We start from the raw sequence: 60,923 nt of genomic DNA, 5'->3' as shown, positions 1-60,923 counted from the left end.
ACAATAAATAGATCTTAATTGTGCACCCCTTTTCAAAAAAGCTGTATCCGCCCATGTATGTCATCGTAGGTCAGTCACTGGATTTTCTGGTCCAGACTCGTTTATTTACAGACCTTCGTCATATAGCAGGAATATGAGAGCGGCGTAAACAATAAAAAAAACTAAAAACATTCCCTCAAAGTAATCGTTTTGCGATCTTTGAGTGGCACTAATACTTGGATATGTATAACCACAAGTTTACACAATGGTATGGATGAGTGGCTCCTTAATTATAAATATGGTGACAATGGGGATTATTCTAACACTTGCTTGAAAACTGTTAAAATCTCCATAGAAACGTTTTTTTTCTTTAAAAAGATTAAAACAAACCGAAAAAGTAAAATTCAAATATTCTTCCTAGCAATTGCTGTCAAATTGTCTAGTTATCTATATTCCCATTAGAAATGCACAGTAATATGAAGGAAGAAGATAATTTGAGGCGTAACTTTTTTCAATATCACGAAACACTTATAGTCAATTAAAACATGTCTTTAAAATATATATTTTTTTAAATCGAAAGAACATTTCCTCTTCTGCTGTTTTCATACGGAATCAAGCAAACTAGACTTAGTTAGTTTGATCTAGACCTGCCGAGGCTTTTAGTAAAAACAAATACCTAAAAAATATAAATTCCACAGTCATGGTGAAAGTCTAGGGTCCCGTAAGCCCGTTCCACAAAACGATCGTAGCACCTTAGGCCGTAAATCCCATACTTTTGACTTCAGACAATCGTAGGAATTCCTAATTTAAGATCACTTTGTTGGACGGGCCACTGGACTGGATTCATAAATGGTTGGCTGTGTACACAGTGTAAGGAAGATTGACAAATAATGGGATTTTCTATGGAAACTAGATATTTTTTTAACAACTGCAAAACCAGATATTAAAACTATGGGCCTAAATAATTTATAGTATAAAACACACCTTGCAACAATGTAACCTTTTTCAGACACTCTCTTTTTTTCTTTTAAACTGCATGAAGTAAAATTATGTTTTTCAAGAATTTATGGGGGCAATTTAGTTTATCGATCCCCGCCCATCTCCCCCATCACACCCCGTAGTCATTACGGGTATCTAACTGCAAAGGAAGATTCACAAATAAGTCACAATATCTTATCTCTTAATGATACAGAGGGGGACAAGCTTTCACATATTTTCACAATGAAGAGACTACATTTAAAAAAAAAAATAAAAAAAATATGAATCACATCGTTATCTCGAAGGGGACAAGCTTTCACTTAATTTCACAATGAAGAAACTACATTAAAAAAATATATATATATGAATCACATCGATATGTCGTTAATCACATAGACATCGTGTCTGAATTGGTAATAAAAAAATGGATTCGGATTGGAATCGTCCGATTAAACCTAGGCCCTGATAAGTACATGTGTACCCTTACGGATTTATTGATCCTCATATTGGCACGTGTCATTAATATCAACATTATTACTAGGGTTAAAACAGCACCAGTGGTTGTGCTGCAGTATCCTGATTAAAATATAACCTCATCTGACGATAGTAGTGGACAATTGTCAGAGAGTTGTTCTTACAGATCACATTCTTTCTCCCGATCAATTTCAATGCAGCGCTTGTTTCATCAATCACTGAACTATTTCAATGTTCTTAACATTTTTACGATACTGAAAGATGTCTATATTAATACGGGCATCCTTGGAGCAGTCACGTGACGATAAGGAAATCTCACCGTACTCAAAAGTGTAAAACTGGATTGTCCGACATTGTCTCGATATTCTGCTTGTTTGTTGTTTAACGCCTCACTCAGGAATATTCCAGCTTTGTGACGGCGGTCTGTAAATAATCGAGTCTGGACCAGAAAATACAGTGATTTACACGCAAATGGCATACGATGACATGCATCAACCAAGTCACCGAGCCTGATCACCCGATCCCGTTAGTCGCCTCTCACGACAAGCATAGTCGCCTTTTACGGCAAGCATGGGTTGCTGAACATCTATTTTACCCCGGATCTTGTAAGAAGAACAAGACAATTCAGGGAATGTTGCCAGATGTATATTTGTACAGGATGAACTCGTGGGTTTATAACGAATCCTTCAGTTTAAGGTAACAGGTTTGTGTATGACGACATGCTATTTTGTTCCAATACCCAGATGTTGCCATTCTTCGGGGATAAGACATTTCAAGCAAACTAAAATGGAATGATTTTTAAACTTAGCATCTCTGACAGGGTCTCAGTTAATGTTGTAGGAGAGGAGCATCATAACATTCACTTGAACTTATTCGGAAGTGTTGATAAACAAAGTGACAATGGACAGAACCCTTTTATAATCACAACATGTGCTTGCGTTTATCCGTTTTAGCTGGCGTGGACTAAAAAATTGTGCTTCTGTAAGTGCAAGAACACGGTTTCCAAAGGGCGTTCCCTGTGACCTATAATTATTATATACACATTTATATTTACGCCTTGTCTTTTTCAGCCATGTTGGTGAAAGCTGATTCCAGTTTATTTGTTGTAAATTTAACTCTGAAACACCTCCTTCGTTAAACAATGAATTAAGAAATTCAATCTAATCAAAATCAGATCTCTCAAGGAGAGGGAAACCTATCCAGTTAAAAGTTCCGATTTTAATTAAATTACTAGGTTAATGTTTTCCGTCAAACCCATACATGAGGAATCCTTTGAATAGTCGCGTAGACTTTACCTATACACTTACTCATCAGTCAAAGGGCATGTCAACGCTTTGCCCTATAAATATGCTTATATAGGACACATGTCTGAGAATAAGCCACTTCAATATGATTGGATTCTTTATGATTAACTATGATTTATAGAAGCATGGACAGGTTAAGCTTACCTCGTTGAAAACGTCAATTCAACCGGAAGATATTTCGTATTGAAACTGCTTCCTGTGAGTGGTATTTAGATGTAGATAAAGTTTTACACGGAAGCTGCAGGTTGGGAAAGGTCATTGACAAACTGAACAGGCCATGAATTTAACCTAAGTAAGATGGCTTCTGAAATGAAGCGTCTGAATTTAGAAAAGGGAGATAATCAATGTGAGATAGAATAGGTGTTTCATCAACTTCACTTATTTGATCTGTGAATGAAACTGACAAGTGACTGACAAATATGGTATGTATAACGTTCTAAACAATATTCCAGCTGTACCAAGTTGGTTTCATATATTGTAACAACCCCCCCCCCCCCCCCCCCCCCCCTTCATATTGCTGGACTATTGCTAAAAGCGGCGTAAATTTATATTCACTCACTCTTGTACACGGGGAGAAGTGGCCCAGTTGTCTAAGGCGCCACGATTCGCTGGTTTGTCAGCACCATGCCCGTCCGTGTTCGAGGGTTTCACTCGAAACCTGCACCACATAGGGCTTTTATATTCCGTGATATAACTGTGATACTGTTCCAAGCGGCGTTAAACCCAACTCACTCACTCACTCCTTTATACATGCTCGCTGTAAATGGCGACTATGCCTTTCGTAAGAGACGACTAACGGGATCGGGTGGTCAGGCTTGGTGACTTGGTTGATGCAGGTTATCATATCCAGCTGCGTGGACCGAAGCTCATGATGTAAATCACTGGATTGTCTAGACTCGATTATTTACCGATCGCCGTCACATTGCTGGAATATTGCTTAGTGCAGCGTTAAACAACAAACGAACACTCTTGTACAGCATCGAACCGCGTCTTAGAAGTCTCGTTGCCACGAATAGCTACACAATTGCAACACTGACTCACTCACTCATAGAGGGCGTCACGAGCGAACACGTTAACTAGGGTAAACATCGCCCCTGTTTGAAAAGAAAAATAGGGTTGAATATATAACGTTTAACTACATTGCACTGGAACAAACAGTCTATCGATATCGCTGTTAGAAGAACACGATTCAGATATATGTTTCATATTGTCGATCAATATAAACGTACTATAGGACAGGGGGATCGATGTAGCATATATACATGGTTATACTTGTGTTGGTCGAGTGACGATCCGAGTCGTTTGAAAATCCGTGTTGGGAGTTTCAGGGAGCAAACTAAAAAACTACATAATGTTCACAAGGATATAATAGGAGATGAAAGAACTCTGACAGAGTTGCCTCCCTTAGACCATAGGCATCTTTTAAGTTCACTGAGTGGTTGGTCGTTGACCTTATGAATGCTTCTGTCGGTCGGTCTGTTTATACGTTTGTTTGTTGTTTAGTGCCGGTCAGTAATACTCCAGCTGTTTGTCGGCAGCCTGTGAAAAATCGAGTCAGGCTTGACATACCAGTGATTGATACTATGAACAAGGACCAAGTTAAAAGCCTCACTACCCGATCGCCTCGTAGGATAAACCTAATCGAACCCGGAAAATACCTTTTTATTCCCGTGTGTGAAAATAAATATATTGGCATGATATTGGAAGAATATGATTCTTTAATTACAACTTCAAATATATAAAGATCCCGTGAAGATCCGGGTTAGACATGGCTTTCACCAGCCCGGGATCGGGTGGTCCGACTCGCCGACTTGGTTGATGCAAGTCATCATATCCCAATTGCGTGGATCGATGCTCATTGTGTCAATCACTGGATTGTATGGTCCATACTTGATTAGTTACAGGCCGACGTCATACAGCTGGAATATTGCTGAGTGCGGCGTTAAACAACAAACCAACCAACCAGCTTGTTTACCAATACGTATTTCAAACCCAATAACATAGTATCAGTTTTGAGTCTCGACACGATGGAAAGAGTTGCCTCCCTTAGACCACAGGTAAAGTTTCTAAGATTAAAAGTTGTGCGCAACGATGAGAGCCCACTGAAATGTATTTATGTGTGTAAAACTATGTGCATGGACATTAAATCGTTTGAAAATAGCCTCTTTAAAATATACATCTTGAATAGCACCGTACATTTCTAATTATAAACATATATGTTGCGTCCCAACCTAGGTAGAAAGAGTTCTCTCCCTTCGACTGTGATGGCCCTATCAACGCGCTTGATGTCAGATCAGATGTGATGCTGGAACTTGAACATCTAATTGATGATTAAATACGATCATTCCGTAGGGCTTCAACAAAGTCGTTACCGCCGTGAGTGAAAAGTGAGCACATAAAAGATGAACCTAATTAAGATATCCCAAAGGTCTGTCTAACCAGAGTTTTGGTGTTGTACGTAACACACATAAACTGGACACCTTATCAAACAGGTCAAAGTTTACATCCGATGAATATGAAGACATTACACGGAAATGACAAAGGCCAAGGTAATAAGAATCTCGCTAGTGTCCACGCATATCGCCAAGTACTGCCAAGTACCTCCTGCCAGTGAACGAAATGAGAGTATTTAAGATCCTACTTTGGTGGATGATAGCCCTTATGTGCAAACCTTTGCATTGTTTGTGGTTCAGTCGTACCTTTGGTGTTCTATCGGCTTCAAATCTGGAGGTTCTGATAGTCGGATCCTGAAAGGTGGGATGGGGGGTGGGTCCGGATACCTCCACTCCCCCCCCTCCCAATTTTGAAAGCCAAATGTAGTATGTTGTAGGCATTAAAATTGATAATTTGGACCCCTCCCTTTTGATAATACCGCATCCGCCCTTGAGAGGGCCACGAAGAAACTGGGGTTCCGTAGGAGTGGTGATGATACTGACCCGTGAAGATCCGAGGTAGAATAGGTCTTCAGCAACCCATGCTGGCCATAAAAGGCGACTATGCTTGTCGTAAAAGGCGACTTACAGGATCAGGCTACCTGACTTGGTTGATGCATGTCATCGTATCCCAATTGCGTCGATCGATGCTCATGATGTCAATCACTGGCTTGCATTATCAAATATCGTTTGTACCTTTCATATATGTATAGCCATATCACAATGCATTTATGATTTTAGGAGTACATAATGAATGTATCTTCAGCAGCTGAAAGGTTATAATTTTGGAAAAAGGGCAATCCTAAACTAAGAGCTTGGAGTTTGAACTAACGGAAAATGAAAGTGGTTTCTGAGGGACTTATATCAAACTTGTAAGGAGTGCCAATTTCACTGAACCTCATACCCCTGTAAATGTCACTCGGCGAGTTTCATCTCCCACAGGCAAGATGTTCAGGGCCCCGTTCGTCAAAGCGATCTTAGCACTAAGGCGATCGTAAGTCCTAACTTTAACATAGGCTTACGATAATCGTAGTGCTAAGATCGCTTTGAAGAACGGGGCCCTGGGCATCACTGGTCAGTCCACCTCGGTCACCCTAGCCATTTTAGACCTTTGACATTTAGACCTGCGACAGGTAGGCCAGACAAGCCCTGTGTGAATATAAATTATCTGGGTGATCTATCCTTGTCAGGGCTGAGACAGACAGGTACTATGTCTCACAGGCAGACTCCTGTAATGACTGAATTTCCCCTGCAGGTGTGAGCTTCTGTGTAAACCATGAATATTAGGAAACTTTTTAAACAACGATGGTGTAGGGTGGGGTGTTTTCTTTTTGGGAAAATGAAACATTCCGAGGTGGAACCTTGATTATCCGGACGAGATTGCTCCCTGTAGAATCACTCCATTTTGAAATTCCGGTTTAACGAATGTTGGGTATGTAGGAATGTCCCATATATGATATATACACATGTCCCAAACAGTTACCTTAAGGTAGGGTTTCAAAGTAGTCAGATTAGATGAAATGGGGTTTAACGTCGTGTTAACGATGACTGGACTCACATAGCGACATGCGTGCAGGCACGCGGGTGGGTAAGAGTGTGTGTGTGTGTGCGCGTGTGTGTGTGTGTGCGCGTGCGTGCGTGCGTGCGTTTGTGTGTTCCTTGTCCGGACTAATGCCGGTTTTATAGTGCTAACCCACTGAGACAAGATGCCGCAGTTTTAACATGGATACCCTACTAAGACACAGTAAACTGTTTCCGAGTAGCCGAACAGTCCTTGTTTTAGCCGCTTAATGCCGAGAATCAGGAGCGATACAACACGTACTATATTTTAACGTCATTTGTTATGACACGGTCGGGGGTCGAACCACAGACCTTCCGCTGTCCGGGCAGACGGACACGTGAAGATCCGGATGGAATAGGTCTTCAGCTCCCAAAGGCGACTACGCTTGTCGTAAGAGGCGACAAACAGGATTGGATGGTCAGGCTCGCTGCCTTGGTTGATGCATCCCACCAATAACAACTGCGTGGATCGATGCTCATGATATCAATCACAGGGTTGTCTGGTCCATGCTCGATTATTTGACAGACCGCCGTCATATAGCTGGAATATGTCTGAGTGCGGCGTTCAACAACAAACCAACCAACCAACCGGGAAGGCGCTGTATCCACTACGTCATGTGTCGAAGATCAGACGTCGGTAAAGCCCTCCTGAAACCTATAGCTTTACCATTGAGTCAAAGTTTGAAGGTTTAATGGCAATAGTCACCTTACATAACTTTAACAAACAAAATGCTTGTATAATTTGTGACACTTGTTTTAGGAATCCCAAAACAATACGTGAAGATCCGGTTTAGACTACGAGGGCTGTTCAAACAGTTCTAAGCCTGAATGACATTTAACTGAGGGCCATTTCAAAGTGAACTAGTCACTGTAGTACATTGTTTGAGTAGTTCGTTGTTAATCGTTGGGCAGCTATGTTTTTTTTTTATATGCTGGGAGAACAAGGCTTGGTGATGACCCTAGGTCTGGAAGTCCCTCAACTTCCATCAATGAAGATTCAATAAACTAAATAGAAAAATTGTCAGGCGGTCTACCATAGCTGAACTTGAGAAAGACCCACTGAAACTATAATTCATGAACATTTACAGATGAATTGGGTGCTTATTGGGTGCCAAAGTTTCTAAGATCTGATCTTAAGGTGGGACAAAATTGACATTGCCAGCGAAAAGTTAGAGCGAATTGAGGAGGATTTCGTCAAAATCAAAAAGAGATTAGTAACGGATGATGAAACATGAGTCTATCACTATGATCCCAAATCAAAACGCCAATCCATGGGATGGTACCATTCCACTTTTCCGGCACCAAGATCAGTGAAGACAGTTATTGATACTGTATGCTGGGATGCACTGGGTGTGATCCATGTTGAATACTTAAAAGACGATTATGCAGATTTGCTTCATCGCCTGAGAGAGTCTATCAAAGAAACGCGGCGAGGACTGCTGACTGCTGGAGTTCTCATACTTCATGGCAATGCCATGATTCTCAGATCTCTCGACCTGTAAAGGCAGCTGTGCGTCAATGTGGGTTCGAAGAGGTTCTTCCTGGCTGGAATTGAAAAGCTTCACTATCAATATGAGAAGATTATGGGGATTTAGGGGAGATTATGTTGAAAAATACATTAAAAAGAATTTCACAATTGTTGATTTGTTTGTTAGGCTTAGAACGTTTTGACCAGCCCTCGTAGGTTTTCAGCAACCCGTGCTTGCCGTGAGAGACGACTATGTTTCTCGTAAGAGGCGACTAACGGGATCGAGTTGTGAGGCTCGTGGACTTGATTGATGCATGTCATCCAATCCCAATTGTGTTTATCGATGCTCAAGATATCAATCACTGGATTGTCTGGTCAAGACTCGATTATTTACAGACAGGAATATTACTGAGTGCGTCGTTAAACAACAAACAAACAAACAAACAAACAAAATAACAAGCATAAACATAAAACCGTAACTTTTCAGCGTATAAGTACGCTCGCTTCGCCTCAACCGCAAATTTGTGCATTGAAACTTTTACAAACTGTGCAGTAAAACTGCCTATACCTTTGCGAAAAACGCCGTTTAGAACCCTTCCATTTCATGTAAAGTACAACAAAATAAATATTTGTATAACTATGAGAATCACCGGAAGTGTCACTCAGGACCATCACGGAAGTATCACTCAGGACCATCACATGAAAGACCACAAAGGTTGTGCTCTGTTGTCAGCAATCTGCCAGTGTTTGTGTGGCCTTACAAGAACCGATGCCTGAAAGTACGATCTGTGAGATGCCAAAGCCAAGCGACTATAGTCAGGGTACACGTACGCCGAAAAATGGAAAATGCTGTCTATTTGGGTGTCGAACCAAGACAGTCTCAGCTATGTAACCTCCATTTCAAGTGTCAGGGCGTCAAGTACTAATGTGCTGATCTGGCAATTATGCGAGAAAAAACATTTGAGACTCTACCTCATATAATTTAGGCTGATTCGAATACTAACCAGAATAGATAGACGTTTCAAATAGATCCACAAAATCCTGTCCATGCCCATATGAAATCCCTTTAAGAGTCCATTGTACGATTCCGACTACATCATAAGCATGTGTTTATTAATCACTACCAAATAGTAATGATACTAGGCGATGGGTTCATAGTGATGATGAAAATATGAGCGTCACTAACACATGCAAAGGCAAGTCAATAATATATACACGGGAACATATAGTATATGTTAAAATGTAAATGCATTGTAAAACTGCTACAAAAGCACCAAGGTACTGCTACTCATCAAGAACACTCCAAATAAACTGAACCCTTTGGTGAGATCACTACCCACCAAAACCAGAAACTTGGTATTGAATATTTTCAATATCAGTGTGAAATGTTGTCTGTTAGATGTCAGAGGACATTACTGAATCAGGTTGTCGCTATCACTCCCACGTAAGGCATTGAAACATTTTGTACATTTCATGTCTTTCACTTTTCCCATCTTCACGTCGACAACCCGGGTTCCATTCGCCACATGGGATATAATGTGTGAAACCCATTTCTGGTGTCCCCCACCGTGAAGTTGCTGGTTTATTGCTAAAAGCGGCGTAAAACCACATTCACTCACTCACTCACTTTTTTCTGCCATGAACAAATCTCAGTCCCATCATACCAGGTACCACAGTGTCTGTTTCCAAGGCCACTAAACTTGTTGGAAAAAGAAAGTATACACCCATGTTTGATGGTCAATAAAATGAAAACAAACAAGTGTTTTTCAATGATGGTGTATTCGCTAATAGGGTCACACGCAATAGTCCATGCACAAATTCAGTGCGAAACTCAAAACAGGTGACGTATACATGACGTTTACATGAACATGAGGGTAGGCAGATCACAGTTCAGAGGAATGAGTCAACCAGGTACTTTCTTGGTAAGTTTGTGGTCTTTAACGGATACCTGGTTCGCTCAGTAACGAGTATGACCACCGTGAGCACCAATGTACTCCCAGACTCGTCGCCTCATTGATGTTGTAAGCCGCCTGGTGACATAATCGGTAATCCGATTCCATTCAATTCTTAAAGCGTCGGCAAGGTGTTGCTGGTTTGCTAGCTAGTGGGTGTGGACGTCTCCGGATCTGACGCTTCAGATGATCGCACAAGTCAGGTGAGAGTACTGGCCACGGAAGAACGTTTACGTTGTTCGTATTTAAGAAGTCCTGGACGAGCCTTGCAGTCTGTGGTCTAGCATTGTCATGCCGAAGGAGTCTTCCCTGTTGCTGTTGGAAAAGGAATGGAACACCACGGGTTAAAGGACATCACCTCTGTATCGCTGGCCGTTGAGGTTGCCACGGATGATGACAAGTCTCGTCCGTTGTTTGCCACAAACATCCATAGGGATGAACTTCTTGAATGCAAAAGGGCACCAAACGTCCCGCCCCCACCCTGCGTCGGTATACTCGAGCTCGACCATCATTGTGAAACAGCTGGACCCTGCTTTCGTCAGAGAAAGGTACTCTCTGCCAATCACGGACATGCCAACGTTCTACTCTCCTGGCCAATTTCAGTCTTCGACGTCGATGTTCCCGGGTCAATGCCATTCCACGGAAGGGACGGCGAGCTCTAACACCTGCGTCACGCAGTCGTCGTAGCACCGTGAATCGACTGAAGCGGTGTCCTAACGCCGTTGCCGCCGTTTCCGTCGCCGTGACGAACCTGTTGCGCAGAATGTACGTGCGCAAGTGCCTATCTTCCTTTTGCATTGTCACTCGTGGTCTGCCCGATCTTGGCCTGTCTTGTGTCCTACCAGTCTGTCTGAAGCGTTGAAACAGTCTGACGACCGTTGCCTGTGTACAGTTTAGGTTTCTTGCAATCTGGGTGTGGTGCGCTCCCATCTGTTCCATACCTATGGCTCTCTCTCTCTTTGTTCCGCAGTTAACCGTAGCATATCTTTAGTGTTTTTTATTACATGTGATGTTTTAGCAATGGTTCATCGTCTTTTCATACAAATTCAGCACGTGCAATTGTACCTGGCAAAACTATTGGGTGACCTTTGACCGCTGCATATGCGTCTTTACGGCCAACGCGTTGCGTTTTGGAGACTGATTTTGCAGTTCTTGGGCAACTGTTTTAAGCCTGATACCATTTTGCTCACTTTAATAGTTTTTGGGGAAAAAATCAATTTTAAAATGTAAACTATCTTTTGCCCATGATTTTCCCATGTGGTTTCTATCTATTCTTAAATATGATTCAGGTTCATCTTTCAGTCGGTTCGGAAAAAAACCCGACTACGAACGTTTGCATGTTGCAATGTGGTATAAACGTTGAATCTAAACCTGGTAGTATATCTGATGACATTCAAGTCATGTCTGGCAGTTAACACCCTGAGCTGAGAAAACGTATCTCCATTTTTCTCCTCATATCTCAATTTTCCTAAATGACCTCGGGGGCACGGGTGACCCAGTCGTCTAAGGCGCTGCGATTTGCTGTGCAAAGTTGCGTCCCTTGGGCACGTCAGAAAACTATGATTGTGGGTTCGAATCCCGGTTCGCCCTGATTATGTTTCTAGGTTTGTCAGCACCATACCTGTGCTCGTGGGTTTCACCGAAGTGGTAAACGTCTGGGACCTGCATCCCTTTGGGCTTTCCATACACATTAAGCTGACACGCCGCGATATAACTGGAATACTGTTAAAAGCGGCGTTAAACACAATTCACTCACTCACCTGATGACCTCGACCCCGTTCCACGTAGAGATCTTAGCGCTATGACTCTTGTAGGGCAATGCTACACACAGTATGGGAGTTGCGGTCGTGTTTAGCCTCAAGGTCACTTTGTTCAACGGGTCCATGAAGTTTTTTCTTAACACTAAAAGATAACAACTGATAACTCCAAGTTACCTTCAGTCAGGAGCATCTTATTCCATGATGTATTACATCCAGATGACACGGTCTTATTTCAGACTCTACCTCTTTACAGAATTATTCATGTTTTCCACTCATTTTTAGAACAACGGATTAGATGTATTTGGAAGGGATGTATAACGTTATTATTTTCCCCTTGGGTTAGCATTTTGCTTGGGTTTTACGTCGCTTTTAGCTATATTCCAGCAATATCATGGCGGGGGGCACCAGAAATGGGCTTTACACATTGGGGAATCGAACCCGGGTTTCCGTCGTGACGAGCGAACACTTTAACCACTAAGTTACCCTAACGCCCCTTCCTGAAATAAGAACATGTTCCTATTAAAACGATGAGAGTTCAACCACAAGAACCACATCCATGTTCTGTCTTGAGCAGATGGAAGGTAGTGATAAGCAGCCTTCACGTCGTCTTTCAATTTTATTTTATTTTAGGAGGAGGGGGGTGTAAACGGTATCACCGATTTGTATGACGTCTGTAAGACGTCAGGGGTTAAACACGTTGAAAGTATTTGTCTGAAAGCATCAACGCTGAATTTTATGAAATCCCCGCGAATTTATAACGACAAAACTCTTTCCATAATCACAAGGTACCTTTTCGATCAGTAGTCCATTGTACTTTTCTGACTGCATCATATGCATGTGTTTATGAATCACTATCAAGGCACACCAGCTATACTGTTTCGTGACAGGCGCCATTAAAACGCGAGTTTCACCGTTGATGAGAGGTCCCGCCCGGGCTCGATCGTAGCGCCACCAGTGGCGATTACGAGTTATGTCCCTGCTATGCCCCCTCCTATTGACCAATCAGATTCCACTTATCATACTACTTGCATTTTCTTCAAACAAAATGGCGGCGCCCAATCAAGACGATCTGATCGATGATCAAGTTCAATATTGTAATAAAATGGGTCGTATCTCGCGAAGTGCATCAAATCACGTGAGCACTGTCACGTGAAAAGATTTTGAAAATATCTGTCGATGCCCATTTTACAGTACACATCCTTTGCAAATCCTGCAGTGGACCAAACTCTGCACTTGGAAATCTATGTTGTTTACGAACCGGATGTCGATTTCGTAACGCGATTTTGATTGGACTATGCCGAGACTCGTTAGTTCAGCCAAAAATATAACTCCATAATCCAAGACAAGTTCGGCAAGGGTGGAAAGTGGGCTTTTGAAGTCACTTAACTCCCTTGCCTCGGAAAGATAGCAGTAACTTGCTTGCTTCTGAGGATCTTTAGCAGAGTCTCTGCTAAAGTGCCCTCTGTGTTGAAATGATAGTTTTAGGTTTTAAGTGCAAGTTAACAAGTTAAAAACCATCATGCATGTTACTGAATATTTAATTGTCCGTGCGCTCGTGTATGTTGACTGACATTGGCGTTAACCGCTAATTGGCAATGAATGCGCCATAACGAGGAATCGTTCCCCGTTGAACGAACCGATCGGGATAATTTGGTATCAATTGTCATGTATAAATTGTTTGACGCTTAGCGAAAGACTAGGTAGCGGTTGGCTTGACCCCTAAAGTGTTCCACTGAAGTGATTTATTTTGTTTTCATATTGGATGAGTGAGTGCGTGTCTTTGAAGAGTATTCCAGCTCAGCTTCATTTCAGTAAAGCCAGTGAGTTAGGTCTGAGACGTTTGTCACTTTGCTAACACCTAGGAGCCCGGACATGGTGCTGACAAAGCAAGGATGAGAATCACACCAAGGGTCATTGGATCCTGGCATGCCTATGGGACGCAACTATCCAAACAACCTTAATGGTACTCAGTCGGTCATTGGGTTTGTTTGTTTGTTGTTTAACGACGCACTCAAGATTCCAGCTATATGACGGCGGTCTGTAAATAATCAAGTCTCGACCAGACAATCCAGTGATTGATATCATGAGCATCGATCCACACAATTTGGATACGATGACATGCATCAACCAAGTCAGCGAGCCTGACCACCCGATCCCGTCAGTCGCCTCTTACGACAAGCATAGTCGCCTTTTACGGCAATTATGGGTTGCTGAAGACCTATTCTTATCCGGATCTTCACGGGTCAGTATCAGGATCTTCACGGGTCAGTACCAATGTTCAGGTCTGAACCTCTGAAACCGATAGAACACTTGGCTTGCAGAAGACCAATTCTAACCCGTATCCTCACGGGTTCGGCAATTTGGAATCGGTGCCACAATTATAAACCGATCAATTGAATAGTGGTGGTTACAGTGTCTTTACTGGCTGATGGTGTTGGTTGGTTGATCATCCGTTGTGTAGTGGATGAAGTGGGTGAAGCGTCGGCCTGGAGGTCGGAAGGTCGGTGGTTCGATCCCCTGGCCGCGTCATACCTAAAGACGTAAAAAGTTGGGTTTTCTTGTTACACTGCCAGGCGACATTAAATGGATAAAACAAGGACTGGTCGGCTCGAAGTTGGTATAGTGTGAGTGTTGTGTCTATGTTAAATGTGGCATGATATTTTAGTTGGCTTGCGCTATAAAACCGATATAATTCCGGATTAGTACAAGTAGTCACATACGCGTAAATGTCACGTAGGCCATAATCCTGAACGTGTTGTTGAATCCCCTTACATCGCCTCTAATTCGGATACGCCATGAACAGGACACTTTAACTGTAGCAGTGTCTGTTCAACGATAGTCTTGGCCTTTATACATTTTATGAGTGTAAATATTTTTGTAAATATTCATGTGTCGTTTGTTTGTTGTTCAACGCCAAACTCAGCAATATAGTAACTGTATGACAGCGTCCTTTTCCCACTCCATCGCAGGAATGTTCGCGCGTCATGACGACGGCCCGAGTTCGACACAGGGCCACTGCGGTTACCATATACCCTTACCTGTTCCTCGTTTAATCCACCAATTTCGAAGCTTGTGTGTAGGCTATAGGTTCTGCTGCAAATACCGAGATGTAATCATGAGGCCTAAACGCATCGGGGATAGTGTAATAAGGCATCTAAGAAGCCAGGGAAATATGCGTGGATGTGTCGGTATAAATGTATGTAAAGTCTGATCACGTTCTTGACGAAATCACTAGAAATTGCTCTCACTACATTTGGACTCACATTCGTCTTCATAATTGTCCTGGCTTAAGGAGACGCAAATAAGCAGTATGAGAAGGTGTGGATGGATCCACTGGATTCAAATAAAGTCCCGTGAATTTAAACTCTTATACATTATTTCGTTTATTGTAACCATGAGATAACTCATCCCTTGAAGAAAGAAATTTTACGAGTGATCATCAGTAGAATGGATGTTGAATAATTTGAAACACCATTCTAAACATCAGACTTTAGTTATGTCTAAACATTTTAACTGATTCTGGAACAAACTGAAATTTACCAATTCTAACATGAGCCTTCATATGCATAGATTAAAAGGAGTGTTGTTTGAAGAAATCACTGATCATGGTATTAAACAAGATTTGGCTATTTACACTTCGCACAAGCCGTTAGGTTCTGTTCTGTTCTAATACGCACCTGAAGGACCCTTTCTGCCGGAAACATTTTGTAAAGCAACCCCTAAACTATACAATATCAAGAAATACACACAAGTTCCCCTGGTTGCAAACTGCTCCTGTATGTCGTCTTACATGTTGAGCAGAAAATGAGCGACCTTTCGAAACCCTGATGTCATGAATTCTGGATAATATTTCAAACCGTTGGTAACTATTCTTTCTTCTATAATTTTACATGAATTCGAGGTAAGGGAAACTGCCCAGTTGGATGCTGGTAGTGAGGGGTCTTTTGCTGGTTTTGGCACAGGTATAATTGTGACGTGTCTCCAAGCTTTAGGATTCGAACCTTAAAGCCAGCATATATTCAAAAACTCTCGAACTCTTCAACAGCAGATTCAGTCATATTCTGAAACAGGTCATAACACAAGTTATCTGCTCAGGGTGGGGTTGCGAGAATGGTGTTTTAAAATTTGAATAAATATCCACTGTGTTTCGTATGATTCCTTAACATCTCGAAATTCTTCAACGACGATTTCAAACCTGCTTAAATCTTTATCTGTTCTGTCAAGCTTTCTCGCTGATGTACATGAGAGAGAGAGAGAGAGCTTTTCGCATTATGATAATCGTTTTCAGCGTCTTCTTTATGCTTCAGGAGCGGTTGGGTAGCCTAGTAGTTAAAGTGTTCGCTCGTAACGCCGACCCGAGTTCGATTCCCATTTCTGGTGTCACCCGCCGGGATATTACTGGAATATTGCTAAAAGTGGCGTAAAACAATACTCATTTATTATTTATACATCAGGAAATCTGTTTACAGCGGCGTTAAACAATACTCTCTATCTCAGTATATATATCAAAGATGAAGTTGGGTTCGTATGTCTTACTTTGCTTAAGCATTTTAGAAATGTAGCATTAAAATGACGTACAGATAAAGTATATTCAAGATAGGCAAAATGATAAGTTATGCAGCAGTGGTTGTTTTTTTTATGATTAGATGAAATAAACGACGAGTGGGAGTTTTTATCGTAGAATGACTCCCTGAATAGAATCCGGCCTCGGAAATGTCGGACGAGCCCATTTTACAAACAGGTGGGTTAAGTTTGGTATTTCCCGCTTATTCTCACAATCCTCACCTCGATTACCTGTACCTTTTCTCCCAATACCGATTGTCACATCTCTCTCGCTTTTGGATGCCATCGTTCGGCCATGAATGCCCAGCTTCTTCTATGGGGAGCAACTCACGCCCCTCTAAAAAAAATTACGTCGTCCAGTTTACGACGTCATCAAGTTGCGAGCGCATGTTCGAATCTCCAGAAATGACGTCATGATAGAACAATGTTTTATCGTGAAATAAACCACGCTTCGATCCTCGTTGTTTTTTTGTGATTTATCGCGTAGCTTTCTTATATTATCTGATATACAGCTTACGCCGATTATGTATCAACATTTATGAAGCCTCAAAGTGAGATTGACCAATCAGAAACCAGAACGACTAACCCCACATGTGCCCGGAAACCGTCAAGAACAATCCAAGATGGACGTTACTATAGCTAAAATGGGTACAATTTGTAGCTAATCCTCAAAAGAACAAAACAGCAAGCAGCAGCATATGTTTAGAGGCTGTATAACAGTACTAACAACGGAGGTCACTGACTTACAAATAGCAACGTCACAGAACATTATAGGATGACGTCACAAAAAGAAACGTGACGCCAATGACGTCACATAACAAATTAATTGATACCAGCCCGTCGTTAGAGAAAAGTGGCCCGCAGATTTCTGGTAACATGCAGGCAATTGTGTGATAATGATATCTATTTTCTCTTTAATACATGTTTAAACGTTCACATTTATTGCATTTTATAATCCATTGTTAATGTTTGTGTTTACATTAAAGCGTTGTATAGGAAACATATGTACTGGTCTTGTCATTTATGCCGGTTGTAAGTGTCAAGTTTTCATTTTGACATGACATGTGCGATAAAGTTACAAGATATGGTAAACTTTTCGGCATAATACATTCGTTCTGTTCGACGCCTCGCCTCATAACTCTCTGCTAACCTAAAATGACGCCGTATACGGCAGCTAAAGACACATTAACTTATAATAGGGCTTGTTGAGTTGGTTCAGTGCATCACGGACCTATATAAGTCCGTGGGTGCATGTAGTTCAGCTGTATGTGAAAAGTTACCTGTACATACACAGTTCCTTGAGGATATCCGTGTGTGTAATTTTAAACAGGATGTTGTTTTCCTCTTTCGAGCAATCGTAAATTAACAATAACAACTTTTGAAATATACGACATCTATCTACCGATGTCTCGCTTAACAGGATTTGGCCCTGTACAAAACGGATGTTGTAGTATATAGTATCTCATGGTCACCCACTAAACTCTTTGAAAAGGGACTGAATAGTGACATTTGAGGTGTTCTTCGCCGTACGTGCGGAAGAGCATGAGTTGGTCAATCCCATTATTGGACATGGATGACCAATGCGTCATTACGTAATACGTGTCGTCAATGATTTTGTGGCTTTATTTCAAAACTACAGTAATTGGATTATGTTGCAAAATCAGTTATGACAAATACGTCACAGCATATGTGTTGTTAGTACATCAGATGAAGTATATATGGCACTAACTTATCTACATCTAGAGTGCGGCGTTAAACAACGCTCAAAACAATATATGGCTATACAGCCTTTGTGTTGTTAGTGGATCCATGAATAATGAAATCATGAATAATGAAAGTGAACTTTTCGTGAAAGTGAAAGCACATCTTGAAATTTAAATGTAAGAATGATATATGTAATTATCACCATTGGTAGCTCTGCTTTCAGCACTGATATTCTGTGGTCCATTCGCATAATTTGCACCCCTAAATTGCCTTTTACGCCAATGGATAATCGAGACTGGTTATTCTCTGACGTTGACGTTTTATCTTGTCTTTATCACCTCGTCTAAGGCGCCGCAATTCGCTGTGCAGATTTGCGTCCCTTGGACACGCCAGAAACCTCTGTGGGATCGAATCCCTGCTCGCACCGACAATGTTTCAAGGTTTCAAGTGGCGTTAATCCAATATCTACTCACTCACCCTATATCGGTATACAACGCATAAGCCGAATACAATGTGAACGTAATGTGACATGATTCGAGGCCATAGCAACTGGCAAGAGTCCCCTCTACACACCAGGAATGGTCCAGTATTCGTTGAATGAATCTCGACACAATTTCATATAAAATATTTATTTCAAAGAACACAATCTCCACATGCATACTGATACATACATTCACATGTATGTTAACATTATTACTGTTAACATATACATCTTGAAAATTCTAGGTTAACTTGTTTGGGACAGGGGAGATCTCATTGTTTCCATTCCATTAACACAACTTAAATAAGCATATCATTAAAGGTTAACCGCCTCTTTGTATTGGAGTGGGGTCCTTTATATTTATTTTCAAATCAAAAACAAATTGTGAATTAAAAAATGTTTGATTGGCAAATACACTTTAAAGCAAAATGAAACTTACAAAGTAGACACAATTTATGGATAACTTTCTGATCTCGGGATTGAAATAATACAATGCAATGAAATAATCGGAAAGTAGTTTTATTGATAACCAGGTGTATACATGGTATGGTGGGCAACGTATGTAGGGACTAGTAATACACATGATGTCAATTAATGAGCTCATTTGTAAACTTGAAATGCTGAAAAATGGCAAATAATCAGAAATAAATAAACCAGGCGAATGTACAAACAGCAGTACGGAAAGCCTAGTGGTGCGGGTGCAATGCTGCATGTTATTGTACACGTTCAGAAGCTCACCTATTACCTATATTAATTCAATTATTCACCCTTAAGCATACACATAAACAAACATATACTGCATATACAAATCCCCCAGTATTGTACACAGGCGATGCTATCCATCAAAAATATACTTTGTACAGCTTCAAATTTCGAAAATCATATAAAATATATCTCGATGTCCATGTCGTAGACGGGTTGCTAATATTAAGGCACGTGGAATACCAAAAAAATATGAAAAATATAATACATCATTTGGCCGGTTGTCTTTGAGCACGGAAGACTTGTGTCGGTCTGGCAGGTTTAAGTACTTACATGTCATAGTTACATATTTATATATGTACAACCAATCGAGACCGATTATCTTCGTGAAAAGCCATGTTAATAGAAAGTACAAGGTAGTCGCTCCATAAAATCTCCTTTTGTACAAAGCTGCTGACCAAATACATGCATAATGTAAATATACAAAACCGAAGGAAGACTTTGTGATCTTGTTGTTTGTCAGCAAACCACACACAAAAAGAAAGAATGGCTGATCTAAAGCAATATCTAAAACATTAAAATGAAGAATAATTTCAGACTAGAAACATTTTGATTATTTGTGACAACTGACGTTTCTTATAGAGATCATTGAAATTGCAAATGAGTTCCTAACCCACGCCTCCTAGTTTTATTCCTAGTCTAAATAACATGAACTATTCTAAAAAATAGTATTCAAACTAAATCAAAGGTAAATATAATCACATTTTCTTGGTCGGAAATATGTACAAGAATATCTATCTCTGGCCGGATACAGGTCTCCGAAAATCGAACAAAAGAAGCATGACTAACACGTGTTATACACCATTGCAACTACATGATGATAAAACTGATGGAATGTCGATTTCTCAGGTACATCTATTCAATGATATACGTCACATTCTGATGCTTCCGGGAATGTCCATTGTAAACGCGTCGTTCGTTTCTTTTCTAACCTACACCATTTCATGGCCAGAACGCCAAGAGCCAGAAGACTCAAGCAACATATAATGCCACTGATTCCCAAACGGCTTTGAGCCGACAGTCAGCCAAAAGCCAAGCAAGTTCCAGAAACAAATGAATTTACCACTGACAAGTAGATTGTCTATCAACTGATGCAAATGTTAGTTTCGGGAAGTTTAAGCATGTGTTTCGTTGAATTCATCCATTGATTTCTTGATCATTGGCTTGTCCTTGTAGGTTTTCCACAGCTCCTTGATCAGATCGGACAGAAGAATGTCATTAGAGTTCTTGGCGACGATCCTCAGGACAAATATACCATCATCACGCAGATACTGATCGGCAAACTTGCGGGCAAATCTCTTGTCCTCTTCTCCGTGCAGCTCGTCGAGAAGCTTGAGGTATTTCTTGACGTATCGGCCTCGGTTAACGCGGAAGAGAGCACGCCAGATCCAGAACAGGAAGTTGCCTACGGTGAGGACAGCAACCAGGACGAACCAGAACCAAAGGAAGATGAAGATCTTTTCGTTGAAGAGGTTGATTGGCAGGACGCACTGGACAGTGTATCGTTGGATGTTCTGGAGCTGGCGGATGTCGAAATCACACAGGGTGACCTGGAAAAAGTAAGACATGATCTGATTAATACAATGTGCCACACTAGCAAAACCAACACCTGTTAGCAAACATCTTATTTGCATTAAACATTCTGTATTTTAAACAAAATAAATAAAATACTCAAATAGGCCTGAAACCGATCAAATTTAGGACGACCTACCTTGGGGAAGCGGGGAGACTCCTTCCACGTCATATCATTTGCAAGTCCACTGATGACTTCAAATCCGTATAAGTTGTACCACCCTCCCATGAAGCCGTTGAGGATGAAGAACTGGCAGATGACGTTGACGACGTATAGGAGTTTGACAAAGATGTACAGTCCTGTCAAGAAGGTGCCGTCACGCTTGGCACACAGGAAGCATACAACTTTGGACAGACGTTGACGGACGCGAACCAATACGTTGAATGAATATTGACGATGGGCTTCCAACCACCTGTCCATGTACTTGGCGATAAACTTAATGGTTTCTTCTCGCTTGCTTGGTTCGCCGACCTGGGTGTTGTTGGTCATAGTGACGATTTTATCAAGGTTAAGACCAGATGAGCCGTTGAACATTCTCCAAACGATAGCAGGAACCTTGAAGAGGAAAGCCATGAAGAGCAGGATAATGGGAACCCACTGGTAGTAGGTCAGTTCTTCGGAATCCCTCTCGTGATGCTCAATTGGAATGGTGTCATCCATTGGAATGTAATAAGTATTTTTCACCCAGCAGTAGGATTTTGCATATGATGTAAATGCCCCCGTAAAATGAGCCGGGGTCCAGCATTCAATTGGGTTGCCCACATACTGACCACCACTGATGAAGAGAGCAAAGACGGCCAGGAGCACCACGGTGTACAAGTGGTTGAGGCGATCCACCCAATCATCGTCCAAGGACGATGTGAGCTTGGTGTAGGAGAAGGCTCCTAGAAGAGCGCTTACTCTGAAAAAGAGAAGAGAATTTGATTACATTTTTGAAAATGGATGATGTGATTACAGTCAGAAGATTTTTAGATGAAGAAATAACGTTTCGGAGGCAGTATCTAAAATCGTGTGCGATCCGAAAGCAGTATCTAAAATCGTGTGCCATCAGGAAGCAGTATCTAAAATCGTGTGCGATCCGAAAGCAGTATCTCAAATCGTGTGCGATCCGAAAGCAGTATCTAAACTCGTGTGCCATCGGGAAGCAGTATCTAAAATCGTATGCCATCGGGAAGCAGTATCTAAAATCGTGTGCCATCGGGAGGCAGTATCTTAAATCGTGTGCGATCGGGAAGCGGTATCTAAAATCGTGTGCCATCGGAAAGCAGTATCTAAAATCGTGTGTCATCAGGAAGCAGTATCTAAAATCGTATGCCATCGGGAAGCAGTATCTAAAATCATTTGCCATCGGGAAGCAGTATCTAAAATCGTATGCCATCGGGAAGCAGTATCTAAACTCGTGTGCCATCGGGAGGCAGTATATTAAATCGTGTGCGATCGGGAAGCGGTATCTAAAATCGTGTGCGATCGGGAAGCGGTATCTAAAATCGTGTGCCATCGGAAAGCAGTATCTAAAATCGTGTGCCATCGGAAAGCAGTATCTAAAATCGTATGCCATCGGGAAGCAGTTTCTAAACACGTGTGCCATCGGAAAGCGGTATCTAACGTCGTGGGTCGTTTCTTGAAATAGAAATATCAATTTCGAACTTTTGTATGACATTGTTTTCCATTTAAAGTAATAAAGTCAACGAGGGCGAGCATAGAGAAAATATTATACAAGAAAGTAAAACAGACCCATCAGGGAGTCACTGAGAACAGATTGATGGCCCCTAATAACCTACTTTCCAATAATTTACGCTGAGTAGGTAAAATGTATTTATGTCACGCCGATGTGCAATGAACACCAGACCCTATTACTGATGTAATGGACACTTCAGCACATCGACATCACTGACAGTGGGTCACAATGTGAGCTCTATACAGCAGTTGGAAGTATTTTGACAGAATGCCACTCACAATGTCACGGAAGGCTAATCTACCCTGACTCATGCACGTCCCATCAGAACAAAATACAATCAACGATGCAGTTCAATTTTTTTAAGTTATATAATTATTTTTTCTCAAACTGAGCCCATTAGTTGACTTCTGATTGTTAAAGGCATCGAACCGTATACTGTGGGGGTTCTTTTCAAATTTAACCTTAAATAATGTTATTGTGTGCGTTTGGCCCGTTGTTCACCTTTGACGTCACACAACATATTTGCTTTCAATAAAATGGAATCATGAGCATTTTCATTGTATGATAACACACATGTTACGGTTGTTAATTTCGTGTGGAATCATGCACCTGGCCACTGATGTATGTCTATTATTTCAGTGTATTATGACACACAAAACCTTCACATTTGACTCGTTAAGTCAAAACATTTCCTTTTCAACAGATGCTCCAATATATCACGAATTGTATTTTGTCCATTATAGATGTTGTGGGAAACACATGGAACTGTTTTGTAGGAATTGTAATGGCTGTATCTATGTGAACAGGCCCGTGAAGATCCGGGGTATGTCTTCAGCAACCCAATGCTTGCCGTAAAAGGCGACTAAGCTTGATGCAAGAGGCGACTGACAGGATCGTTTGCTCGGGCTCGTTGACTTGGTTGATGCATGTCATCGTATCCCAATGCGTGAACCGATGCTCGTGATGTCAATCACTGGATTGCCTGGTGAAGACTCGATTATTTACAGACCGCCATCATATAGCTGGAATATTGCTGAGTGCGGTGTGAAACAACAAACAAACTAACATGTATGTTAACTACTTATATCTATACCATGTACCATATATATCCGGAAACTCGTTTATCCGGACAATATTTGAGAAAACGGACTGTATAACACGTCCAAGACTTCATTCCGTGTATTTCGCTCACTGAATAGACATTACTCATATATAGGATGGCTTAAAATGAACGTCGATATCGCTTTTCAAGTTGTAAATGTCTCTATCTACCACGGGTTTCTACTTGTCCCGACATGTTGGTGTCAAGTCGCTTTCGGGTGCTTGTCTTTATCATCATGTTTGATTTCATCTTCAGGTTTAAGGAGACTCCTTGTTGTACAAAGACCCCATCAATCATGTCTGCCCAGGATATGTGTTTACGTTAGGATTAGACGGATTTAGGCGTCCTAGACGAATATCGCAATTATTGAGTTTTTGCATATATTAATTGACTTATCAAAAGAGGCTTTACATGGCAACATTTCTATCGCTTGGTTATCTCGTCACTTTATTTCTAGTTCTTATCCCCGATAAGATCCTCGTGTCTGTCACCGGTGTTTCATAACCGCGTCCCATGATCCCCGTGTACTAGTATCTGACATTCATAACTAGCCTTGATAAGGTGATGTAACTTACAAAGAAATAAAAAAGACCACGGGCTAGGGACTGCCGTTTATATGATGTAAAGGATAGTTGAAAATTCAACCAAGACGTTCATTACTAATAGAGGAAATATTCCCTTACTCTGAAGAGATCGCGCAACAGAGTTTCACCTTGCAGGAGACCACCTTCAAAATGAAGTGCGTGACGTGAACCTTCAAATATTGACCCGTGTCGTTATTTGCAAAGATTAAGGCGTTATACCAACGCCAACAGTTTGGATCATTGCCAAAATAACTCCTGAGCTAAGCTTAGCGACGCACACATTCCTGTAGTTAGTGTGGGTTATGTTAGCAGTTACCAAATATAATTTTGACATAATGATTTCTCCACGTATTAGATGGTATCGTTGTGAAGTGTTGTGATTGACATTTTGAAAGTTGTGATAAAGGAATCTTAACATTTTTACTTACAGTATTTACTGAGCCCATGCGTTACCATAACTTTTATGAAACCTTAGGCCAAAGTCCTAATCCTACAGCTTAAGGCCATTACGTTGATAACAACACAGGCCTGTTCTTGTGAAGATATAATACAAATATGGGTTATGTTTTCGTGGTTTAACGGGCTGCGATAATAATCAGTTATTGATCACAGGAACTTAAACGACCATTGTCACTAATTTATCATTTGTAAATGCCAGTAAGAAATCTTCTTCTCCATAAAGAAAAACAACAATTCGATGGAGAATAAATATTATTAGACAGGGGTTAAGCGGAGGAATTCGACCTTACCGTAGATTCTATAGACACAGAAACGTTGCTCGAGACATCAAAACAGAAACATCGATTTGGATGTTTTAACATGGTGTTGAGCTTTGAACCCATACATTTACAAATGTTACTTACGCAGTTAGCCACTCGTGTGTAAAGAGCGTGTGCTTTGAATGTGTTTTACTCGTTGAATACCCTACATTCGCCGCGTGCTTCTGAACAAATAGTTATCTATACTAAATAGTTCCATATGGTTACATGAAGTCATTGTTACTATTTCTTGTTCGCAACATTTATCCTTATTAAATCGTGACTGAACCTGGTAATTCTTATTTCACTGAGGCTATATAAATCAAAATGGGTGGACGATTTCTGTATAGAACGTTACATTAAGTAGCCAAGAAACATAGAATTAAGAGTCCATAAAGAGATATACGGATAGAGATTTTCAGTATATTTTTCTATGGGGGACAAGAGACACTGATACTGAACTTTATATTGAGAAACCAGACTCTACCCAACTGGTAGCCCCAGCAAGCTGGAAGAAAACAGCACTTAGCACGCAACTTTAAGATGAATTTCAATAAAGCCAGTTATTAATACCCTTATGACTGAAGCCGCCAGCGTGGTCTAGTGGATAGAACGTTCTATTTTGAAATCGAGTTTAACAAGGTCCTTCCAACATTTTTCAAACTAAAGCCAAACAAACCTGGTGTTACCATGTCACGCATTTACGACGGATGATATGACATTCCCTGGTCGTGAAATATGCTTGGACCGCGATTGGGGCTAGGATATCTTAACTTGTATGTGCACAGGGCGAGTGGGGATTGGTTGCCAGCGTTTACGTGCACGTAGCCATCTGACGAATCTTACGCAACGGGTTACGCATGGGAATTTGTAAACAGCTCGGGTCTTTGGTGAGGTTTAGGCCTAAGAGCATTTTATTCATACCTGATCAACAAACAGGTTCTTATTCTCCAACAGGTGTGGGCAAACATTGGTACTTGACAGAACGAAATGGGTATAAACACACCAAGGGGATTCTGCGATGGGAAAAACTAGGTTTGTCTGTTCTAGACTTAGCGTAGGTTACAGTGTGCGAGTATGGTTTTACGACACTTTTAGCAATATTTCAGTAATATCATGGCGGGGCAAACCAGAAATGGCCTTCACTCATTGTACCTATGTGGGAAATCAAACTCCGGACTTCAGCCTGACAAGCGAACGCTTCAACCAATAGGCTCCCCGATAGGCAACAGCGAAAAGGGTATGTTTTTACACTCTGACTGATTCTCCTTTGGCATTAATATATATTTTCACATTCCCTAGATTTCTTATGTATAGCCCCGGTTCACGGTGTATAGTTTACAGTTTCAGATTGAACACGTCGGAAGTGATACAAGTGACCCTCCACAGAAATCGTTAATAGAAGTAAATTTATTGTGGGTCGTTTTATTGTACCTTTCCATCACAACTCATAACAAAGACCTCGTGTCACAGTCCCCCAACAAGGAGTGGCCCCGGGCTTAAACCCTTGGGGAACGTCATCGTTATTCTTGGGAGAGGCATCAACGCACCTGGCCGTGACAAAACAGTCACTACCCTGGGGGAAAATACCTGTGGGTGGTTGATACGAAGTGTCATCTGTCTCTCGTTGTATTCATGATATGTGCGACCCCTAAGTGGGATAAAGGGTCAGTGGTTGATTACGCAATAAATGTAATTAGATATATGCACGGGGTTTGATTAAGGAACACAGGCTCCCATGTGGGATAGATATTTCAAAGAAAAGATGTCCCGCGGATAGGAATTCAACATGTGGCGTTGAACATGGCAACATGAACTTGTTCGAAAATTGAACATAGGATCACTTGCATAATTGTGCTAAATAACGGGATAAATTATGTTATTGCAAATATCCCGTTACGTGAGAATTTTGAGCGTTTTAATGATGAACCCCAAATCTTTTTAAGTTAAAACTCCCTCTTGAGCATACACAGTAGAGCATGATCTGTTTTCTCTCTCGCCAATAAAATGCCTCAGTGTACAAATAAACATACAAGGCCGAATATTTCAGAGGGCGTTTGCCAGGTTCTTCCTAATCGTAGCATTTGGATTACATTTTAAAAAAATGTTTTTTTTAAGTCGGTGTCTTCCGTCGTTTTTCGTTGATCCTTTGAGGATGTAAAATCTTAGCGTCATCAACAAACGGGGTTATGGCGGACCTGTTTTGAACGGATGTGTTGAAGATGCGTCAGCCTTGAAGCCAAGTTCACTGACGTCTGGCGTTGCAAAATCAGAGTTAATAATTTCAATTTAATAATTTTGAACCACAGTATATCCGATGTATCATTTAGAAGTGTTTTATCTATCTTGATATGATACTCAGGATTTTGGTATCGATCGTAAACCAATAAATTTGAGATATGTTACCGAATAATATTTCTCAATTACATTCAAATGTTCTTACAAGAACACCACGTCCTACATTCTTGCTGAATGTAGCGTTTGATTTTTATCTGATTTTTTCATTCAAAGTTCGTGGCAATGTATGTACTGCAAGGGGCCTGTTTTTATCCGTGCCTTTCATGGCGCTTGACATATTTCCTCAGGTTACCCCGAATCATTTATTCGAGATTCACTTAATAAAAAGTTTTTCCACACCACAAGTGTAAAAATCAACCACTGGAAAGGATTTGCATTTAAAGTTTGGTCATACTGAACAGTGTAGTTTCTTTCTTCTCGGGAGTTCCCATGATGGCATTCGCCTAAGTATGACACCTTCAAATAGGCCACATACCGAGACATTATCGAGGCTTCTACATGTAGATGAGGTTACCGAGGGTCTCACAACGGACGTGGTCACGTGACCTATGGCATGACTCTCTAGTTTGTGTACCTTTGAACAATCTCATTTACCATTCCGTTTCTGTTTTACAAGAACTTTCTTGGTCAAGTAGCAGATAAGCACTTGAGAAAATAATGCGATATGGCACATGAGTTGACCATCAACCAATCATCATTCTTAAAAAAAACCCAACCCATCAACCACATCACTGCATTATATCTACCAATTAATTCCTTATAAAAAGCAAATTCATTACGCAGTTGACACCTGGAACGGCGACGTCTGACCTGCATTGTAAATTACGGGCCATTAGCTTACTTGAGGTTACATAATACGAAGCCTACTTTGTTTGCCAATCGTTTCGAAAACAATAAAAAAAATATCGTTTGTCTGCAGGACAAAGATGTAGACGTTGCGGCAGTGGACGCCCGCGGTGGTGTAATTAAGATTTATTAACATATTATATTTATTAACAACTCAGCGTTAAGGGAAGCTAATAATTATTACGAAATTGCAAAAATTAAAGGTGTAAGATTGATACAATTGGCTGCTTGCGTTAAAACATGCAAGTCTGGCAAATGCATGTGGCATTATAAAACTGTCTGCGGGCCAATTCAAGTATGTTCCGTCTGGTGCATAACAAAAGAGAGACCCTTATTAAGGTAACAATGAATGCCCTTTGGGTGAACTCTGGTGTATCGTGTTTCCGAGGGGCATTTTAAGTTACTAGGGAACAGCAATGAAAATTGCGGTTCTTTTCACCGACACAGCTGTATTGAACTTCATGATCACTGGACTGTAGCATGTTTCAGTTTTGTGCACTAGTGTAAATTTCAACCGGAACTTCGGATGGATGGTGGTTTGTTGTGGTTTAAAAAGACGTGGTTATGGTGAATGGACTGTCTGGTTCGTAAATAATGTGTATTACCTCAGGGGAATGTTTAACTGCCGCTAATCAAATGAAATATAGTCAGGTTGCAGACTATGTCCGTTCAGAATCATTAGAGAGTGTTAGATCCGCACGGGATAATCTTTCAGTTGACCCCAGACATTTTGAAAAGAAGTGCACCCATTCGTAAAATTCGGCGGTTGGGAAATTGTCTTTGGGACGGGTTGTCACACCTGGAATCACGAGTGACGGGACAAAGGGGTCATTATAATGGGGTTGTTTGGGGGACTGGATGACCCGCGGTTGACTAACACAAATTACGATAGCAAGTAACAGTTTCGTATGACCTTCCTACTGAAACGCCGAGAGGCTATAGAAAATTCGTTACCAGCTGATACAGTAATACATGGAAAGCCACCGTTCACACAAACATTGCATTAAACTAATTATAGCCAATGTTTTGTGTCATAAATGGGACGACATGTCATTCGTTCAATTCGGGAGGGACAAAATAAAACCAAACTGTTGAGCCGGTTTCTTTCCGAAATATATTTTTTAACAAAAATTTAAAGTTTGTAATGTCCCTAGAGGATGTTTTGACAGTACGGATTTGGCAAAAGTGTCAACAAACTCTGGAACGCGGGCCAGAGACGACAAACAAACAAGCGCCATCTTGCTCCGGGTGAGGCAGAGGTGAAGAGGTAGAGGTGGTATATTTAGAACCACGGGCGACATGTAGATGAAAGTGAAACTGGAAAACAGAAGCCGGCGTAAAACGGTGAATTGACAAGCAGGTGGCTTATGGCTTTCAAGAATATCCTGACATGCCGTAAAGGAAGATTACAGCTAAATGTTCAAAGATGATAATAAAAGATAGTAATGATAATCACATGGAGCAAGGACTTGTGGGAGACTTTTGTCCGTGTTTGCAACTAAGGTGCCGGCGAAGACAATAGCCACTAATTAGTTTCTACTAATTGGTGTATTTACGTTGCGTTGGCACTTGACATAAATAACAAATAAATCCATAACCCTAATTACTCCTCCCAGTGTATAATGGAACAATATATACGATAACCTATGACAAAGTCCAGTAAGATTAATTCAGAATGGCGTTAGTACAGGGTCGTGTCCTAGTTCCCTATCTCTTATGCTTATTGAATAAAAATATATGCTTTACAGTCGTACAGGGCGTCGTATTGTATTCATATGCAATCCCTTTGTGAAAAATAACACAACTATCTCCGAGTGATCGGTTTGCGCCATTTAGACCGACATGCCGGGGAATAACGAGTCACAAAGTAAGACATAATGAGAGGTGTACGAGGTCCCTTATCTATGGTATCTAGACGTATGTATGTATGAAGGCAGACAGATAGCCACGTTTAAAACGACCCACGTCACGAGCTCCGTGTCCAGTAAAGAAAAAACAACTTATTAATGCCAGCATATCTCACGAGAAGCATATATAATATGTGTACATACAGGATCTTTCGAAACGAGCTTTGTCGACCAATGACCTAAGTGCTTATAGAGAAAAAGTGTTTCGTGATAAGAAAAGACTTGTGCTTGGTGCAGTTTGTATACACTTGCACACTGTAAAGGGTGCAAATAAGCCTGATATGTTGTAGGGTCTTACACAATTGTTGCCCAGACAGGATATGTGCTCGCCTGTATACCGAATATTTTGTACACACACACTTATTTTGTTCGGTGGTGAAATTGTAACAATGTAAGTGTATAGGTATGACGCCTAACAATCCTCTAACACACCCTCCGGATCATATAGCTATCATATTACGTCACGCAACATTGATTCGACGTTATTCAGTCGTGGGATATTTTAATAACATTTAAACACACGTGTATTTACAATATATAAATTAAATATATACTTTGTATTAAAATTTTGTAAAAGGTAAGGTCTCATGAAACTAAAAGAACGTATGGTAAAACAGAAATGTTAAAGATGTAAACAAAGAATACTCACGACATAGTGAAAAACTCTACTTAATTCTCCCGATCAACAGAAGTTGGCCCAAGATGCACTCATCCAAGGCAGCCAGCTACAGGTATTCTCTCAGTCCAGTATCCACTGGGTTATGGTAGAAGCACTTCTCGAAATATTTTCCAACACTATGGGCTGGCGAAACTTTATGTGCTCTCACTGACAGCCACACTCTGATATGGCCCACGCTGTCGCTTGTGTCACGTGACCGCTCCAGCCAATCAATGTCACCTGGAAAGGTACAAGTGTCATCTATGAGTAATTCCGCCCGAGGCTGTTGTCTCCCTTGGAAAGATTGCTCCTCGCGTAATATTATGTTTTCTTCCTCTAGGAAGTAATTAATGTCTACTCTTTTATGCTTGATTTATAAAGTTACATAATTTAAAAGAATCCTCCGATTTCGATATGTGGGAATAATAATCGGATGGGTATGATGACCTGGAATAAGGGCGCCTGTCTTACCCCGTCCGCCTGCAGGCACCTGCTCACTGAAGCAAGTGATGTAATACAACCTTAGAATGACAAGAGCTCACCCCTCAGAAGACACGTACCACAAGCTTGAGTTTCGTTCATATCCAGAAAATATCTAACGTTTTGTAGTTTTTAACTATTTACCAAATGGTTATATATATTTCGCAACGTAAACACATATTTTCAGACACAATGCATCGCAATTTTCATAAACAGTTTTCCAAATACAATCATAAAGTACATCGTTATAAGAACATGCGGAACTGTCCACATGCATATTATTTATTTCGACGGCCACTTATGGAGAGGGGTAGGTGGGGCGTTAGCGACAAATGTTTTAAAAATAACTTTTTCAAATAAAAAATAAATTTTATCGTTCCCTCAAAATGAGTGTCGATTTGTTGTGTATGGTCTTCTTAACCTTTGGGACCGCCTCCGGGGTCTAGTGGTAGAGCGTCCGCCCGGAGAGCGGAAGGTACGGGGTTCGATCCCCGGCCGAGTCATACCAAAAGACGTTAAAAGGTGGTACTTGTTGTTACCCTGCCTGGCGCTCGGCATTAAGGGGCTAAAACAAGGACTGGTCGGCTCGGAGTCAGTATACTGTGTCTGAGTGGGATATTCATGTTAAACTGCGGCATGGTATCTCAGTGAGCTAGCACTATAAATCGGCATCAGTCAGGACTAGTACAAGCAGCCACACACACACACACCCACACGTGCATGCACGTCGCTATATAAGTGCAATAATCTTGGATGCGACGTTAAACCCCATTTCACCTCACCTCACCTCACCTTAACCTTTGGAGGTATCTCTTGAAAGCATGTCTTACCAATATTCTAATATTAACTACTGTTAATCGCGTGTCCATTGTAAAGTACTTCTTAACTCTTTTGTCCGCCTTGTGCAGTACATGAAACAGCGACATACACTGCAGGCTTCGCCTTTTATTTATGTTCATTTATGATGATTTCACACTTACGACAATGTAGCAAATACCTAACCTATTCAGGACATAGTGTTGTGTTTACATGTAATGACTTTTGTTCATAATTCAACACTGTTGTACCCTTAATAACCATATTGTCATTGTTATAACTGTTCACACATCCCCGGGACATATTGCAGATTGTATGTGATATACGCATTAATCCCCATTTTTCACTAGGTGGCGCTGGTAGACCACGCTTGATTCTGTTTTGTGAAAACTGTCAAATATACATTCTTCATCGTGAATGCCCTTGTAGGATGGTAATACCAACTGCCATACATTGAATATGGATAAAAAAAACTATAAATCAGACGTTACTGGTCAGCGTAGTCTGTCATACAACCCTAAACATATATATTCAATACAGCCCATGCATGCCAATAATATTTGTCAAGTGTAGATAACTGCAGTTTCTAACAGTTATTATATTATTTATGTGTTATATTTTACTAGATAGTTTAAATAACAACTGTTTCTTCCTGTAAAATATATTCATTCAGAGACTAGGCGTTAGTCTATGGTCGGCACAAATCACGTGTCCGAGGACACCGACTCGTGTCATTGTTCCAACATGTCCGCAGTTGACCGCCATCTTTATCTCAAGTTTTTGTCCCCCGTTACGCGTTACAAGCCAATAATCATTGTCACGGGCTAGACCCTTGAACCTTGAAATAAACTATTGACAAATTGGATTCAACAGGGATTTAAAAGATATAGTTCGTGATTAATGTACGTTGATCTGGATCCAAGCGGCCACCTTGGAATTTTCGACTAGGCACGACCTGCGTTGGTATTAAAGAGCATTACGTACATAGAATTGATTGATTGATAGAATTTCATTGAATTGGTGGATTTAATCTTCACCCTTCTGGAATTAAGTACTCTTGTATAATGTAAGTGAATCCAGTATACCTATACCGTTAATGAGATGGCGTTTTAATTCACTTTATATAACCTACACCACTTTTATTTGGAAGGGGAAAGTAGGATATTATGAGGAAATGTTGTTTTGAGTACCCATATATGTCTAATTTGACAAGTAACGTCAGATATGACACTTCTTCTTTCTTTATCTTGTACCCCCACCCCCGCGCGATTATATTAACAAATTATATGAATAATCAAGTCTATGAAAGGCATTTGTAAGAGATACACATAAGGAAGAGAATTTATGGATGTCAACACTTTTATCAGGAGGTACACAACAACGTTTCGGAGTAAATGCTTACTCCTTCAACAGGTAAATGAATGCCTTCTTTATATGAATAATGATTACGAATAATGCGGTTTGTGAAGTGTAACGAGTACGAACTCATATGTTCACCATTTTGGTTGACACGAGTGCGTTTGCCCGGGGGCATGTGCAAATATCTCCTATGTTGGGAATCTTGGTTCTCACTAGATAATCCGTCATGGATGAATTATCTTGTCATTAACCCATAAACCACCTTCAGAATTATATAAGACGCCAAATGGAACTTCCTGTAATATAAATACGCAGTAGTTGGTAAGAGAAAAATGTTAACAGAATGTCCACGCCTCAGTTTGGGCTCGGTTAAAACAAGAATTGCAGTTAGATACGCTATCAGTGATGGTTCTCCTAAAGCCAAGAGATGCAATAGCGAAGGCTAAACTAACTCTATTTCTGAGAGACGGACAGCTTCTCGAACGTATATAAACAGAGTCAAGGATAAAATTGAAATTATATCAATATACGAAAATAGAAATCTTATCAATACAAAAACAGAAATTATGTGAATACCAAACTCACAATAGATATGTGTACCCTACTCCTACGCAGGTCAGCCTAAGGCCTAAGGCGACCTCTTAAACACTTAATGCAACAGGAGAAAAATAAATGCGACAATGCAGATTGTACTAGGTGTGTGATCGTTGTCAAATTGACGTTAAAGTAGAAGTGGTATCCAGTGATTATTCTGTTGTACCACTGTGTCGTTACTGTCGCTGAATGTTTAGGGATTCGATACAAACGTATTTTGTTCAGTCATGGTATATACGCTTCTTGGTCATGCATCAGCTTAAGTTTAACATGTAATTATGTAGATATGCATGTATTTCGATAGCATTATAGTCCGTGATTCAACATTCCGTGTGAGAGGAAATGAGTAAATAAAGTCGGGAATGGTTTTATGTCTCGTTCAGCAACATCGCGCCTGGGAACACGAAGAATTGGTAACCTCCCAGTGTGGCCAGCCGCTCTGCCTACCCCCACTGAACACAGTGTCCACGATAGGAATTGGATGAAGTCATAGCGTCCACTGGGACAATTGATTGCATTATACATTCACACATTATAATCATGCGAGGAACCGAAAGCCAAAGCCCCGCCAAGGTTGCCTCACCTTTTCGGACATACCCTCTTCGGACATACCCTCTTCGACCAAGCATCAAATGGACGGCGGGCCCGTGCGCGAAATACGCACATGTCGGAAAGCGCACGTTAAATTCCTAATTTAAGTAAGTAATTCGTTAACGCCATTGAAGTACGTTTTGTTACACAGAATCACACTTTTCTGTATTAAGGTCTGACATCGTACAGAAGCCTGGAGAAGATGTCATCAGGCCAAAGTAATATAGCTGCGCTATACTTGACTGCGGCTTATTCTGTATTTGACAAAACATCACACGTATTGGTATCTTGGATTTAGGGTGTTTCTTCAGTTCACAAACTCATATTTCATCCCAATTACGATAAACTAAACAGCCGGGCAAAAGAAGTATACTTTTGAAAATTCCCACTTCTTTCTGCTCAGTTCTGTGTACTGTGCCATATTCCCTGTGACGTCATGTGCCCGCCACCTGATGTGAGATACTCATTGCTATGCTGCAGGTTATATCGCCTATGATATCCGTATCATATACATCTCCATGAGAGAGGGAGTTGGTGTTTTAAGCGACTTTAAGCGTATTGCGTACAGGGGCCCGCCAGGCCAATTAGTGGTTTTGTCCGAAAAGGAAGGACAACCTGGGGGACTTTAGGGATGCTTATTTAATACTGGGGAGATTTGGAATTATGAAGAATGCCGTGCTATAGGTTGGAATAATAAATTAATCATTTCTATATCTTTTTTAAAAATATTTTAGCCACCATTAAACATGAGTTTCTGTTGACTTGCAGTTTTGCTGATTCGTGTAATCAAAGATGGTGCTAAACGCCGCTTCCGGACCCCTCTTCCCCCATCGACGTCACATTCCTCCCCCAACGACTACACATTCAAATCTCTGTCTACTTACTTATCTTGTGTTTGTACATTGGATAAACTGTGGCGTGTATTGATAAAGTGTAATCACGGTGATGACCTAATCCCCTACATCAACAATTACACATCGTCGTCTTCGCTAAGGACAACATTAATGGCGGCACTTTGTGCTTCCAAGTGCCTTTGTCTGGCGTTGTTTAAAGGTTAGATAAACAAAACAATGAAAGGCAGTGCTTAAGACAAAGGATACGTCTAGAAATGTTTTTTTAATTGTTTACAAACAAACAGTTTGTTGGTATTTATCACAGCTTTACTCTAGTTACCCTTGCGCTCTGTGTCAAGGTGCCGGGAAGCGTTAATCCCTTAAAATAGCACGCTCTATGTTTATTTTTAAACAGTTTCAAAGGCGATTTCTATTACAGGATAAGCAGTGATGCAATAAAACCGTTAGTGTCGAGGGTACGGATTTCATTATTGAGCATAGAATAAATTTACAACGTTACCTTCACGAAAACTCGGTGACATTAATATGTCTCAGGCTTGATTTACAACGAGCGGGCACGGGTGGCCCAGTCGCTTAAGTCGCCGCCCTGGGGCACGATTGTGGGTTTGAATCACGGTTCGTCCCGATTATGGTTCTTAGTTTGTCAGCACTATACACGTACTTGAGGGTTTCACCAAAGTGTAAAACGTCTGAGACCTGTATAACTTCAGGCATTCCTCCCACATTAAAGGGGCACTGATCTAACGCAATTCCCCGGGACTGGTTGTTGCCTTTGTTATTGTTTTTTTCCCCAGTGAGTACCCGGATGTATAGCAGAAATCTAGACTAGTTCGCGACCTCTGCTGCGCCATTCGTAAGCGCATCAGTCACTTTTATGGGTAGTTATAAGGGCGTATGGTCACATTGATCAACAAGATGAAATGCTGTTTTCGAGATAATAAGGAAATGTAGGTATCTTTGTGGGTAGCATTGGTAATGGTGACGAAGTTTTGATAAGTCACTTGCTTGGTAATTTTGCGATTTTCGTTTATACTATTTTGACTTGCAACACAAAGTAAATATTTCACCTGAGCATTGCTTTTTTTATAGTGTGTATATTTTTTTACTGTCAAAATGTGTAACATCTTCAAATTTTATTAAACGCCTAAATATTCAGTTATCTTACAAAGTGACTGAAAAACATTTCCATCCGTATTATTATGAAAACAAATTCCAAACATTTTGATGTTTAATGTCATCACCAAGAGATTGAAAATGTTACGTTGAAAAGTACATTTCTATGCTGTTTGGCTTCTAATCCTACATAATAATCTGTTATGGTGTTTTAGGCCCTTTTGATCGTCTTAGTCCATTTTAGTCAATCTGGGCAGATTTTACACATTTTATAAATTGCCTGAGAGAATCACATTTTACAAATTGACGGTAACATATACACACTTACAAAGGAAAAGACTTGTGAAAACGCATTGAAGAATTTCCCAACCAAGAGTGAGTGAGTGAATATGGTTTTACGCCGCTTTTAGCAATATTCCAGCAACATCACGGCGGGGGACACCAGAAATGGGCTTCACACATTGTACCCATGTCGGGAATCGAACCCGGGTCTTCGGCGTGACGAGCGAACACTTTAACCACTAGGCTACCCGACCGCCCCTTCCCAACCAAGACGTAGAGGAACAAGAACGAATCGGTTCAATGCTACAGCAAATGAAGGAAAACAAAATACAAATACCATAATTACAACCTACCAAATTTATGTGTATAAATTTTAAGCAGCTTCCTTATTCGAGGAATGTATCCGTGAATATCCACACAAAGGAACAATATCCCACTCGTCTGCAGCTGTACAAAAAACTTATTCGATGTCACGTGTCTCTGTAACAATCAAATATTTTAAAAAAGATATATATCGTTTCGGGATATTATAACCCGTGTTCGTTTCTCAACTGATCACTTAGATTGTTTCAGGTGTCTCACATAGGTGTCAAGTCTCAAGGGACGGCTGAGAAAGCCCACGTGACAACTATTTTCATAATGTCCACGGTTCTTAAAAAATCCATTGAGTGATAGATAACAATGACCAATCAATCAACGTATTATCAGTTAACCCTTTGAACAAAGTATGTTGTTTTTACATCGGCACTTCACGCCATGGTATGAGTGTATTCCCTTTGTTTTAGTAAACCTAGACATGTAAACACTCACTTTTGACATATCCACTGTGCAAGATAACAGTGTATTAATCAATCAACGTATTTTCTGTTAATCCTTTGATGACCAGGAACGATCCGTTGATTTACAAAAAAAAAGTAAATCAACTGATCATTCACCTCTTGCTGGGCTGCCACGTGCATATTACATAACACACATTTCACCTCACTTCAAACCTGGATTTAGATTGAATAATTACCCCAGACACAATAAATGCCAAATGGGAACCTTTGTCAGGTTTTCTGAATGGTGCTACCAGTAATTATACCTGTAATAAATTCATTAACTGAGCTTCAAGTGAATGATGACAAATACACAAGTGTAGGGTTATACCAGAAAACGTGGATGACAACAAGGGAGAAGTAATCGTATTATCGACGCAATCCGAAAACCAAAAATGCTTTCACTGCATGGATACTTTTTTTAGTATTAAACTATAACCATCTGGGGTATTTCCAAATGACGACATCGGATGAGCTCCGCCGTTCTTTTTGTCTGTTTGTTTAGGCTGAAGAAATTAATTAACATGCGCCCTTTGTCGAAATCTTTATACATCACAGTTAATCAATCAGTGTTTATGCAAAAATGCGTAAAACAAATATTGCCTCCAGCCTCCAAGTTTATTTAGCTGTCCTTGCAGACGGTAGCCCAGTCTCTGGTCACGCTCAGTTGCGTTGCCTATCGTCCGGGTACTCACGGGGAAAAAACAATAACAAAGGCAACAACCAGTCCGGGGAATTGCGTTAGATCAGTGCCTCTTTAATTACAACGCGTTCAGTGCCAATTCTATAAGAAGCGGTTTCTTGTGTATATGACGCTTGCACGGAATACAATTATTATTAATGTTATTCATCGTCGTCATCATCATCATCATCATCATCATCATCATCATCATATGTAGAGTTGTGAGCGGTGTCTTCAGAAATATAAGATGAGATGAGTACAAAGGCGACTATGCTTGTCGTAAGAGGCGACTAAAGGGATTGGGTGGTGAGGCTGGCGGACTTGGTTGATGCATGTCATCGTATCCCAATTGCGTGGATGCACATGATGTCAATCACTGGATTGTCTGGTCCAGACTCGATTAATTACAAACGGCCGTCATATAGCTTGAATACTGTTGAGTGCGGCGTTAAACAACAAACAAAAGCCATCAGTGAACATCCCACACTCATGCATTAAAGGCAGAGATGACACGGGATAATATATTTTTCCTGGAAGCATTGTGTTTAAAGGTCGAGGGACGGAACACAATTATTGATCCCCTATGATCGAGGTAAGAGGAGATTTGATTGCGTGAACAGGCTCAGTGACTTGGTGGAATGCAGGTCATCGATGCTCATAAAATCAATCACCGGATTGTCTGGTCCGGGTTATTGCACACCAAGGTCAATGAAACTGCGATATTTCTGAGTGCGGTTTAAACCAAAAAATCATTCAAAACAACAGACCACCTACAACCGTGTCCCTCTAAGAGTTATCTCTGAAGTGAAAGGACAAGGGTGTGTTAGAATTCAATCAGCATATCGATTTCTGTCCACATGTTAAGTAATATTATTTAATTTTACATTTCAACCGTTTATCAACTACAGAGTGAATGTAGCCGGTTGGTGTAAAGAAGCATGTAAATTTACCCCCAATTCACCGACAGTCAATAGACGATAGCCGTCCAACTTCAAAGGTCATTATCTCAAATAAGTCACAACGGCACCCTTGACTTCAGCAAATATTGTTTCGTGTAACAATATACTCAGTCAGGTGGCAGGCTAACATTGCTGAGCGACCATATCTCGGAATGTTACTTGTCTCAGTGTGACGTAACGCTATCCAACAAAGGGCTATATAGGTAAATGTTTTCCTTCGTTGAGTAACGTTACACGGAATGACATAATCTAGTGACTGATATACAGCCCCTGGTCTTGGGAAACTGAGCAGCTTGATGTTCCGAGCGTTTCTCGGAAAGCTGTCAATATCAACGCTTGTCCGGATTGTGTAACGATGGAAGTCTTACGCCGTGGGGACGGAGTGGTCATTTCATGGTCTGCAGATTTTAAATGACCTTCGTTTCGACCCTGATTTCGACCCTGACCCTAGTTTCGAGTTAATCTTGTAGCATATTTTCTTGACGGGCTTCACGCCCTTTATCAACGTATGTACCCATGTTTGAAGAATTTAAACAAAATCTTAATTCATGAAATCTAGAAATTGCTTCTGTGTTATGTCAAGAAATGATAATTGAAAGTACTACATAAAGGCCGGAATATAGAAAGACATTTCACTCTGAAACCTGAAATATTTGAACAGGGAAATTAGATTCTAGTATCAAAGAGCTACTACACGTTCGCCGCACATAAAAATTATACAGCCAGGATAACGTAGACCACGTTCTGACGTCTGTGCCACTGCAAACATTAAAGGTGGCATATGTGCCTTAAATACAGGAATTGCACAGTTTATTGAAATTACTTTTAATAATTGTTGTAATAATAATAAAAATCATGTCATAATATACGATAATGGGCTATGGATATTCACAGCAGTAATATATTCTTTATGGCACATTGAAATACGACGATACGGTCATTTTATGTGTGTACTATATCTGTCAATTTATCAAAATAAGATATTATATCTACAAAAAGTAGACTAAGGATGTCATTTTTATGACTTCTATCAGCTTGGAGAAAATATTGTACCTCGTCTTCCAAGTACTTTTTATGAACGACATCAATAACCCGTTTGTTCTTTGGTATAATTATCATCCCACTGATAATTTGGGTTGTTGTCTCTTAAATTATGTAATACGGGTATCGTCTCTTTGAACGCTTACACAACAGAGTGTTATTACGGCTTGATAACGTAACGCAACGTTACACCTTTACGCGATACCGGGCTAAGTGTCTACATTCTTTGTTTTAGGAAATGTTGAGATTCATATACTGAACTACATGACCGGCCAGAATTCCCTACTAGACAATAAAATACGATCAATTTACATGTCTTTGAAAGACATTTAGAAGTGATACACATAAGGAAGAGAATTTATGGATGTCAACTTCTTTATTATGAGGAACACAACGTTTCGGAGTATATACTTACTCCTTCATCAGGTGAATGAATGCAATGAAGCAGAGAGCATATATATGTTCATGTAAGGAGAACAAAAGCAATTAGATAACTAAAGGTGGAAACTTAACAAGGGAAGCCAACAGATAATTGGCGCTGATAGGTGATTAGCAAAAGACAATGGAAGCCAACACTTAAAAGTAATTAGCTCATAACAGTAAAGTACATAATAAAATACAACATAGTATTACTAAAATACATAAAAGCGAACATAGTTTACATAAATAGTTACATACCATCACTCCATATCAAGCATTCACAACATACTTACACACAACATGCATAAGCTGCACCCACGCCCCACGCCCCACCCTCACCAGAAAAATATAAAATTCTTCTTCACCCATTCACGGGTAGGATAGGTCTTCAGCAACCCATGCTTGCCGTAAAAGGCGACTATGCTTGTCGTAAGAGGCGCCTAACGGGATCGGGGGGTCAGGCTCGCTGACTTGGTTGATGCATGTCATCGATCCCAATTGCGTGGATCGATACTCATGATGTCAATCACTGGATTGTCTGGTCCAGACTCGATTAATTACAGACTGCCGCCATAAAGCTTGAATACTGCTGAGTGCGGCGTTAAACAACAAACAAACAAAACACCCCCCTTACATGTAATTGTGTCAAATGGTTCCATACAAACAGACCCCGATTCCATATCATACAATTGTCAATTCAGTTCAGCATATTTACTCGAAAACCCACTAACGGACGTACATGAGTATAGACATATACATTTCAATAAATAAACACGTGTTCGTGAAAAGGGTAAGCATGTCCTACCTTTCCAGTAACCTCCGCTACTCTCACAAGTTGTATAATTAATAAGTGTTTGTTTCTGAATGAAATAGGCTGCACGTGGATTTCGGAGAGGAAGAATAAATCCCTTCTATCCCGCTTCGAAGCAAAAGCCGCACGCTTTTTCCGAGTCATTGGAAGACACGTGAAGTAGCTGAAGTTAACCCCAGCTCAATAGAACAGCTGTTTTCTATCAATTTTGAATTTGTGTGAATTCTTTTACAATGTCATATTAAAACATAGGCTAGATACATTCGTTGTAGCAGGATCGCTCGGGGTACATGGGGTTTTACGTGTTATCAAATCTTCAGCTATGTATTTAAAACATGTATTTAGTCGAAGATGAATATGTATTATGCTATGTTCAAGATCACGTTGATTTTCATGTACAGTAAACTACGGTTATAACGAACTCGAAGGGACTACTAATTTTAGTTCGTTATAACCGTAGTTCGTTATAAGCATATATACAGCATAACTACAGCAAATAGTTGGGACCAAAAAGTAAGTTCGTTATATCCGTCAGTTCGTTATAAGCGTGTTCGTTTTAACCGTGGTTTACTGTAAATGAAAATCAACGTGATCTTGAATCTGTATCTGTTAAAACTGAACTATTCTTTGGGCCATATGGCCTTACATACTGAATAAACTGTCTGTCTGTGATGTGACTTTATCGTGTACAGTTTAGAGTACCTACATCGTGTAGGTAATGCAGATATTCTTACCTGTATCATATATATGATTCGTGTAGGTATAGGGTGTAATACATGTGGCATGTACACTGGACATTACCTGTTTCATATATATTATATGTATTACCGTACCGTGTGGTACAGGATATATTACCAATGTTAAGTTGGTACAGGCTAGAATATTATGTTCGTGTAGGCATAGGATGCCAGTATCACGCATAGGAGTAGACTATCTCATCTGTATCATGTGTGTAAAGGATATATTCACTGTGTTATTAGGGGCGGTCGGGTAGCCAAGTGGTTAAAGCGTTTACTCGTCACGCCGAAGACCTGGGTTCGATTTTCGACATGGGTACAATGTATTTGGGGAATCGAACCCGGGTCTTCGGCGTGACGAGCTAACGCTTCAACCACTAGGCTACCCGACCGCCCTTTAGTACCAGTACGATGCCAGAGAACAACTTGAACACACGCTTTCTGTTGTGTGGCTGAGATGTGAGCCGTATATATGTCTAGCTCTTTTGAACAGACCATGCCACACCCTAATACGGTATCTATGTACCCCTCCGTATGTTACACCTTTTATACGCATTGCGTAACGTCGATGTGGATGAAAGAGTCACGTTACATTCGTTACTTACGCTGACACATAATGATTAATGACATATCTTCATAACCCAACAAGATACACAAGTTTTGCAATTCCATCAGAAGAATGAAAACGGTAAAACATGGTGTCAGATATTCTTCTTTCACATGGGTGCGGACAGTTTTCGTGTCAATGAATCCATGTATCAAATAATACACACCTATATATTTCACATCAAATTCATTTCATCAATCACATTTTCTGAGTTTTTCAGAATGTACACGGTATTAATTCCACTTGTCGCAAATACATTCGGTGAAATTGTAAAGTCATTCCTTGGTTGTGCTTAATCTTTGGGACAGGGATGTGGTGCTAAATTTCCACCTGTAGATATGTATCTGTCTTTGTATAGATTCGTATAGACAAATAAAAAGAAATCTTAGATTCGCAGTGATATAGACCTTTACGATTCACAATAGTCGCTGTAAAGAGCGCCGACGTGCAATAAACACGAAATCCGGGTTGCTATTGCAATACATTCCCTCGTAACCTGGTTGTATATTTCATGATATATACACCTATGTGACCCACTGCACGGGTACAGCCAGCTGTAGATAACAGGTAAGTACAGCCGAGGATAGCACGGTCACGAGGGTACGCGACGCCCATGGACAAAGGAGCGGCAGATACAATGTTGACGAGTGTTAAAGAAGATATTCTCGTCGATTCTCATTGTTGTTATTTATCCCGGATGCATGTAAATAAACAAAAGGTATACGGATATGAATCCGGATGTTACAATGACATAATGAGTGTGGGTTAAAGAAATCCGCTCCAGACCATTGTGTCATTCTGTAGGTGGACGTTGAAGTTACCACGAAGGTGACACGGTACCCGGTACCAAGAAGTACCGGTCTTGCCAACATCGGTAAGGATGGCCGCGGTCGTTAAATTTGACAAGGGATTCGCTTCAGGCATTTTGTTATCTGGACCCGTCTGTCGACTGTTTAATTATCTGCGTCCTTCGGAAAATAACCGGTGACAGCGTTCACACAGGTACAAATTAGACATCGCAATCTAGATGGGGCAAAGATACCAGAAGATAAGGTCGTCTTCAAGATCACCTGGTGCCACGAGGCCTTGCCATTCACAGCCAGGGTTGATAGAAATAATTACAGGTACAAAGGACACATGGGTACAAGGGATAGGGTCGCGAATATGTGAACCTCAGTGTATTCTCCCCAGGGAGCTGAGAATGATTTTTTTAATTGACAGTGATCGCTGACCTTGGTTGTCCGAACTGTTTCATGTGCCTTAATAATATTTGGCGTTTGTGACCAATAATATGAAAATGAATCTTTCTATTATTATTATTATTATTATTATTATTATTATTATTATTATTATTATTATTATTGTTATTATTGTTATTATTATTATTATTATTATTATTATTATTATTATTATTATTATTATTTTTATGAAAAAGAGTTCATTCTTACGCTACCGAGAAATTCGACATCACGATACAATGCTTATATATGACTATAAGTATTTTTCTTTTTACAAGATTTATTAACTATTTCATTGTCACCTTACTGCAAGTATCGCGTTACTTTATTGGCGAGTTCATATACCTGCAATCCGAATCCGTTTCTTGTCCCAGATATCTCAATATATTGTGTTGAATATGGTTGTCGTAAAGACCAAGGACCTCGAAACATCTCCACAGGTTTAAGTGTATTCTTTCTCAGCACTTTGACCCCCAAAGGCTTTCACTTTTCATTTGCATATGATCAATAACAAACAGATAGCTTATTGGTGGATGTCAAATTCATAAATCTGTAAGTAAACATCCATTGACAGCAAGACAGCGTAAGTTTTAAAAAGACCAACGCATAGGATTATCAAGACAGATGTCATTCATATAGAATTCAAAATCAATATTTGTAAACTTCAAGGGAGGCCGTAATATTGCTGAACTCTTAAAAGCGCCGTTAAGTGACACCAGTCAGTCAGGTTAATGGTAATAGGCAATTTCAGAAGATATGATATCACAAGGTTAATTCTTATCTAACATAAATCCTCGAAATGAATATATTTATGAATAAATGTATATGTATAACTCTTTGAGGTCATAATGTTTTCAGATAGAAAGCCTTTGTTTAATATTGGGCGAGGGTCGACAACAACAGCCCTCCTATGACCCATAACAAACATGCTCGTGTATACTGATTGACGTGTCCAGTTAGTTGCTGTCGCTAGTGTTGTCAAAGCGAAGGAGAGTATATTGTAAGTATATGGGTATGTACACATGTGTAGAATACGAACAAGACATTATCTTTTGATGCTGAACTCTTCGCGAACCCGGCGTTATACATGAGTGCCCAAGGTAAACTACCCTTATTTTGCATTTTCAGTTTTATTGTGACTTTCACATTTTAATTTTGACGAAATGAAGTTCCATATGTGATTGTGAGCTTTGGTTAATCGTCATCTACTTTCACTGTTTACATGGAAAATCCGTTAATCTCAGGGATTAACGAATTTCTGGATTCACGAATAATGAGTGAATGAGTTGGGTTTAACGCCGCTTTTAACAGTATTCCAGTTATATCACGCTGTGTCAGCTTAATGTGGGAGGAAGGCCCGAAGTAATGCAGGTCTCAGACGTTTACCACTTCGGTGAAACCCACGAGCACGAGTATGGTGCTGACAAACCTAGAAACATAATCGGGGCGAACCGGGATTCGAACCCACAGTCATAGGTTTCTGGCGTGCCCAAGGGACGCCACTCTGCACAACGAATCGCTGCGCCTTACACGACTGGGCCACCCGTGCCCCCTCACGAATAATGGGCACCGAGTTATGTCTGTATATGTGTAGACATCCTCAGTAGTAAGCACCAGGAAAGCGGTTTGTCCGGAATAATGTTGTCGAGTGTAACGGGGTTTAACTGTTAACGAAATTGAAGTAAAAGTGACAAAATCCTTTTTCCATAATCATAAGAAATCTCAGCTGCAAGTGTCAATTGTATGATCCGACCATATCACGAGCATGCGTTTATGAATCGCTATCAAATAGTGATGATACCAGGTTTTCGGGAAAAAGGTTAGCGTATCCTGCCCATCACAAACACATGCATAGGCACGTCGATTGTTCATCTGAGAAAACACACAGGAATATATGGTACATGTCAAAATAGGGAATTGCATCGGACATCCCCGAACTGGTCGATGTCTGTGTATATATCAGGCATTCCTAATAAGGGCTCCTCATTAAAATCCACAAGACCCTATGATACCTACTTATAGATCTGTATGTGTATTAAGTATTGGGTTCAGAAACATGTATTTGATGTTTTACAATGTAATGTGCCCGACAAGCAAAAACTGGAAAAACAAGTACAGACTGAAGTCTATATAAATATATAAAGCCAAACTCGTTTGCCGACTGACCGAATTTCCTGAAAACTATGCAAATCGAAGGTCAGTTTAACCTAGCAGATGTAATTAATGTTTACGAATGGGTTATAGAGTTAACATGTGAACAACTCAATACACGCCCAACTCATTGTGACATCACGGTCACTGTCCTGTTTAGGACAGCGTGTGCACGTGCAGAATGTATAATATCATCACGATGAAGAGTAATCATTATGGTAAAGTGCGTCGCTACATGTTCTTGAGAACTAGCACTAGCGATCTGATATTATATCCTGTTGAAGAACAATGGAATACAGATTCTGAGAACATGCGACAATGATGTGTCAAGTCATTTCCCGACAGCCGCAAGTATTTGCACGGAGTACTGACATCGTATTGTATCTAATCTGCGTAGCATACATAGATAAGAACTCTGACCAGTTACTGGACACGTAGACTACTCGCGATACTAGAAGTCTCAGTGCTTGGGTCATTACATTCACCTTTAATGGACTGTACGTCGATAGTTCCGGGTGTTTTTAAATCATGGATGAAATAATTTCCGAGTGTGATGTCCCACCTATATTTCGCGCACGATTACTTTTTTAAACCAAAACACTAGAGCTCTAATAAACTACTAATTGCCAGCTTGATTGGATTAGAAACCAGTGTTTAGCAAAACCTAAATTACAATCTTAATGCCTCGGTCGCATGAAGCCAATCACTCTCCAACCCAGGGTTCATTGCGGCCAGCCTGGTTGGTTGGTTGGTTGGTTGTTTAACGCCGCACTCAGCAATATTCCAGCTATATGACTGCGGTCTGTAAATAATCGAGTCTGGACCAGACAATCCAGTGATTAATATCATGAGCATCGATCCATGCAATTGGGATCGATGACATGCATCGCCCAAGTCAGCGAGCCTGACCACCCGATCCCGTCAGTCGCCTCTTACGACATGGCCAGCCTAGTGCCTCTGACGCAGTGTCACATCTTACACACTCTATTCAAGATATTGCATATGTTTCATTTTTGACGAGTCCAGACATGTAGATAAACATATGTCATGAAATATTTTAACTTTCATTGAGAAAATATCCTTAAACGTGAAAGACTGTTTCCATTTTCGTATTTATCATCCGGTACTATATCATCGAAGAGCTAGCGATACGGTCACTTTGATGTGCAAAGCCATATTGCCATGCATCTCACTGTCTAGTGGTAGAGCGTCCGCCCGGAAAGCGGAAGGTGCGGGGTTCGATCCCTGGCCGTGTCATACCAAAAGACGTTAAAAATGGTACTTGTTGTTACCCTGTCAGACGCTATGGGGCTAAAACAAGGACTGGTCGGCTCGGAGTCAGTATACCGTGTCTGAGAGGGGTTTTCATGTTAAACTGCGGCATCATATCTCAGTGTGCTAGCACTATAAATCGGCATCAGTCCGGACTAGTATAAGCAGCCACACACACACACGTGCATGCACGTCGCTGTATAAGTGCAATAATCTTGGACGCGACGTTTAACTCCATTTCACCTAAGCTCACTTCACTGTCGCAGTTATAGTAGCATATCCACATACTTACGTAAAACAGTATGTACAGCGCACCGAAAGGCAAGCATTGGGCCCGTCTGTTCTTAGTTGAGAAGAGGTGCCTTTAGTTATGGATATCGGATATTAAGGGTTTTGTCGTTTCATTTAATTAGAAACAAGAGAAAAGTCTTGTTACGCGATAAGTCAAAGCGTGGCCACTGGATAAATGTCCTCCCACATCATGGAATTTCTGTGAGCAAATGTTATTGTAAAACCCGAGACACGACTTTTTAACAGTAATTTCTGGAACAAATTACTTTTGAACAACATCCCAGCCTATTCTTCCGGAGTATAGATTGTCCGTCCCTTAGATACACATAGAAGATCGATTGCTTGTTTAAGGTTTTAGACAATTTCCAACACTCACACTGATCAAAATTGCCAAAATACGGTTCATCTGTATACATTATATGTATTAAACCAACAGACACTGAACTAGCTTACGTTTCGCGACCACTTGGTGTCATGACTTAATCCGGGCAATGGTCCACGATGGCAGGCGTTTGAAAATGTCACTTTGATCATGTTTGTGTTTATCATGCCGCAGACATACACATATTTAGACTCCCAAGACATTGGTGTTTGTCATGTAAACTACCTAACAAAAGAAGGCATACACATGGATTTGACCACAAGTTATCAAAACGTTACTCGTCTGAAACAGTCGCCGAAACACTGCAAACTTAAGGTCCAAAACACTATGGTACATGTGTCAAATACACCGAATACCATTTCTTGTTAGCTTCATATTTAGCCAACATCAAACATGAGTGTATATTTGTTTTGTACGTCAGTTTATGTATCTTGTAAAATGCTTGGCCATACAAGATAAAGTCGAGCATATCACGAGCCTATGTTACATACCGCTATCGTGCTACACTCTGTCTTGTAAGAAACATAACTGTTTCATACATAAGGTACATAGAAAATCATTGAAGAAGACAATCTCTGAAACATACACCGACTGTGTACAAAGACAACTTTATCACACGTGTACAGAAAGTATGGTCGTGCAGGACGTCGTCCCTAGTGGTGTCAGCTGAAGGTCACTTGTCACGGCTTTTCTGTGAGGAGAGAGAAATTTGGACCAGGGAGTTGTGAAAAAATGGCTTGGGGCAATTTTCTGATTGTCCCGGTGACATTACAAATCATATTCCTGGGATATGCTTGTCAATTCATATCCTTTTTAACGCCATGTGTTGAGCATATTTCTCATTTCACAGCGACATAGATTACCCTCTCAGATAAGTTCACAATCCAGAATAGATCCAAGTGGTTCATTTGTATGATCCATTATGCTGTCAGTGGCTCCGTTTGGGGGAATCAGTATTGGAGTCAGTGACAGCAATTCTCATCTCAGGTATGCATATACTTACAACCATACGCCATCTGTACAGTATCTGTACTCCACATACATGTACATGAGTTTTCTCTAAGACAGACGTAGATACAATAACATATATGAGGAAAGCATATTCTTTTCAGATCTGAGAATGCGTCTGACCAATTTCCAATATGTTTTAGAACATTGAAACGCGAAACGAGATGTAACCGTTCTCATAATGAACAATATAAATGTAGTACAACGACATCGACGACTTTAAAAATAGTTTTAGATTAGAGTTTACATGTGGTAATACTGTGCAATAGATAACAGTAAAACAACAATAATGTGACCTAAATTATCCAACATGAATTTCGAAAGGGGCGCCATGATCCAGGTCAATGCTGTGTGTTAGTATAAACCTCGTCCAACAATTCTAATACCAAGCCATCTTCATACACGGATACAGAACATTCAAGGGCGCTAGCTCTTCAATGGCCTCTTGTTAATTCATATGACCTATAAAGTCACAAAAAGGGGACTCGGAGGAAAATGTAAGGTTTCCCATATTGTTTTCAGCATCATATTACTATGACGTCAATAGACAGGGAGTTAGTGAGTCACCCTGCTGAACACACAGTGCCCTGTTCAAACAATACTCTACATCAGTACTATCAATGGAATGTGAGATCTTCAGAGACAAAAAATAACTAGTAGGTCCACTGAAGCATTGAAATAAGGGCAAGGTGCGACCTTCCCCACCGACAACGAAAAAGCATCACATTACATGTATGGGTTTCTTTAGACTTATTCCAGCAGTGTCTCTCTATGAGGATGTTGCTTGGAAGGGTTGGAAAAAACTTTAAGGCAGTCCTAATTTGATGGATTTCGGAAGGATAATTGTTTAATATTACAATTAATATTAGAAAACAATAACAGAACTGATGGACATTTTGATAATATGTGATACATTTGGACATCGAAAGTTCCAAAGTATTTAATCGGTGTAGCATCTTAGTGACTCCTTGGCAGAATTTCTGTTAAGTTTTGAAAACAATTTCTGAGGTTTAACTTTCTTTATTTTACAACTAAATGCTTGTAAGGTCACATTTAGTATCGTGTAAAGATATGACCAGTACATACAAATTATCGCGTTACTGGCCTCATGCTTTTATATTCATTAGAGATGGAGAATTAGGTATCGTACTTGAATTCAAACTTGACATCGTAGGCATGTTTTACCTAGAGATTTCTTGGGTATTGTTTTCCGATATACAATTTTGAAAGAGGGCAACACAGAGCCTTATAAGAGATTATACTGAATATATTATTTCCAATTTGAATATTCCTACGGAAGTTACAAGAACTGGGCGCCGTTCCACAAATTGATCTTAGTGCTACGAGCGCCGTAAGTCTGTGTTAAAGTATGGGAGTTACGATCACCTTTGCGCTGCGGTAGCTGTGTGAAACAGGGTCCTGTTAATGAGTTGAAAAAATAATCGTCATTGGGTATTTGTATTTCTGTCAAAAGAAACTAAAGAGATAACAATAATCCTGTCATGGACACTTATGCTCATAATCACAGTAAATGACACCAATTCCAACACAATAACCAGTATTCTGCAGTTGTACCCTAACAAACAAGGATCCATCAATGGTGATTGGGTAGCTTTGTAATTGGTACGCCGATGTCTAGGTTCAATTCCGGACAAGGGCTATGATAACCTTGTGGTAAAAGCGTTGGAACTACAAAGAAGTCCCGGGTTCGATTCCCCATATGGATAAAGTGTGTGAGACCCGCTACAGTGGAGTAGACCCAGTTCTCACTTTCACTCAATTCCCGACATTAATGAGCCCCATACTTTGTCGTATCTAGTTGTAAGCGGTTTAGAAACCTCAACGCTCTCACTCACGACTGTCCCGACTGTCGGATGCAGCTAGGCCACTATGTGTCAAGCGAGCAGAACCACGATTTGGTGGCGTGTCCCCATTCGTCACAGCTGACGCTTGAAAGGCGGAAAGTGTAACTAGCTGTCCCAAGTTTTCATGTGCCTTGGATTTGCAGGTCAGAATACGTGCTACATGCTATGCTTATCGTACGTGGCTTGGAACATTGTGACTGACAGGCTGCACACTGCACAAGGAACCAATTCATTGCACGCTGGATTTGAAGAAATGGCTTTACACATTGTACCTATGAAGGGTGACCCGTGACGCTGCGGGTAAGAATAGGTCTTCAGCAACCCATGCTTGTCGTAAGAGGCGATTAGAGGGATCGGGCGGTCAGGCTCGCTGACTTGGTTGATGAATGTCATCGTATCCCAAATGCGTTGATCAATGCTCATGATATCAATCAAAGACCGCCGTCATACAGCTGGGATATTGTTGAGTGTGGAGTTAAACAACGAACAATCAAACCTATTAGGGGAATCAAACCTGGGTGTTTGGTGGGACGAGCGGAAGCTTACCTATTGTAAAGAGCAACCTCAGCTGAAACCTCATCGTTTTGGTATGTTATCATACCCCAATGGCTTTGATGAACACTCCCAACATCCATCACTAGTTGGTCTTCTACTGGACTAAACCCATTACAGCTGTAACGTTAAATATAGTAACACGAATAATTAGTTTGCAACCCGTCAGTATCTCAACTGTCATCGCGGACATCACTTGGCCCCTAGTGAAGTCTCATCACCGTAAATATATAACGTCAATGCCAGAGATCAGCTCGTCTGGATTGCTAGTCCCTGCAGAAACATATTCCGTAGCGCGTAAACGCAAAACAGCGGTGAAAATATATGAATGGATCACTGAAAACCAGTAATGACAGTAGGTGTTCGCAAAAAGGGTAAGCATATCCTGCCCTACCGGCAGAACCCGAGCCACAAACAATTTGCATAAAAAAATAAGTGTTTGTTTGTTGCCGGACGTTTTTGCTACAAATTACTCAATAGTATCTAAACATCACTAGACATTAAGTTCAAAGTAATTAAACACACAGGCATGTAATATTGCAACATAAATTTTTTGACACAAAAATGGCGTCCTTGCAGCTTATCGGTGAAACAGTTTACACTCCAGGCTAGCAATTGTCGTTTTCTTCAGTTTTAGAAAGGTCTTGCATACGCAATAGCCTGATTGTTAGCATTGAGGCCATGTTCATTATTAACTTATGAAAAACGAGCTGAAAAGATATGTAACGCTTGAATAGCTCCGTGCGACACATGCTAAGCAGAAGCGTTTTGCATTCTAAAGATAGCCTTAATTGTTTCCACAAATTTCACACACCTGGCCTCGAGCTGGGATAACTGTGAATATTTAATATTTTGTGGTATAAACTGGTCATAATATATTCGTTTTATCTTTGCAAGATAGTAAAGGGGTATAATATTTTTTAGATCTGTTTCAAATATGATAAAATGAATTTCGGCACAGACCCAATTTCTTAACACCAAAGGACAGACAACCACATTGCTGTAATCCACACCGCCATGGTCGCAAGCATGAGGAAGCCAAGTGTCATTTAACACGTAGACAAGGTGTGTCTATGACATCTCCATCATGACCTGTAGCTTTGCGAAATCCTGATTATTTCATTTTGTTAAATGAAAACAAATAAATAACTGTGTCATGTTTTTGACAAGCCAGTGGCGGCGTCACTGGTGGTTGATAGCCTTTGGGCGACTTTGGCCATAATGGTCTTTTTGCGCCCAAGCTATCAGATGTGTTTACGAAGAAATTGTCTTGTTGAAATATTTCTCCCTTATATGAATAATAATGGAACTAAATAATTATCTAAATCTGAAGGGAGATTGTTGAATCAAAGCCGCATTCATGTAACGGTACACCCATCTGTAACACATCCTTGTTTAATATTGATAGCAACATCATTCTCTTCCTTTGTTGCAACGGTTCTCGGAGATGAATATTTAAAGTATGTGTGTACGCACGTAACGGAGTCCTCAGCGACCTTTATGAAATATCGCCAGCGACACGGCTGGGCCCAGCTCCCGCGCTAGGAACAATGCCAATTCATCACGCCTTGTGACTACAACATTATGGGGAAATGATCACTTAAAACGTGGAGGATATATACAAGGATTGCAGTTGAACTGAACTGAACTGAACTGTGTGTTGACATTTCGCGTGTTGTCGGCACTGGGTAGCGTTCTGGATTATGACAAAAGCTTATTGCATATAACATTATGTATAAATGTGTACAACCATTCTGTAACCATTGCCAGGGTATTGAAACACAGGTACAACACCACGGATATACCTACTGACTCCTTGTTAAATTGGAAAACTTAAGAAACCTATTCATTCCTTGATCCATGTTTTTTTGTTCCAAAACGTCGTGACAATAGACATAGTTACATATCTATCTGTAGAAAATGAAAGCAATGTCATCTGAAGTTTACTGAGAAAACAATATGTGAAATTCTGGATTTCCTGAATGATAACATCTGTGTAAAATATGGGGATAACACATTTAGGCAAGAAGCTGGCATCCCCATGGGCACCAATTGTGCCCCCCTTCTTGCTAATCTGTTTCTTCATGCATATGAATCGGACTTTCTGCTCAGATTCGTAAAGTCAAAACAAGGTAATTTGGCCAAGAAGTTTTACTTTAACTTCAGGTATAGCGATGATCTCATATCGCGCAATAACCATCAAATAACCAATTCCCTTCCACTGATTTACCCACCTGAACCAGAAATAAGGTCGACCAGTGAGATCGCCTCTTCTGTTTCATATTTAGATTTATGCATAAAGATTCAGAGTGATAAACACTCTCTTCAAGACTACGTGACAAGAGAGATGACTTCAACTTTCCCATAGTCAACTTTCCCTTTATGTCGAGCAATAACATCCCTGCAGCTCCAGCGCTTGGTACATTTCACACCTTCTGAGGGACAGTCGAGCCTGATGCTCATAATACATCCCTTTACATTTTCACTCACATTTGTTTTAACGTTTCGAAGCAAAGGGAGCACAGACGCTCTGTGATATTACTGAGCGGTTAACATTTTATAGGGTTGAATCCTAGATTGGTTTGTCTCCACCATACTCGCGTTCGTGGTTATCAACGAAAAGGTAACCGTCTACGACCTGAATTATTTATCATGTCTTTTCTCCAACGCAAAGTTGACACATCGTAACGTAACGCAAACCCTGGTACAATTGAGTGAGTGAGTGGGTATGGTTTTACGCCGCTTTTAGCCATATTCCAGCAATAATACGGCGGGGGACACCAGAAATGGGCTTCACACATTGTATCCATGTCGGGTACTCGAACCCGAGTCTTCGGCGTGACGATCGAACGCTTTAACCACTAGGCTACCCGACCGCCCCCTGGTGCAATTGGTTACTAACCACATTTACGTGTTTATATCATGACGTTATTGCACATATCAGTGACGTGACAAACTGACCATATGTTACATTTGTTTGTTGCTTGTCGTAAGAGACAACTAACGGGGTCGGGCGATTAGGCTCGTTGACATGGTTGATGCATGTTATTGTATCCCAATTGCGTGGATCGATGCTCATGATGTCAATCACTGGATTATCTGGTCCAGACTCGATTATATTCAGACCGCCGTCAAATAGCTGGAATATTGCTGAATGCGGCGTTTAACAACTAACAAACAAACACATATTAAGTCACGTCTTATGACCAGCACATGTTGGTGGGGAACACATCTAACCTTGATTCTCTCCGGGGATGCTACATTTTAGAAAGTATTATAGCAGTTAGTCTTCAATGTGCACAGAGCGGCTCGATCCCCGGCCACATCATACCAAAAATAGGTTAAAATCTGATATTTGTTGTTATCCTGCCTCTGGCTCGGCATTAAAGAGCTATAGCAAGGGCAGGTCGCCCTGGATTCAGTAAACAGTGTCTGATCAGTGATGTATCAGTTTTTAACAGCTGCAAGGTATCTCAGTGAGCTAGTACAACCGGCATAAGGTCAGACAAGTACAATCACACACACACACACGCACACACACGCACACACACACACACACACACACACACACACACACACACACACACACACACACACACACACACACACACACACACACATACGTGCATGCATGTCACTGTATAAGTGAAATAATCTTGAACTTGATATTTAACCCCATAACCTCACTTGCAATATAGAATATTTCTTTCCGGAAATTAGATGTTGGCAAGTATTATATTATACTATTTGGCATATTGTATCAGTTGTATCATACTATGTTCCATGTATGTATTCTGTGCAGGTGGGGATAAAACAGAAAACCCTCCATGTCCGCAAAGTCATTGAGCATCCTTTCCGAGTAAGATCAAACGTCCACGAAGAAAACAATATCTGCTTTGCATATATTTTTTAATTTACACACGCTTGTAAATTGTGTCTAACATCTGATGTCAGTGACCTTGTCAAATTAAACTGTCTAATCATTAAAGGTAAAGGTCGGGGAGGTGTTAACACAATTAAAGGCCTATGTCAACAGAAATTTAAACGGAAATTTGTTTGTATTCGATTTACCTTTGATTAGCACTCCAAGCCGAGTTACGTGTCAGCGTGAACGTGTTCAGCGTCTGGCCTGATAAGTCGGTCTGATCAAATACATGCGACGGGTTTGTAAACAGCGGCGGGTCATTACGTCTGACACACATGTCCACATTTTCGTTAATATAGAGAGATCGCTAAGCTCTCCTGAATTTGAGGTATGTTTGAACTAGTGAAAGTCCAACGCTGCGTCCACATGGACTGCGACGTTGACGATGACATTGACGTTAACGTCAGTGACGCGTTATTATTACATAGTATGTCCACATCTTCCAAACGTATATAACTATTGATGAACAAATATATGTGTTTGTTGTTTAACGCCGCTCTCGGCAATATTCCAGTTAATTGATCGAGTCTGGGCCAGACAATCTAGTGATCGATATTGTGAGCAACAATTCATGTCGGGGTACCAGGAAACGTCACCGCGCCTGACCACCCGGTCCATTTTGTTGACTCTTACGGCAGCATAGGTTGCTGGGGACCTATTCGACCCGACATCCCTGCGTGATCACAACACATACGAACAATCACACTTCTTTGATACATTAAAGGTACACACCGCCTAATTATGCCGAAACAATTATGTTGCCACGTAACAATCTTTACACTTAAAATTATACCGACTTTTCATAAAATACGACGCAAAGGATGATCATATTGTGTTGTCCCTATATAACGAACCACAGGGATGTGACTTTAAATCATAATTCACTGTTACTAACAAAATAATATTTTAAAAATATTTTAACATACGTTCTAGTAAAATCTGTCTTGAAGTTTGAACCTCTCGACCAGTGCAAGACCTGTCCACCTGTTTTGAAAACAAGTAGTGTCATGGAAATATGAATGCTCCTATAGCAATGGCCTTTTGAACATACATATTTTCAGCAATGTATTTACAACGTACGTCCTTTGATGACTTCGTTATCATTATTGACTTTGTCAGTATTTACAATTTGTTTGGTGCTATAAAGTCAACATCCATTTCACACACTAGCATATTTGACGTATACACGCCTCTATTTAGTGCATTTGCTTCATACGGTCAACGTGAACACGAGGGGATATTTGTGTTATAATTTACATTCCGAGTTGATGGAATGTTCAACAATAATTAGAGCGTGTCATTGTCAGGTTGTTTATCGACTACCAGACAAAATAATGCAACACGAAAACAAATACGTTAACGCTGTACGTTCGTTCATGGTGTATCCTGTATAATGACCTTGAACTTATTGCCAAATGTAGGATCAACACTAAAACAACAGATTTTCATTTAAGGATATCGGCATGTCCTTTGGACTCGAAAAATGAAACATTCTTCATCTGAAACGTGTCAAGGAAGAAGGGGGAGGGGAGGGGAGGGGAGGGGAGGGGATCAGTCAGTTTACTTGGGGGAGGAGTTATTGACCATCTCGTAGAAGGACAGGCCTATATGTACTCAGGGATGCAGATTAGGGACAAAATCCAGAATGCCCATATCAAGGAAAAACTTCGGGAGGAGTACAAATGTAGACTTAAGATAATCTGGAGTTCAGAGCTGATTTCTCTCAATAAAGTCAAATTCACAAATACTTATGTTGTACCCGCCCTTTCGTAGAAATTCAGGTTATTGACACCTTCGCACGAAGAATCATATCAGACAATAGATACCACCACCCTTGCTCTTCCCTCAATCGCTATGTTTTACTAATTATAATGGGAGGGCGTGGTTTGAATAACGTGGAGGGTCTTCATGACAGAATTGTATTGTTTACTTTTGCACACATTTATTTGTCTGATGGCCCTCTAGTGAAGCATCTCAAGACGCATGTTGAAAACAAGGCATTCCACAGTTTCCTTAAACGAGCCAAAGATGTGACGTCTAATCTAAAAGTCAATGTTGATTTTGTTGATGGTTCTGTTGGACTGTACATATGTGAGCGTCAACAAAGCGAAGTCCCATATCAAATCGGCCCAGACTCAGTTTTTGAAGGAGAGGCTATCTGAACGACCACTGCATTGAGTTTATGTGCAGTGTGTTGAGAGAAACAGCAATCCTGCGGAGTCCTTCGCTTGGATGAAGCAGGCTGACCTGAAAAGTGAAACAGGAGGCTTTCTGTTGGCTGCTCAGTACCAGTCACTTCCCACTCGAAACCATCAATGTGTGATTTTGCGTCGATATGGAAATATGAAATGTAGATTTTGCAATGAATATAATGAGACCGTCCAACACATTGTCAGTGGATGCCCAGCTTTGGCACAAACACAGTATCGAAGCGAGTGGGTCGATCATTTAATTACCATCTTCGCAATGCTTGTGGTTTTGACACGACGGTCCATCCATGGTACGATTGGAATAGGCCTGCATACAGCCTCATACTTATCCAGGCCAACAAATCTGATCTTGTCCTTTTTGATAAAACCAGTGAAATCATTTATATCATTGATAATTTTCTGTCCCTATTGACACTGATGTGATTGACAAGATTCAGGAAAACCATGGCAAATATGCGGATCTCACTTTCGAATTGTCACGCTTGCATCCCAAGTACCAAGTTGTCCAACTCCCCATTGTTCTCGTTGCCTTGGGTTTGGTACCTCCCAATCTCTTGACTGACATTGGGAGAGTCCCCGGGTTTGCTGCCACGAATACAACTTCTGGGTAATGCAGAAGGCTGCAGTGTTGGGGAGTCTTCACGAAAAGTTCTTGGTGGGTTTGACTCGGCAGGGCTTCCTGGGAGAAGTCCCATTCGCTGTCCGGTCTACGTCGAGAGGGGCAAGGGCCCTGAGCTGACGATGGGCCAAGCAAGCCTGACTGTTTCCAGGATCACCCAAACCCTCTCTGCTGCGTTTTCTATTTTAATATGTACATACTCATAATAATAGGAGTCCATGTAGCATTACAACGAAGGGGTGTGTTTAGATAGATATACTACTCAAAAGACGTTAAAGAACACCGATTGTTTTCATATGACTATAGTTTATATGTGAGAACAGATAAACTATAGTCATATGAGTGAGAGAGTAAGTATGGTTTTACGCCTCTTTTAGACATATTCCAGCAATATTACGGCAGTATAATGATATGAAAAATCGACTGTTCTTTAACTTCCTTTGAGAAGTATATATGGAGTTATCCAACTTCGTACAAACATATCCGTGTGTTAGTGAATGATGTTGGAAACCAAACTATATATTCCGGTATGAAAGTAAGGCATGGCATGACACTCCCAAAGCCTATATAGACACGTATTATAAATGAAAATGAAATTGATTATTTATAAGGTTTATTTACTATTTATATTGTAATACAATACAAATATCTTGTCATTAGACATTAGAAAGAAAAGCAGAAAACATATCTGCCTCAAGGCTAAATTAACGGAAAATAGTGATATTCCCGGTTAGTTATTTCGAGGTATACCACTCTGCCAGAGGCTGTTAAAGTACATGAAGAGTCCATTACGTTAGATATATTTTCACTGAGCTAAACACAGTAATGAGGTGACACACACTACAGGTTGACGGAGCAGATACCTTCTGATGTTTTCCACAATCAACAAACAGGTACAAACTTCAACGGCGTGTTAGTCACGCAGGTAAACATAGCCCATTTACCTATCTGTTCTTATCTGCTAGCGTGCCGCACCACGCTAGGCTCACGTCAAGGCTTACCTGAAGCGGACTTGTCGTGCAGCTGTGTGTTTACTGGTCTAAAGTCAACACATCTACACTGCTCTACTCTACCGCAGATAAATCGAGAGGGCTTAGACCTTGGTGTGAACGCAGGTCTCGACTTGAAAAGACTATTGTATGGAGATTTTAGATGGTGGTACATATCAAGAGTTTAAAGTGACGAGGCAGTTTCATGGTTTATATTTACTTTGTAATACACTTCACAAGTTCCATTTTCTATGTTATGTGTCTAACATGATAAGAGTCCAGAAATATTATTTTCAGAAATGTCAATATCGTGCACTCGCTAAATAAAGTTCAGCAATATTCTGAGTGATTATAAAACTTGTATTTTCATATTCAAAATCTCACAGTCACGTGACTAGACGTACGAGACATTACTGGACAAAATTGTAATAATTAAGATTGTCTTGTCCAATGTAATTTCAACTCAACCCCCCCCCAAAAAAAACAACAAAAAAACAACAACAAAAACAACAAAAATAAAAAAAATAAAAAAATAAAATAAAATAAAATAAAATAAAATAAAATAAAATAAAATAAAATAAAATAAAATAAATAAAATAAAATAAATAAAATAAAATAAAATAAAATAAAATAAAATAAAATAAAATAAAATAAAATATCTAGTAAGATAAACGATAACTAATATTTTTAAAAATAACACCTACCTTTAAAAACTCGGAGATTATCGTTTCAGGTAAGACTGTTTCTAATTATATTCAGCTCATTCTCTTCACTGTTTCACAGATAAATGAAACTGTGGCTCAGTTTCCACTATATATTACCGGAAACGTCAAGGAGTGTACCAGTCATTTGTTCCTTCAAGACTATACGTTGTGGAGAATATGAGTGGGCAGTGTAACGCGAGGCATTATGTTGCATCAGGCCTTACGAGCCTCGGGACAGCAGGCACGTACACATATAAACTACTGGCAAAAGACAGTATACATTTGAAAATTGGATTTGACAAACAAATACGAAGGTTGTCAAAACGGTGCGAGGCTGACCTGTTGTTAGATACTATACTCATTCGTGTGGTGCGTGTAATATCTCCAATGATACCCGTATCAAATACATCACCATAGAATAATCATTTCTTGTGTGTTTCGGGGCGGTGGGTAGCCTTGTTAAAGTGTTCGCTCGTCACGCCGAAGACCCGGGTTCGAATCCCCACATGTGCACAATGTGTGAAGCCCAGTTCTGGTGTCACTCGACGTGATAATAGCGGAATATGGCTAAAAGTGGCGTAAAGCTATACTCACTCACTTCTTTTTTGTTTAATATTTAGTCACAATGGAAGAATTCCCCCCTGGAGTTTATATGACGTGATATTAGTGGAATATGGCTAAAAGTGGCGTAAAGCTATACTCACTTCTTTTTTGTTTTATATTTAGTCACAA

The 60,923-nt window shown here is 40.4% G+C and overlaps 1 protein-coding gene across 1 annotated transcript; it reads right to left on the bottom strand.

The window, feature by feature from the left end:
• Window positions 1–19,158: 19,158 nt before the first annotated feature.
• On the bottom strand, window positions 19,159–60,291 carry LOC139465742 (innexin unc-9-like). Its single transcript, XM_071247580.1, has 4 exons — window positions 60,192–60,291; window positions 30,813–31,061; window positions 21,129–21,891; window positions 19,159–20,967 (listed from the first exon to the last, which is right to left on the bottom strand). The coding sequence occupies exons 2-4, from the start codon at window positions 30,815–30,817 to the stop codon at window positions 20,533–20,535; spliced, it is 1,203 nt and encodes a 400-aa protein (XP_071103681.1). The 5' UTR covers window positions 30,818–31,061; window positions 60,192–60,291; the 3' UTR covers window positions 19,159–20,532.
• Between the last annotated feature and the right edge of the window lie 632 nt (window positions 60,292–60,923).

Source organism: Haliotis cracherodii, unplaced genomic scaffold (genome assembly GCF_022045235.1).
Source record: "Haliotis cracherodii isolate W230 unplaced genomic scaffold, xgHalCrac1.p SCAF_18, whole genome shotgun sequence".
NCBI classification, from domain to species: domain Eukaryota; kingdom Metazoa; phylum Mollusca; class Gastropoda; order Lepetellida; family Haliotidae; genus Haliotis; species Haliotis cracherodii.
The sequence above is the reverse complement of the archived record's forward strand: the minus strand, read 5'-3'. Positions and strand labels throughout refer to the sequence as shown.

What these genes read in the sequence shown, in the direction of transcription:
- LOC139465742 (XM_071247580.1), bottom strand. An exon ending in AGTCTCCCCGCTTCCCCAAG is followed by an intron (nt 20,968 to 21,128) that starts GTAGGTCGTCCT and finishes TACTTTTTCCAG; the next exon opens with GTCACCCTGTGTGATTTCGA.